Raw genomic sequence first — 72,089 nt, 5'->3', positions numbered from 1 at the left:
TACATGAGCTACTAACCAATGAGCAGTCCTCATTTACAATTGGTTGCAGATTATAGGTGACACAGGCAGATTCCAGGAGAAAAAAGAATGACAGAAAGAAAAATAAGGGCAAATAAAACAAACAATAAGATCAAAAATTACATTTATACGAATTAATTGCATGAAAATAATAATCACATTCTTTTGATCAGATTTATAAATTGAAAAAAAAGTTTCATTTGTCGTTTTTTGATCCTACAACCTTCCACATCATGTTTATATGACAACCATTGCGCTAGGCGCCAACACAAGTACGTAGCTGGTGCATAAGTTCGTATAATTTTTCTATAAGTTTAATAAAAATAACAGAGACTTCAGTGTACAATAATATATCATCCTTCAGTGTTTACGATAGACAGCCAACATTGCGGAAATTTTCGATTCTGTGACAGTAGAAATGGCATGGTTTTTAGGTGAAGAATTCATTGAGTTATGTTCAGAGTGCATTTTTAATCCGGAAAGGAAGTTCCATGAAGGTTATTCGATAGAGTGTGGAAAAGGTTCAAATCTGACGCACAAGATCAGGTGAATAAGGTGTGTGTGACATCACTTCCCAACCCAACTTCTGCTAGACTGACAAAAAAAAAAAAAAAAAAAAAAAAATAAATAAATAAAAAAAAAATACTGTACGGAATGCAGGCAGGCATTTATGTGGATCAGTATTGCTTCACGTGGACTTCCTGGTTGTTGTTCTTAGACTGTGTCTGCAAGACATCTTTTCTGTTGACAGGAAATGTCAGCAATGATGGTTACATCTTGCGGAAGTAATTCATAATACAACCCACCGTCGTCGTCCCATCAGATGCATAACATTATCTTTTGTGGATGCATGCAGTTTATTGTATGGGATGTTGCTCCTTTGTTTTGCCTCAACCAATCCTTTCTTTTCCTTATGTTATCATAAAGACACAATTTTTCATCACCAGGATAGTGGTGCGCTAGTGTCAGTCTAGTCAAGGGAAAGGGAAATTTTATCGAAATTCAATGAAGGCGCGGTTGGGCGATGAAATCTGGCGCCACTGGCAGAGTGTCGTAACGGACGACAGCCAGCAGGCCAGGCAATGTAAACATGGCACTTGCAGGCGCAGAGCTGCGACAGCGGTATTGTACGCACGATTTGTTTTGAGTGGAGCAACAACAAGGAAGGAAACTGCAGCGCTGATCTAAGTTATTGGATGTATGAGGCGGGGCACTAGGCCAGAGCCAGGATTGGCGATTTGTAAATGGCTGACCTGTAGGAATTTATCCCTGCCATAGCTTTTGTCTCTCTCTGACACTATGTCAGAAGCAAGGGAGAAACCAATATAAATAGAAAGGCAAGTTTAGCTTGACAGGGTGTGCCAGGTCAGTCGAGTGTTGGGACAGACCTGTGCTGGTCTACGCTTATAGGGGTCAGTCTGGCAGCAATGTTACAAGCATTCTGCATAAACTTGTACTTTGTTTCTATGTAGTCGCTCGAGCTCTATTCCGCATCCGGGGACACAACACCAGGGGAGGGTGGAACGGCGGCCTGGAACTTGGAGATAGCGCGGTCTGCCTGAAAGAGGGCAGTGACAGCAGTCTGCATCGGGTCCAGAAGGGGCTCAGTTCCACTCTAGTCTACTGGTCACCTTCATTTCCCAATTTCCCACCTGGGGTCTGGGCGAGGCGTACCCTGCGAGTAGCACAGCAGCACTGCGACAGCGCCAGAAATGGCGGCAGGTGTTGCCATCCGGCAAGCGACATTAGTGGCAACATCAGCACAGTATCCAGATGGGCGTGGGTTTGAGTCCGGTCACGTGTTGGGAGCAGCAGCGCCCTGAGGGCTGTGGCTGACCAGTACATCCACCTTCATCCCACGGTTGGACAGAGCAGGCCAAAAGGGGCGGAGGGCGGCGAGGACCAGGGTCTGTAGCAGTCTCCGGAATCGCGGGCAGCAGCGCGGCGCAAGTCGCTATGCATCGGTGGGTGGTGAGCGGTAGAGCGGCGGCCGACTCCCTCGGCGGGCAGCCTTGATAACGACAGCAGCGGCGTCGGCATACCAGGAGTCTGCTGAGCCAGCTAGACTTGCAGGACATCGGGCGGGCAGCATGCTGACACTACGCTTCACCATCAAATACTGTAAATTAGCTAAATAAAGCAATGTTACTGAATACCGCTTTATCACTCTGCACCCTCGAAATTCTTGAACACCATCTGGAGTCCCAGGTTTGACCCCCAACCCTGCAACAGTTGTAATGATCAGTATTTCATGAGCCACTTGATGATGAGCAAATAGAGATAGCTATGGCCACCCACAGATTTTTCCGATTTTCACTTCGGACATGCGGTACTCGTACACCTAATTTTTTAACCTTTCTGTTGCATGCAAAATTTGCACAATGGTGGAATGATCATGATCATCCCATGGCCCAGTTCTCGAATACACTGGCGTGCATCATTGTGGATTAATGTTCCATGATCTTCATAAAAATTCGAAGACCTTCCTGAACTTGGAGGGTCAATAATATCAACGTGGTCCTCCTTTAAACGGGAAAACCATTTTCTTGCTGTGCTCTGTCAAATAGCATTATCCCCATACATGGTGGATATGTTTCTGGCTGCCTCCGCTGCTGTCACCCCTCTACTGAACCCAAATAGAAAATGTTCAGATTATTCCAATTGGCACTCCACTTTCCAGTGTCCACAGCTCCACTCACTATCTCCAAATGGAAAAATGTAAACTGAGATAGCAACAGTGAACTACAAATTAAAATGGTAATCGATAAATAAACCCATAACAACATGCAAAATGGAAATGCTATTAACTTGTGTGTCAATCTTATGTCAAAGAGTATGAAAAAGCTGATACTTATACATATGTTACATGATTGAGTGTAAAGTGTTTGACTCACAATAAATGAAGGTTTGGAGTTTGATAATTTACTGATTTTTTTCAATTGGGATTAACAAAAAGATAGATGCGTCCTCAGTGGAAAGTGAAAAGCTACTGTATCAAATATATACCTAGTACATGACAAAGTAGTTGAGAGGAAAAGTAACAAATTAAAGGAAACTTCTGTATTCCCAGTACTACTTCACGATTTCAAAATGAGTGGTTCATAACTCTATTGATAAGAACAATCACACCAAAATATTATTATGCAGTAACAGCAAATAAGGTCTTAATGAACAGTCTGTAGTTAATCTTAAGTTTGTATGAGAGAAAGCACGCTATTAAATGTTAATATAACATAGATGGGAGGTATGGTTTAGTGAAAAGCACAGTAAGAGTGATAGAATGGAAAGTAGTAGGAAACCCGTGTATTAAGTAAAACTTAAATAGGCTATGTAGACACTTTTGACACAGAAAGGGATATAGTTTCAATTTTTAAGGTCAGTGAACCCCATTTTATGTATGGAAGTGAGGGTGCATAGACGGACCCATAAGAGGGATGGTCTTACCTGGGGTCAGGTAGATACATAGAGGAAATTACCTATACTATTTTTGTATGGAGGTATAAAAGGAGGGACACTATCATCACAAAAATAATATATGTACACAGTGTCTGTCCAAAAATTGAGTTGTAAATGTTGGTGCTACAAGGATATTAAGCTGCACTGTGATGTTGAATCACACTAATGACATATTCTCCAAAATAGTCAAAAGTAAAGAGACTTGCCTGGAAAATGACAAATTTTAAATGGTGTCTCTGTACATGTTGACTTCTCACAAATCAGATTTGAAGTAATGGAGTGCAGTACAGAGCCCAGCATCAGCATGTGATTCCTTATGGTAAAGAACAGTTAAACTCTTTCCACCTAAATATAGTCAAAAACTATGTGCTTATGAAGTAATTACATACTATTACACTTAACTGGGAATGTTATAAGTGTAATCAATCTTAACAAGAACTTGAAATGCATGTATTATCTCTCACGCCAAGGAACAACATTCGTGGTGTTAAAAAGGTATTTTAAGTAATCAATAAGTGTGGGCCAAACAACCGTGTGTGCCCTTTGTCGTGTATGTACAGATTTGTGAAAAGTGGAGTTAACTCTTTAACATCAGCAAGGCACAGTAGTGTTTGTGCTTCTCACCATGCTGTGGAGGTCCACTTATTGGTTGAAGTCGTGATGGCTTGGTAGTGTCTTTGAACTTGAGGAGAAACTGGACACTGGTGACAATGATCCAGAAACTTTTCTGTCACAACAAGATTGAATGAGAGCTCCTGTTATGAGCCTGGTTACATCTCCATACATATTCCACAAGCAACTGCAGTGTGCATGTCCGATGGAACCCTGTACCACTACTAGTCATTCCCTTTCCGGTTCCACTTGCAGAAAGAGCGAGGAAAAAATGAATATCTATATGCTTCTGTGTAAGCCCCAGTATCTTATAGCTTATCTTTATAATTCATATGCAAAATGTATGCTGATGGCAGTAGAATCATTCTGCAATCGGCTTCAAATGCCAGTTCTCTAAATTTCTCTATACAGTGTTCCTCAAAAAGAATATTGCTTTCCCTCCAGGGATTCCCATACGAGTTCCCAAAGCATCATTGTAGAACTTGCGTGTCATTTGAACATACCGTTAACACATCCATTAGCCAGCCTCTGAATTGCTTCAGTACCTTCCTTTCATCGAAACTGATGCACATCACACACACACACTAGCAGTACTCGAGAATGCCGGCCGGGGTGGCCAAGCGGTTAAAGGCGCTACAGTCTGGAACTGCGTGACCGCTACGGTCGCAGGTTCGAATCCTGCCTCGGGCATGGATGTGTGTGATGTCCTTAGGTTAGTTAGGTTTAAGTAGTTCTAAGTTCTAGGGGACTGATGACCTTAGAAGTTAAGTCCCATAGTGCTCAGAGCAATTTGAACCATTTTTGAGTACTCGAGAATAGATCGCATTAGCATCCTGCATGCGGTCTCCATTACAGATGAACCACACATTCCAAAAAGTCTCCCATGAACCCAATATCTACCTTCATTACCACAATCCTGACATGCTCGTTCCATTTCACATCCCTTTACAACATTCTGCCCAGATATTTAAATGATCTTACATTTTCTACATTTAGAGCAAGCTGTCATTCATCAAACTAACTAGAAATGTTGTCTAAATCGTCTTGTATCATCCTACCATCACTCAACTTCCACATCTTTCTGTACACCACAGAATCATCAGCAAACAACCACAGATCACTCCCCACCCCGTCTGCCAAATCATTACATGTACAGAAAACACTTCCCTAGGGGTATTCCTGACAATACCATTGTTTCCGATGAACACTCGTCACTTTATAGGAGTCTGTTAAGAGTGGTTACATTAGTCCATTGTGAGTCGGAGTAGATATGTGCTTTCTTACAGTCCTTGATCCTCTGCAAACAGAAACAAAATTATGTGGCCAGAAGTATTGGAACTGCACAGCAGGTCCACTGCATCAAGAAAGTACAAAGTGCAGCACTAAATATTAAAGATCTATTCACAACACATGACAGACAAGAGTGTTACTATGGAATGCTAGGTTTCCTATGGATCTCCATGAATACTACTACAGGTTGTTGAATGGAGATGTGGATCATGCACTGCCTAAACCGGGCAATTGTGGGAGTTCTCACACAGAATTACATTTTTTATTTGCAGTTTAAGTAACGACAATCTTTGGTTTGTCATCTCTCTGTACTTCTGTTTCTATAAGCATTTTGATGCAATAAATTGTAACGTGCACAGGTATATTTGATTTACCTGTTGCACCAATGGGAAAATTCCAATAAATCTTTCTCACTGCAGAACAATAAATGGTAAATGGTTATCAATCTCATACCCTAACATTCATGTTTTGGAACAGATGAGACAGTATGCCATGCACTTGTGATCATCCACTTTCTGGGAGAGCACTGTGACAGCAGCATTAAGAATGGGAGGTTAAACCCTAGTATACCTTTCTGTTTACATCATTAGGCCTTCAAAGTCATGCTGCGGAAGGCATGGAATAAACTGCAAGTGCCTCTTTTTCTGTTTTCAAAAGCCACAAGATTTTACATACCACTTAAAGTTTTGAAAATGGTGCACTAACGTGATAAAGAGTCACTCCCTACATGAATGTGATAATTAGCGTACCCTAAATATGAGCATCAATTTATTTACCACAACAGCGCTTCTGTATTGTGTATGAGTGTTACTTAGGAATACCAAATGTTTCTACACAATCATAACAAGATTGGGAAATTTTTAGATTTGTTTTTCAGGTTTACTTTCCCCTTCAGATTTTAGGGAGAATCAAGTTTTCAACAGCTTCCCTGTCATCAGCAGGAACTGCCTGTTGAACCCCACACTGTCATTCTCTGCACATAAAAAAACTGCCACAGTGTTAGTTAAGAGAGAGAGCTCTGCCAGTGAGTATGGAACAAGCTCCCGAACGCTCAAGCTATCTGTGCATCCTCACGTGGGAACAGGAGAAACTTATTCCATAATGCTGTCAAAAGAAATTTTGATTACTGGAAAATTCTGTTTTAATGTAGTGTATAACCACACAAATACAATCATTTCAGTGTTGTGTATTTGATAACAGCATTTACCACCATCATCTTTCTTCTGAATTCCGAACTTTATGGACTAAAACACTGCAAGAGTTTGTTTTATGTCTTGAGGTTGCTTCCTGACTACCACATCAAATTAATAAACACTGCCAGAGATGAAACAAATTAAAAGTGAGATATCCTTAGGGACATGAATTAAAACACCTGTACATGCCAAACGTGTTTTATTTCTTTCTGCATCAAGGCATAGCTGCTTACACTATAATTGAACAAATTGTTAACATCCACTTTCCGGAACAGGCAAGAAAGATATAAAAATAGATGAAGTATATAAATCAATAATTTGCTTTTATAAGAGACCAGTAACAAAATAATGGTAAATGGCCATAAAAGTGTAAATCAGTACCAACATATTATATTGACTAACAAAACACTGCAAGCAACAATAGGGGTTAACTTTAAAGAATATTAGTAACTGTCCTAAAATACATTATTAATGTTCAGAAAATACTAACAGTGAAACAACGCATTCAGCTTAAACAACATATTAAACACAAACAACCTGTGATTTTTTTTACAATTATAGCTTTGAAAACTAAATTACAAACAAGTGTTGGGCAATGCTATACATAAATTTGAGATAAAAATTGCTAAAGTGGCAAGGATTCAGATGAGGTATTAAAGAAATGATACACTGGTGTGTATACAGAATTCAATCAAAAGAACAATTCAATCATATCATTTAATTTTACTTTATTGTTGCAGGAACATATGTGCACACCAAAAATTGATTGCTTAATACAAATTTCTGCTTTATTCAGTCTTGCTTCAGATGGTAATGCAGTCATCATCCCACTGATTAACAATTGACTCGTCTAATACAATACATAAATAATTACACATTTACTGTCCAGTGAATAGACTATTATCATTTTTGTTGATGTCGTCGGTGTCATTATCATCATCATTAATACTGTTCACTGTGCTGTGCGTTATTCATGTGATGTTATAACTTAATTGGGTCACAGAGCACTTTGTGACTCATTCCATGCTGTAGAATTACCTATTCTGAAACCCCTGATGGATGTTCTCACACCAAGGTCCACTGCACATATGCACAGCCTGTATCGCCACTACTTTAGAAGCAGTCTTGGATAAGGTAGTGGTAAGCTGTCAAGTCACAGTTCACAGTGCCGCAAACATATGTCGGCTACCCATGTCTTGTGCTCCACAAGAAAGGCTTTCATGCACATCCAGATTCATATTCACTGGTTTTGAAGTCCTTAAATTTTAGCTCTTTGTGGAATGTTGTTTTCCCCTATAAACCTGATGTCAAATCCATAATTTGAGAATTGTTGTTTATGAGTGGAGTCAGGATGGGTCTGCATAGGACCAATTTTCTCTTGGAAAGAAAACTGAAGTGTCTTCACTAGTCTCATGTTACCCACTGCACCTGCAAAGGGAGGTACAGAGAACAGGGTGTGGTAGACAGCGTGATATCAGTACAGATTGATCCAGGAGTCTAAGAAATATGGAATGTCCAGTACAGCTAGGAACAGAGCGTAATCCTGGTGGCTGCACACCTATCAGAAGAAATTCTTGCACCCCAGAGATGCTCATCCACTCAAGACCGTTTTCATCGTTGCGCCAGTCCCATCACAGCACTAGTCCCATTGTCATATCAGCCACATCGCAGCACTAGTTATGCTGTTACATCCAGGAACATCTTAGAAATGACTTTTCTGATGATCAGAGGATGTCATCAGCTCAGGTTCTTAATGGCTCTGGAAGCTGTGAAGTGATGTTGAGGGCTACAACATTTAACCATTTGGTTCCCACGGCTAACCACTGGTTGGTCATCTGAGAGTAGTTCAGTGATCTCCAGCACTGCAGAAAGATCTCATAATAATGACACAGTAAAGTATTTCCCACAAGCACGACCACATCTTTTGGTGATGTCCTTGTCTAAGTGTGTCAGTAGAGCTCCTGTCCAGTGTATTCCAGTCCCTGACTGTCACATTCTATCCTAAAAAGGCGAGGCTCAGTGGTATCTTCCAGTGATTCACTGCAGTTCCTATACTAGTAGTTAGTGCTGAAAATTCTGTAATACGCTCCAGTGATACACTGACTCTCATACTCTTGCCATACGTACTAGTTTTGTTAGCACTAGTAGTACAGCAGATTGCAAGCACTCGAGACAGGTTCTTTGTGGCACAGATCATTGCTCAAATTGGCTGTTGTGACTATTGTTGATAGATAAAAATGCTAGTGCTCTGCTTGCTGGTCAATTCCATTGACTTATTTGTTCATAAATACACCTATAGGTTTGTAAGAACATTATATGTACATCATTATTAACAACAACAACAACAAATTTTAAAGGAGGAAACAATAGGAACCTACTAATATACTATAACAAATTATACACAAGCTAGCAATGATGTTTCAAGTGCTGTAACAAATATGATGGCATTTATGGTTTGAGGTAAATTAACAATACTTGCAATACTAATGTGTGTAAATACTCCACTGAATTTCAATAAATATTACTACTTTTAACACAGAGATATATACATCTGACAGTAAAAAAAGGAACCAAAAAAATCGTCATTTTTATGACTCCAACAAAATAAAATGTAAATAAATGCCTACTGCCAAACTTCAGCTATATCATTAGGAACTGAACAACACAAACTGGAAATAGCTTAACAAGGAGAGCCATATTTACAAAAAAAGGTCACAACAAAGTTTACTATCAAACTGACAGAATATTAGATGATGATGATAATGCCCAAGGGATGTTGGCGGTAAAGTGAACAAGACATTATTAGAGGTTACACAACAAAGGGAAGTTACATTTTTACATTATCAAGTACTGAACAGATACACAGACGTGATTCAGTTACTGTAAATTTCAAAGAATGTTTGAAATAATCACACACTATAAGCAAAATTCTGAACATACAATGACATTATCCTTATGAAAGTGACACTCATTGTGCTAAACTAAGCTGCTGAATACAAAAAAATAATTTTTCGAAACCAGTAAAGCATAATAAAATTTATTTGCAACTGATGACCGAAATTTATCCTAAAAAAAGAGAGAGAGACAAATAATGCCTTTCACTGTAACAATGTGATTAAAATCTGTAAGTTCATTTAGTTATGATAGTATTGTTATCATGCGAATGCAGAGCTCATTTGTTTTACACAAAAATAGTATTGTTTTGACTTGTTCCATATGATGCATACAACCAAGCAAAACTGAAGCTAACAGAGCTAACATTTACAGCATTAAGTACCAGGTACCAGCAAGGCATCTTTACACTTAAAAAAGCCTGCAGAAATCAATGTACAGTAAGAAAGGGAAGAATGTCTTTAAGCATTAATCTGATTGTTACTAAGTTCACATTTAATTTTGAATATTTTAAGATAATTGTGCATAAACTATTTTAATTATTATCACAAATTATAACTGTGTGCTGGGAATTCTGTTGACCCCAACTTAAGTTTCCTAGTGAACAATAAACATTTACATACATAATGTATAAACAGGTTACTATATAACATGAATAAAAGTACTTATGTAGCTAGAAACATTCTAAATTACTATCAAACAGTTATAACTTTTACAAGCAGCACAATGGCAGATTTCTATAGTGATGTTTACTACATACAGAATGTAAATCATCAAAGGTCATTATAAGTTTAAGGTAAAAGATCAATTTTCAACATTTGGTAAGTACATGAAATAAATTTCAGTGAAGCATTTCACTTGGCAGCTACAGGTCATCAGATTTTTATACAGTGCAAATTCATATGATCGCAAGTTCAGTTGTAGCTGAGCAGTCTAACTGAATCTGCACACAGCGCAAACTTCACATCATCCCCTGTAAGTCATTCATTTTACATTGTTGTTCGCACAGCATACTAATCTGTAGCATATCTGTCCCAAATAATCCTGTCACAAACCTCATAGTTTGGGCAATTACATAATATCAGATTGAATAAAAGTATTTTTGGCTTATACAGAAGTATTCACACGATCTGGGTAAATGTCAGTTTTGTCTGACTCATGTTCCAAGATAAACAAAACAACGACCAGTATTTTCTACAAAGGAATAAGACTGCACCATAAATTTTTTGAATCCATTAAAATACTGATATTAAAAAATGAAGCATACCTCTCAAACGGTACATACTAAAAAGTCAAAGATTATTTATGTAACATTGAGCAGGCATTGAAAAACTTATTATTACTATTTAATTAGAAATAATGTGAAATCCTATACCCAATGTCTGTGATGGATAATTTCCATACTTGATCCATTTTTGTCACCTTAACATTGTGGTGAGCTGATGACTCTGCTTTTTCAAATGGGCTAAAGAGACAACATAAAGAATACAAGGGGATGCTAAAAGTATTGTCAAGGTACTTAAGACAGCTGAAAGGCAGTGCCCAAACTACAAACATTCACTCATCCAGTGTGTAGTTCTGTGACACAAACTGCAATTTTTTTACATTAATTGTAAATTTGTTTGGCAATATGTATAAAAAAATGTACACAACACTTCAGAATTAACAGCATATCATCATCTACAACTGTACAAGATGTTATTACTATATGCATGTGTAATGTCTCTTGCAGCGGTCTCTCCGCGATATTTTCAGAAATTTTATAAATTATATAACTCAGTACATATCTCGAAATATCTCGAAATATCTCTTCTTATCTTACCGATTATCAATGCAAAGTAGTTTCAAGGCCAATTATTCCTTGGAGCGTCCATTTACTCCATGGAATAGCTTCTCTGCTATCTATGTTTTCTCTTATGAAAAGAAAGAGGACTTCTTGCCGATTAGTCGTGAAAGGAGGATGTATATGTATGTATTGTTGGGCTAGTCGCAATCTTGATGAGATTGTGTATGAGAGGGAATTTAATACATGAATTAAACTAAAGTAAGTGTGTTCGCGTATTATTTAACTGTTTATTATTGACAGTGTCTGCTTACTACGCTGTGTTGCACGGGATCAGTGGGGAACATCTGATTTACACTGGACGAACCTGCCGTTTTGTATGCTCAAGATATCCAGTTACTTCAAATAAATAGGCTAACGCGGTCTTACCAGCAGATCTCCGGTCTTCCCCACGTGATCACCGAAAGTTAATAATTATTACAAATGTTTCCAGGAGATCGACTGACAATTTTCGTCGCACCGAGACTTCGAAATTACTTCACTGCCTTATGGAATTTAAGTTAAGCTCAATTTAATCAGGATAGAACAGTATTGAACTGTGTGAATGTGATAAGCCTGCTTTGTCAATGAAAATTCCCTTAATATACGCATCTTATTACTATCCTAATCAGTGAAGCTAAAGCAGGCCAGTGTGAGAGGTTTTAAAATTTTAGATCCCACAAAAAAAAATATTAAACATGGATTAGTTAATTAAAAAAACTGTTTCCTCTTTCAATGACCATGACATATCTAATAGTTCATAAATCTATGGTTGAATAAAATAACTTACTAATATTTTCTGCACAATTTCAACTTTAAGCCCATAGATACACACTAAATTCTGCAACATAACATAGTGCATAAAACCAAAACCATTGGGCTGGGTCTCTAAAATCTGAGGAATACACAGTACTGATTGTAACAATTGCATCAGATTTTATCTTGGCCTGACTGGCAGCAACTTCAAGGTACCACAAATACAAGGATGCTTTTAGACTAAAAAAATTTAAGTAAATCTGCAACTGCCACTCACATGGCTCAATATAGATACACCATTTCAAACACTAAACATAATCTACAAACAAAATATACAACTAACTTATGGAGGAAAATGGGTCTCTTAAATTAACTAGAAATATACATTCACACCTTCAATTCATCTCAGCAAATTCTAAATGAGCAACTACAGCTGGCTAACAAACAATCCTGAAGATGTTCATTGCACTTTTCACACAAATTAAACATGATTGGTCTGGGTTAGGGCTCTGAACAAGGCTATCCTTATTCCGCTAGCTGCCCAATTTAACATCCATTAAAGAAAATGGTCAGGGACCAAAATCAAAACACATGCCATTGCCTCTCGAGAGTAGCCTGATAAATCTTCTTGTTAATTTCTCCTATGACATGCTACAATTAGAGTTCCTCATTTTTAAGAAGTGCACTTTTCTGGACAAAGCATTTTTCTGTTATTTAGATTTGCATCACCCACACATTCTTTACTTAATGTACAGTAGATGAGATCTTTCCTTGTTGAGAAATGAGTGATATCTTTGCTCAGTGGATAGACTTTTCACTGTAAACAAAATCTTTACACGTGAAGTACTTGTCAAAGGCTGCAGCTGATGAGAAATACTGTGAAGTGTGTGCACAACACAGTGGTTTGTTTAGAATAAGTGCATTGTCTATGCTTCTTAACTTCGCATGTCACCCTGAAAATGCTTAAGGACCAAAGAAAGCGTAAATGATATCCACAAAAAAATCTAGGGTATGTAAGTATTTAATTTTATATTTTATCAAACGCATGTATATTAGTACATTGTTGCTATTACTTAAAAATAGTAAGTAAATAACATAAAAATCTGTAGATGGACTTAATTGCTTGAGACTGGTAATGGCATTTAAATAAATACTTTTAGAAGTACTCATGGTTGGTTGCATTCTTAACCAACATTTGTTCACAGCTGTTGAGTTCAGCAAGATCCAGAATGGGTAAAAGAATGCTAAAATTATATGCTAAGCTGACAACAGCCAATGGTCCAACATTACATATTTATAAAAACATTTCAACCCTCAGAAAAATTTTTAAGTGAGTTTATCTATAAAACATGATAAACTGAACTGTACATTTAACTACGTGGGCCCGAATAGTATGTGTGGTGTCACCGCCAGACACCACACTTGATAGGTGGTAGCCTTTTAAATCGGCCGAGGTCCGCTAGTATACAACGGACCCGCGTGTCGCCACTGTCAGTAATTGCAGACCGAGCGCCGCCACACGGCAGGTCTAGAGAGACTTCCTAGCACTCGCCCCAGTAGTACAGCCGACGTAGCTAGCAACAGACACTGACAAAGACTCTCTCATTTGCCGAGAAGATAGTTAGCATAGCCTTCAGCTAAGTCAATTGCTACAACCTAGCAAGGCGCCGTATTCAATTGCTATAATACTTCTGTATCACCAAGAGCGATGTTCTACAATTATGAATTAAAGTTAAGTATTCCAGAAGCTACATACTTTTCTTTATAGCATTCGTTACGTGTCCTGTTTCAGACCTCATGCCATCCTGCGTAAGCTTATAGCGTGCATTTCGGTCTCCTCAAATCACACGATGTCGGCACTTCTGCTGACACAACAGTATGGAAACAAATGTGTGCCCAGTAACTCAGATCCTGAAGAGAATGCATCACATATCCTGTGACTATCTACATACTGCAAATAATAATGGTGTACAGTAATTTTTGCATATTATAAAAAGGTTTTACATCTATTTATCATGTTTTATGTTATTTAGTTACAGGAAAATTGAAAATAGCTCTGTGGGCAGTTACTGACAGGTTATGTATACAGAGTTGCATGCTGAACTGATTACAAAAAATGCAATATTAAATAGTTTTTATTGTAAGCAGGCCTGCAAGAGACTGCAAGTGCTTTATGTGGATCAACTCAGTTTCATATAAGCATCATTTCATTATACTGGAAGAAAAAACATCGGGACAGCGGAAGTTTTATAAAACTAAACAAAACAAACCAGGACCAGAAATGAGAAAAATCAGTAAAAAGTAGTAAACAGTAATATTTTGGAAAGTTTCATCATCATAATACTAATGTTAACAGTTTAATTCCATTACCCACAGACATTCTTGAATTCATTCTCAAATTACTGTAAGTTTTGTCACTGATAAGCTTATTAAGCAAACGACATCATCGGCATGAATTTTCATAAATATGCTGAAGCTTATTAGCAAGAAAAACAGATATAAAAAACTGAAGGTGACACTGTCAAAAGGGTGCAACAGTAAAGAACAGACTTATTTGTAACTACAGATTCTTTAATTTTTTGTAATTTCATTAAATACACCACTAGCTTGTTCCCCTATCCAGGCGTTTTGCTATTTCATACTTCAAACATCTGTATCTGTGCTTACAAACATATCAATTCTTTACCATTGCATCCTTTTGACAACTTCACTTTCAGTTTTTTATATCCATTTTTCCCATGGATAATAAGCTTCAGGGCTACTCAAAATTCACGCAGGTTCAAGATAGGTGCCAACATAGTTGAGGGAAAAAGCTAGTGGATATTAAGAGAAGAATTGCAATGACCAAGCCTTCAGAAATAAGAGTAAATTATTTACAGACAGACACCTTAGTATACAAAGAAGAAAGACAGTGACTTGGATCATTTTAAATTATAGTTGCCAAGAATGGACTTTGTAGAAACAGGAAAAAATATACAGAAGCATTAGGAATGTGAAGTTGCAGAAAAGCTGCCACAACAGCCTGGACGGGAAGAAGATATTTTTCCCATTTGGTTGCAGTTGCTGCAGCTTATCTCACTGTTAACCCTTAGTAATACAGATTTTCTGGACACACAACTTGGTGTTTTTTCAGGCTTTTCCCTTTAAATGTGCTTTTAGTGACACTTTTACATTTAATTACGTCTCTAATAGTTTTACTTCTCTGTATCATGCTAGTTTTCTTTCAGTCCAAGATGTTCATAAACACTGCCCGACTAAGAAAGTGAAATTCACCGAAAGAAAAGAAATGCCGTGGGTTCAGAGGGTACGTAATGTTACATTAGTGATTACAAAATCGAGTTAAATTTACAAACTTGGCAGTATGAGCTAACTTATCAATATGACATGCACCCAATTGCACTGCTTACATACTCTCATTCGGTTGGAAGGGTGTCGTAAAGCCACTGCAGTCCTTCCTCGGGCAAGCTGGCCTCAAACTGTTGTAATGGTCCACAATATTCTGGATACTGACACTGGGGCAGAGTTTATGTCCAAGCTGGTGCCACATATGCTCTGCGGGGAACATATCTAGGGACTTTGCTGACCATGGGAGCACCTAACACCGTGCATACGATTGGTACATACACATTCCACTGTGTGGATGAGCACTGTTGTGTTGGAAATAACATCACGATACTGTCGTACGAGACGTAACACGAGGATGATCGATATCTGAAGGATTGTTGTTCCGTCACAGTTCCCTCAATCACTATCAACTGCAACCTACAGTCATAACCATTGGCTGGCCATACTGTGCCTTTCCAAAACACTGGAAGAATGGAACGTCACCCCAAGCTGCCGCCACACGTGCTGACAGTGGTCATCGGGGATGGTGCAGAACCGTGATTCAACACTGAACACAAAGTGACACCTCTTATCAGTAGTCTATCCGATGGTGCTCACACCTCTTATATACCCTCCACCATCAACACTAGTGGCCTTTCTACCTTCGCTGAGAATTGCTGCTCTAATTGTTTGCATGCCCGCTAATAGTTTGTACTTGTACAAAGTTACACTGTTATGGGTGCTTTATTTCCTGGATCAAAGAGTTTGCATTAAATTTTACTTGAAAATGGAGCTAAGTGCAGTATCGCATTCAAAACATCAAGTGTGGCTTTTGGCGACTCTACTACAAGTACAAGAGTTTAAAAGTGGTACAACTGTTTCAAAGATGGTTGAGAAGACGTTGAAAATGACTACCGCAATTACTGACGACAATGTGGTAGGAGTGAAGTAAATTGTTCTGGAAAATTACACAATCACCATCAGAGAGGATGCTGATGAAGTTAGCATAACCTCTGGCTCTTGTCAAACAATTTTTAGGATGTTTGGGACTGAAATCTGTAGCACCAAGTTGGTTCCAAAATTGCTGAATTTACACCAAATATGATGTCTGGTATAGACATCACTCAGCAATTGCGGAACGATGCAGTGAACAATGATCCAGAGCTTCTAAAGGAGGTTATAACAGGTGACAAAACGTGTGTAAGGGTATGATGTTGAAACTGAGGTCCAACTGTCAGAATGGAAACTGCATGAAAAACCAAGACCAAAAAAACAGTCAACAAGTCGATCACATGTGAAAGGAAAGTACATCTTACTGAGTTTTTTGATTACAATTCGATAGTGAATCAGAGTTTCTGCTTAATGGCCGTATGGCCAATAAAGAATACTACTTGTGAGTTAAGCGCTGTTTGTGTGGAGCAATCTGAAGAAAACGACCAGAACTGTGGCAAAACCACTGGTGGAAGCTGCATCATGGTAATACTAACCACCTATCCCTTAATACATCATGATTTTTTGGCAAAAAACAAAACTTATGTTGTCTCAGCCACCGTGTTCCCAAGGCTGAAGAGAACTGTGAAAGGATGTCGTTTTGCCACAGCTGATAACGTAAAAAAATAATCGCTGAAGAAGCTGAATGCCATAATGAAAAGTGAGTTCCAGAAGAGATTCCAACATCGGAAAAAGTGCTGGCACAGGCGTATTATTTCTGAGGGGGGTTGCTTTCAATGGAACAGAGGTAGTGGAGATAAACAAACAAAACTCTTTAAGAATACAAAAAATTCCCATTATTTTTTGGTCACGCCTTGTATGTTTGGGACGGGGGCTTTGTTCGTGTTTTGCATAATTGCTTGCAAGTAACTACATGACATGACCACAGTCAGCTACTGAACATCCTTCACTGAGTGTCTCCTCAACTAGTGGTGAAAATTTATTTACTTACATACTTTAAGGTTTACGTGATAGGTCCAGAGGACCATATGCAACTACAAGGTTCCTCTCCCACCGGATTCTATTTCCTAGCTTTTGTCGCCAATTATCCTCTATGCAGATCTGCAGCAAGACTCTTGGATTCCTCCTTTTCACCTTTTCTCTTGTCTACCTCCTGGGCATCTTTATAGGGAGTAATAGCCACAAATTTCGCACGTTCATTCATTATACCAGCTGTTCAGTTCCAATCAATTTGGGCTGTTGCAGATCTTATCAATCTCACAATTACGCCAGATCATCTGGTCCCTCCAGGGGTCGCACCTTGTACTGTGACACAGATTAAGGCTTTCCACTTGAAAAGGTTTTTCAAAGTCAGCCACTGTGGAAGACATGATCTACAAAAAACACATTGTTAGTGACATGCAGAAAAACCTGCGTATTCATTCCAGTGGCAGGAAAATGTATCTCCTGGAACAGGTACATGTACAATTATAAATGAAAAAGAAGAAAATGTATACCAACTGAAAAAAGATGGTTTACCAGTCACAGCTGATTCTACTGATTCTTTTAGACCTTTTGTGAAGTTATAGAATTTTTAATACTGCACTTTACCGCAATAGCATTGTCTGTGTTTTCACATCGGCTAAAGATCTTATTCTTTCCCAAACCCATAATGTTTCTCAACCCTCAACTGCTTCAATCCTGTATATGAACATGAGGAATTAGAGCACAGCAGAAAGGCCTTGTGAAGTACATTACTTGACACACATTTCCTCAGACAGGTTCTACAATAATTTAAGTTAAATAGTGACAACGGTTGGAGATTGTGGCTGAAATTCATGACATTCTTGTTCAATCCCAATGAAACATGTAGGGCAGGACAGTGCTGTTTCCTCTAAATACATGAGCAACGAAAATGAAATCACATGTTAAGTGAAGGATAGAAAATACTGCGAAGCTACTCGCACCACGAGCATTAACCCACCTCCTACTCCTCCTCTCACGAGATACGCTTCAGGAGACCTAGCATTCATTTACACAACATAGGCTTTCACAGCCATTGTTCACTTTAGTCTAAACTTCTGGGCTGGCTTGTGGGAGGACGGCACGGCCGATAAATAAAATTATTTCTGACGTTTCATCTCCGACTGAGGGAGACATCCTTGGAAGTTTCCATTTTATCTCCATAGATGTTTCCTGCAGATGGACCATCAGAGACAAAACATCAGAGAAGATTTCTATACATTGACCACGGCCTCTCATTTTTAACCTAAGAAGTATTCTTTGCCATCCAATGCTCCACACCTACGTGAATCATAAATTCGTAAATTCAAGTTGAGCTTGAGGCGGTCTGTTTTTAGCATGAATTATTGTTATTAAGGATATGGAGAAGATCTGCCACATTGAAACTTGGGTTCCAGCTGCTCTGTGTAGCAGGTCCTGGAGCAGGGGTTGCATGCCCTTGGTCCAACTTACAACCTTCACCGTAACTCTGAAAAAGAAACTTGTCTGGCAGCGAAGCCACACAAATCAATATTAAAGGAGCCGTCACTCTTAAATCACTTTGCAGCAGGCTGAGAGCAGCTTCTGAAAGGAGTCTTGTTTCAACAATTAAAACATATGGCATATCATTTGAAGATTTGGTCCCTGCAATCGATACAAACATTATAAATGGACAAAATGTTGAACAAATAACTGTGTCATTTTAAACATTACCTAAGAAAATTGTCATATTTTCTTATTTTTAATCTAAATAATTTTTTGCTTTTTGCATAACAATATTTTTCAATGTTTGCTACTGAAATAAAAGCAAATGGATTATGAAGTATTCTAGATACACGACAAAAACTTTGTAGCTTCTGTTCTGAAGTTAAGTAATTTAAAAAAGATGCCAACAGTATGTTGTACATATGACCAAACAACACAGGTTGTCCCATTGATCGGTTCAGTGGTACAACACAGCCTTTATTAATATAAATATGATTTTACTTTTGAGTAGGTTAACACATAATTCTATGTCAAATTATGAGGTATATCAGAAAGTAACATGTTTTGGTCCACATTGTGGTGAACAGAGCAATAGCCAACATATTGATACAATAATGTCCTACACTCAGTACACATCCAGTAGTAGCCTAATGGTAGCATGTGGTCCATGTCAATTTGCTTTCTGAATTGTCTTAAAATGTACGCTGCAATAGAAAATCATGTTACTTCTGACATGCGTTCTGTGATTAGGTTTTTGTTGGCAAAAAACTGCAAACAAAATGAAGTTTGTCAAACACTGACAAAACACACCACCAATCGTACCCAAGAGCTCATGCCGAATTTTGGGTGGAAGGTGTTTGATCATCCACCATACAGCACACATTTGGCACTGAGCGATTGCCATCTCTTCCCAGCAATGAAGATTTGGCTCGCTACACAACGCTTTGGTACTGACACCGAACTGCAGGCTGGTACAAACCAGATTTCTACAGACACAGTATTGAAAAACTTGTACAATGGTGTGATAAGTGCCTCAGTCTGAATGGCAATTACACAGAAAAATAGTTTAAGATGGTATCTTAAAATTTATTTAATAAAATTTGGTTTTTCCATATTTTTAATTTTTAATTCAGAATGTCTGTTACTTTCGTATTTGGGTCTTTTATAACAACAGTTCTTCGTTTGAACAGTACTAGTACTTTGTTGGTATGGTTACTAAAAAGCCACAATCATCGTATTTCATCCATTACCCTATGTAAATTATTTCTGAAAGGAGCTGCAGATAGCTCCTCTCACACTACTGTCACTTTGATGGTATAGTTACTACAATGCCAGAATAATCACACTTCATCCTTTACCATATGTGAATTATTTCTGAAAGGAGCAGCAGAAAGCTCCTCTTACACTACTATCACTTTGCTGGTATAGTTACAACAAAGCCAGAATCATTGCATATCATCCATTACCCTACGTGAATTTTTTCTGAAAGGTCTGCAGAATGCTCCTCTCCCTCTACTATCACGTTGTATATTTACAACAAAGACAGAATCATCACATTTCATTCATTACCCTATGTGAATTATTTCTTAAAGGAGCTGCAGAAAGCTCCTCTTTCCTACTATCACTTTTTTGGTATAGTTACAACAAATCCAGAATCATCAGATTTCATCTATTACCCTATGTGTGTTATTTCTGAAAGGAGCTGTAGAAAGCTCCAATCACACTACAGTGACTTTGACGGTATAGTTAGTACAAAGTTAGAATCTTTAAGGTAGCAGGGGATAATACGTAGCTCTTTCAAGTAGTTCATAATTAAAATTGAAAGCACAGCTGCAGAGGTAACATGCTGGGCAAAATAGACCGGAGAATACTTGTTCTGTGTTTTAATAAGCGTCTTATTTCTGTTGCATAGGGTTTTCGTTTTCTATTAATTGGAACGAATTATAAAAGTGTTGTGATAAATGTGTAAAATTATATAATGTATTCAGATTTAGATATTTAAATATTATAAAATATTGTAAATGAAATGTGGCCATGTTTAGGGATTATTTTGACTAATGTGGTGTCATTTGACCAGACTCAAGACTGTGGATATGAGTGGGAAAATTGGGTCTTTGGTCATTGTCCGTTGTGGTGGCAAGTTGGGAGCAGCAAAGTGCCATGAGTGTAAGCATGGACGCCAGTGTATGTGAAAGAACAAGCAGTGTACGAATTGCATCGATTATTATTTGTACAGATCAGATTTATTTGTGAACTTAAAAATGCATGACCACAGAGTTAAAGCATTTCTTTTAAATAAATAAGTTTCAATCTGAACGTGTATAGTTCAATTCTCTGCTGTTCAAAAGCTAGGCAATATATAACTCAATAATAGGGGCGCAAATGCAACTGTTCACCACCAACCTCCTTTGCAGATGAGCCACATAAAAATAGGTAGTGAACAAGCCTGAGTACAGTTGCAATTGGGGTCTGGTCTGGTATAGGACTTTCTTCTCATTCCATAGTATTTCGGAATCGGGTGTCCATCTGATGTTTAGGCTTTTGAACAGTCAGTGTGGGGGCTCTGAGCTAAATCGGTGCATTAGCAGTAGTGGAGTGTGTGCTGGACAAGATACGTGCTGTCCCTTGGTTATGCCGATATAAGGCCACATGATTGTGAGGCAGTCATTCACACAGCCTGATGAGTTGACCATGTATTGCCGCGGGTAAATCAGTCGTCCGTGCCATGTCCATATGTTGCTACGGGTAAAGCAGTCTAAGCTGTATCCACATGCTCCCGATGATCAACGCCATTGTCTGTGCCACCGACCAACATGACTACATGCTGCCATGGGCCCACGCAACGTGTTCTCACTCCTTATCGAGTTTGCTGCATGTCCACGCCGCCGACTATGGTTCATTGCATACCTGTGCTGCGGAGCTCACTGCAGATGTCGTGTCACATGAGGATATAAAAGATAAATACAACCAGCAGCTACATTGCAAAATTGTGCCCTTTCCTTAGCCATGGCCGACGAGATGTGTGAATCTCAAAGTGAAGGCGAATCAATGGATGTTAGGAGTAACTGTAGTAGCCCCAGCATGCCAAAAGAAATAGGTTGGATACCAGGAAGTGACTTGAGTACATTTTTTGTAAAACTTACTAGTCAATTGGGAGAAATAGATTCAAAAATAGGAAATATAAAAACTGCAATAGTTGGAGAAATGGATTCGAAAATAGGGGATATGGAATTGAGGCTTATGGTTAAAATAAAGACAGTGAGTGAAAAATTTGATTATTGAGGGAGTTACTGAGGTTGAAAGAGGACTAGTAGCCAAGGTGGACACTGTGCAAAGTAATCTTGTGTGGCAGATTCAGGTACAGGAACAGAAATGCACATTATTTCAAAAACAAACAGAGGCAGACATTGAATCCATTAAGATGGGAGTGCTGGATTGCCATAAGGGGATTACTGACAATAAGAAGGAATTAGGAGGGGAAATAAATGTCTTGAGGGAAACAGTTAATACTGTGGCAGCAGGGAATGGAAATTTATTGTTGGGATATCCTATGAGGCATGGATTTCAGTCAAAACCTTTTAGTGGGGAGAATAAATACCATGCAGTTGACTTTCTAGCTATGTGTAAGGATAACTTTGTGACAGGGATGAGTGAGCTCCCCCTTCCAACTGCCTCTTAACATATTTAATTTTTGCCTGCTCGAACCTGGGCGAACCAAAATGATGATAAATTTTGTGATTTTAAAACCTTTGAAAACCTGTTCTTGAACAAATACTGGGGCCAGGCAAAACAATTAAGATTGCAAAACGATTTTTGAATGGATCCAGTTACAAGAATGGAAAGGAAAGTATGAGAGGGTTCTGTGTTAGAGAACTGAATAAATTAAACCATCTGGATAGGCCACTGGGTGTATTAACAGAAATATTTACGCTAAAAAGAAGATTACCAGAGCATTTGCAATGGGATTTGATTCACAGTGCAACAGATTCAGTGGAAGAATTTCTTCATTTTGTGGATAATATGGATAGGGCATTGTGTTACAGACCTAAATACATGGAACAGAGGGAGAGTGGAAGGTATCATGAAAGGGGAAACAGTATTAATTATGAGTACAGTAATAATCATAACAGGTGGAGAGAAGATAGAAGTGATCAGAATAATCAGGATAGAGATTGGAGAAGCAGGTCACAAAGATATAACAGAAATTTTGAGGGGAGAAGAGACAATTTTGATCAGATGAGGAGTGATAGAGAAGGTATGAAAATAGGAATGCCAGATGCAAATGGATAGGGTAGGTAATCAAAAAACTAATTGATGCCTCACTTAAGGTCCGCAGGGGGGCTGGTAATTATGTGAACAGGGCCAGACAAGGACATGATGGGATGAGTAATAAAATCAACAAGGAAAATAAGGAAATTGGGATGTGACATATGGATGCTGTCTTAGGAAATGAAAATCTGTGGGGAGGTTTTAACAATTATAGAAATACAGATAAAAGGTATAAGAGGAAAAAATGGAACAAGGCTAATATCAGCAATGAACAGAGTGAGTTTAGCATTGACGACATGTTTAAAAGGGAAGAGAAATTACAAGCAGAGGAGGACAATATTGGTTTGTGTGCAGTAAAATTCACTGAAAGATCAGAGACAGAGGTAGTTTCATCAAAAGGGGGAACAGAAGTGGATATGGAATTAAGGGGCTATGTTCACAGTAATAATGGATGTGATGAATGGGTAGATATGTATATTGGAAATAGTATGGAGAATTGTGGAAAACGTGAGGAGAGGGTTATTCAGTGTGATGTAAAGGATAATATGAGTGGGGTATTTGACAATGTGGAAAATGCTGGTAAATTACCTACTTATAATGTTACTGTGCTTGTGGGTGCAGGTGTTAACTGTGGTAGTGATAATGACTTCAATGTGGATATGGAAATGTGTAATGGTACGGAGAATGTTGCTGTAGGTTGCCCAGAAGATAAAATTGAAACCTATGTTTTCTTAACTGATGATGCAAGCCTGAAAGATGTTAATTGTGGATGGTTAGGAAAGGAGGAGGCTGATTAAGTGATTTTGCATAGGACACCCGATCACCCAAATCATAAAGCTTTTATGCCTGAAAAATGAGGTAAAGTAAAATTAAAATTGTCAGAAAATTGGAAGAATTAAGTGAAGAAGAGAATGTTGAGTTTGCTATTAAGGATCTGTTTGAAGGGGATACTGATGTATTTTTTGGAGAAGCACCTAAAGATATTTACATTATGCAAGAGGAAAGCAGGAGTGAAGTAGAAAGAGAAATTTCAAGGCCTGAAGCTTGTTTTCAGTATGTGTAGCCCAATCGGCATGCCACAGCGATAAGATGTGCTGACAAATGACCCTGCTTAAATCAGATGAAGGCACACAACAAGAAGCTGTCCGAGGCTGGAGGACTGCAGCCTTGGCTGCGGCATCTGCAGTTTCATTCCCAGGGATACCGACATGGCCAGGAACCCACATAAAGGTAATCGGAGAACCGTAGTCCGCCAGCTGCTGAAGAGAGCATTGGATCCGGTGCACGAAAGGGTGAACCAGATACGGATCACTGAGGTTCTGGATGGCACTCAGGGAATCAGAGCAGATGACATAAGCAGAATGTCAGTGGCGGTGGATGTAAAGAGCAGCCTGGTAGAGGGCAAATAGCTCAGCTGTGAAGACTGAACAACGGCCATGGAGCCGGTATTTGAAACTGTGTGCCCCGACAATAAAAGAACACCCGACACTGTCATTGGTCTTATAACCATCTGTATAAATGAAGATCGTATTAATGAACTTCGAACAAGGTTCGACAAACCGCGAGCGGTATACCGAAGCTGGGGTAACCTCCTTTGGGAGCGAGCTGAGGTCAAGGTGAACGCGAACCTAAGCCTGGAGCCAAGGTGGCGTTTGGCTCTCATCCACTTGAAAGGTTGCAGGGGGTGAAAAATCATGGTGCTGAAGGAAGCAACGAAAGTAAACTCCAGGGGGTAGCAGGGCAGATACATACAACCCGTATTGACGGTCGAGACAGTCGTCAAAAAGAAATGATAAAACGGGTGGTTGGGCATTGACAATAGCTGACAGGCATACCAACAAATCAGTATATTGTGCCAGTAGGTTAGTGGCAATTCACCGGCTTCAACATGAAGACTCTCAACAGGACTAGTAGAGAACGCTCCGATCGCAAGATGTAAACCCTGATGTTGTATAGAATTGAGGTGTCGTAAGATGGATGGCCGGGCAGAGTAGTACACAAAGTTCCCATAATCCAGCTTTGAGTGGACAATCGACCGATATAGGTGAAATAGGATGGTTCAATCTGCTCCCCACAACATACCTCTGAGAACACGAAGGACATTTAGAGAACAGGTAGAACAGGCAGCCAAATATGACACATGTGGAGACCAGCTAAGTTTCCTGTCAAATGTAAGAACTAAAAATTTTGTTGTCTCCACAAATGGGAGAGCAACGGGACCAAGATGTAAGGTCAGTGGGATATACTCTTTGTAGTGCCAGAAGTTAATACAGATCGTCTTCTTGGCAGAAAAACAGAAGCCACTGGCGACACTCCAGGAGTAAAGATGGTCAAGACAACGCTGAAGACAGCGCTCCAGGAAACATGTACGCTGCATGCTGCAATAGATGGTAAAATAGTCCACGAAAAGGGAGCCTGAGACATCACCTGGGAGGCAATACATTATTGGATTGATCGCTATGGTGACGCTCAAAACTGAGCCCTGTGGCACCCCATTCTCCTGGCGAAAGGCGTCGGAGAGGACAGAACCCGCACGTACCCCGAACTGTTGATCCATTAGAAAGGCACGAATAAAATGAGGGTGGCGACCGTAAAGGCCCCATGTATGCATGGGTCAGAGAATGTCCACTCTCCAGCAGGTGTCGTAACCCTTCTCCAAATCAAAGAACACAGCCATGGTCGGGCGCTTCCACAAGAAGTTATTCATAATGAAGGTCGACAAGGTAACCAGATGGTCAGCAGCAGAGCGGCGCCTACAAAATCCACATTGTACATTGCTAAGCAGGCATTGAGATTCGAGCAGCCAAACGAAATGAAGGTTAACCATTTGTTTCATCACTTTACAGACACAGCTGGTAAGGGAAATGGGTCGATAACTGGAAGGCAAGTGCTTGTCCTTCCCTGGCTTAGGAATCGAGACAACAATAGATTTGCACCAGCATGTGGGAACATGACCCTCAATCCAGATGTGATTATAAGTTCGAAGAAGAAAACCTTTACCCACAGGAGAAAGGTTCTTCAGCATCTGAATATGAATAGAATCAGGCCCCGGAGCAGAGGACCGTGACTGGGCAAGTGCATTTTCGAGTTCCTGCATGGTGAACGGGGCATTATAACTTTCATGATTCGAGGAGCGGAAGTTCGGCAACCTTGCCTCCTCTGCCTGTTTTCGGGGGAGGAAGGCAGGGTGGTAATGAACGGAGCTCGAAACCTCTGTGAAAAATCGGCTGAAGGCATTGGAGACATCCTCAGGGGCCACAAGGACATCATTCGCAAACGTCAAGCCAGAAACTGGTGAGTGGATCTTAGTGCCAGACAGCCAGCACAGGCTAACCCAGACAACAGAAGAAGGAGTAAAACTGTTGAAGGTGCTTGTGAAAGCAGCCCAGCTGGCTTTCTAGCTTTCTTTAATAACATGACAACACTGCACATGTAATCGTTTATAATACAATTCACCATCGTAGGGTGGCATTTAAAGGTGCATAAAGCACGTCAACGAGCACATATGGCATCTCTACATGCTGCGATCCACCAGGGGACCGGTACGCAACATGGAGAAGAAGTAGTATGAGGGATGGAATATTCAGCAGCAGTGAGAATGACTTCCATGAGGTGTGCGACCTATTGCAGCTTGCGAATGTTTGATCCTGAAAAGTCACCTGGAACAGAAGAGCCCCCGTCTGCTTTGGAGATGTGCCAACTAGTTGAGCATGGAGATGGGGTATGATGCAGGAGATGGATAACAAAAGGGAAGTGGTCGCTCGAATACATATCAGAAAGTGCGTACCGCTCAAACTGGCTTGCAAGTTGGGTAGTACATATAGAGAGGTATAAATGGGAATAGGTGTGAGTTGTGTCCGAAAGAAAAGTAGGGGAGCCAGTATTGAGGTAGGCAAGATTGAGGTGGTTGAAAAGGTCTGCTAACAGGGAGCCTCTCGGGCAGGATGCTGGAGAGCCCCAAAGGGGATGGTGGGAACTGAAGTCTCCAGTCAACAAAAATGGTGCAGGTAGCTGAGCAATAATTTGCATCATGTCTGCCCTAGTAATGGCAGACAACAATGGAGTGTAAATGGTACAGATGGAAAATGTAAAAGTGGGGAGAGTAATTCGGATGGCAACTGCCTGCAGGTCGGTGTGCAATGTGATGGGATCATAGTAGATATCATCCCGTACCGGCAACATAACCCCTCCATGAGCCAGACTACCTGCCTCAGGGGGTAGGTCAAAACGCACAGAGGCATAGTGTGCCAAGTCAATTTGATTTCATGGGCGTAGCTTCGTTTCCTGGAGAGCTACGACGAGCGGATGGTGCAAGTGTAGCAGCAACTTTAAGTCCTCTCGGTTGGAGTGAATGCCGCGAATATTCCAAAGGAGAAGTGCCATCATGAGAAGAAAAAGAAAAAGGAGAAGCAAGAAGGAGTCACCTCGAAGGCTGCTGAGGGCCTGGCTTCAAGCGAGCACAGCTGCCGCTATCAATAGGTGGAGAGTCATCGTCCATTTGTTCAATAGGTTCATCAGCCATCTTGTTAAGATGGCCAGGAGGGGGGAGCTTCCTCCGCCGGTGAACGGCCAGATGTTCGGCTACCAGCAGTGCGGCCAGGCGAAATGGATGACGGCCTAGGTCAGCAACCACTGGGGAGCGCAGGAGAAGGAATGCGCCATGGCAGAGAAGGAGAACTTTGCTTCCTGTGAGCCTTCTTGGAAGGTTGTTTAGTCAATGTACTGGTCGATGGCTGGGAGTTCGGGGTACATAGGAAGTCTTCATGGGACGGTTCCTTCTTGAAGGCCCATGCATCTGACTTCTGGATCTTAGTCTTGGCAGAAGCTGATGAAGGTGCTTGTGTCTTAGGGGTGACGGGAGGAAGAGGAGACACTGACCGGGTGATCTTAACACTGGCTGAATGGACGGCCGTAGTGCTAAAGGTCAGATCACATGTCTGCATCGACACCTCCCTGGCAGTCCGAGGAGAGGCGAGGACAGTACTGCATTTCCCCACTGGGAGCAGCGTGGGCTTCCTACTAGCAAATAGCTTGTGAGCAGCCGAGGTGGACACTTTCTCCTTGACTCGAATTTCCTGTATACAGCATTTATCCTTGTAGATGGGACTGTCGCGGGAGGACACTGCATGGTCACCCTGACAGTTCACGCAATGAGGAAATGGAGGTGGACAGTCACCCTCATGGGCATCCCTGTCACAAGTGATGCATTTAGCCGCATTAGAACAAGACTGGTGGGTGTGATTAAAACTCTGAGACTGGTAGAAGTGCGTAGGTGTCGGGACATAGGGGCGAACAGAGATAACCTCATAGCCCTTTTTGATGCGCGATGGCAGCTGAGCACTATCAAAGGTCAAAAAACGTGTCCGGGTCGGTACAAGGTCGTTGTTGACTTTTACATGACCCTACAGACAGCTGTCACACCCTGCTCATCGTGGAAAAACTGAATCTCCTCGTCAGTCAATCCGTCGAGTAATCTAGTATATACCAGACCATGTGACGAATTTAAAGTGCAGTAAACCTCCACCCGAATTGGGAACGTGTACAAGAGTGTGGCCTGAAGGAGTTTTTGTGCTTAAAAAGCGCTCTCAGTTTCCAACAACAAGGTACCGTCATGCATCCTGGTACAAGACTTGACAGGTCCGGCTATGGCATCTATGCATTTCTGAATAACAAAAGGGTTGACAGATGAAAAATCCTTTCTGTCCTCAGATCTAGAAAGTACTAGGAACTTCGGGGCAGGCGGTAATACTTTTGTCACTGGTGGCTGGTCATGCTTCCATTTTTGGGCAGAAGTCAAGAGAGAAGAAGAAGAAGAAGAAGGAGAAGGAGAAGAAGGAGAAGAAGAAGAAGGAGAAGAAGGAGAGAAATCCATTGCGGATGAATCCCCCATGATTGCCAGCGTCTCCGATGGCACACTCCCGAGAAATTGACAGAGGGACCAATCGGCATGGTTGGAAGGTGTCAGCTCAGGCAATCACCCCTCCCCAGGCCTGGCCTTTACGAGGGGGTACATGCATGCCTTACTTGTCTACCCAGGGTGGGGAATTATGAGTTACCCCATCACTGGCTATGCGTGTGAATGCATGGGTCTGGCCTTCAGGCACGTACAGGGAGGAAAGAAGAATAGGAAAAAAAGGGAGAGAGGGAGAGAAAGGACAGACTGTCTCAAACACCGAGGCAGAGACCATAGGGTGGGCAAGAAGGCAAGGAGAAGAAGGCAAGATAAAAAGTAAGGAAGACAGTAAGAGAGGGAGAAGAAGAAAAAAAGGAAACAAACAAAGGAAGGAAGAAACCAGAAGAAGTGAAAAACCAAAATGACCACAAATGTAAGTCGTTAAACCATGGGTCTCCGGACGCAGGCGCAAACTATCCGCTTGAGGGGGAGGAACTCCTTTTAGTCACCTCTTACGAGAGGCAGGTATACCTCGGGCCTATTCTTACCCCCGGACCCGCAGGGGGAAAAGATTACTTTGTGAATGTTATAAAACCAGAGAATGTTCTGTCTGATAACGGAGCACAATTTGCATCTAGTGTGTGGGGGAAGTTTATGCAAAGATCTGGGATAAAGCATATAAGGATTTCAGTGTATCACCCTGCGGTTCACCTGGCTGAGAGGTATATAACGGAGCTGGGTAGGTTATGTAGGACATATTGCAGTAAAAAGCATAGTACTTGGGCAGAATATATAACTGTCTTTGAGGATCTTATGAACACAGTGGAGAGTTGTGCAACAGGATTCTCACCCTATTATCTCATGAAAAATATCAAGCCAGACAATCTAATAGCAGAACACATAGATTTTCCTCCATCTCAAGGCTTGACAAGTCAAGGGAAGATGCAGATGGCCAGACAGCAAATGTTAAAGAAAGGACATGAGAGACAGAGGAGGCATGGAGAAAGATATAAGACAACAAAGTTCAAGGAGGGAGATAAGGTGCTAGTGAGGAACAATAAAAAATCCAGTGATGTTGATGGCGAAATCAAAAAGTTATTTGAATTATACCATGGACCCTTTGAGATAACGGGTTGTCCACACCCTAATGCATATAGGTTAGTATATCCAGTGTCCAAAAAGCCGTTAGGACTGAGAAATGTAATGGAGATGAAAAAATATGTAGTGAAAGAATAAAGGGTAAGGAAGTGAGATTCCCATGTATACTTTTGTCTAGTTAAAAAAAATTATTGGGGGCTATGTAAATATGTATTTATAATTAGAGTATTATTTGTGTTACTGTGTATGTTCTGATGCCATTGTTGGTGGTCAACAACCTTCATTATACTGTATGTATTTGCAATAAGGGAATCTGTTGTCCAATGGATTGGATTTGCACAACTGGTGTGGATGTGATGGAAGCCTTTTTGAAAAGGTCATACAGGAACTGAAACCTACTGTATATATAGTCACTATTTCTGTATAAATGTGTGGAGAGTATAGGAGGGAGGAAATCTGCAAATAGTTTGTTTAAAAATAGTTGAGATATTATTAAAATTTCTAATGTATATGTGGCATCTGGATTTGATACTGGTGCATGGGAGTAGGACTGTTGCTGAGACAGTCATATAGGGCACTCACTAAATATGCAAATTGTAGAGGCATATGGGAAATAATTAACTTTCTTATTATAAGATGTTTATGAGGAAAGTGAAGGAAAGAACAATAATGACTAAATGGATGCTTATATAAGTTTTATGATCTTAGTGAGTTTGTTTGCCATTTGTGATTGAATCTAGTTAGCCATGGAAATGGCAGAAAAGAATGGGTTTCAAGATATTGCCAAATATTATGTGAAAATTGATATCAGAATTCATGAAAAAAAATTGAGCTTATTCATGTACAGTGATGTAGCTGTATTGGTACTTAAAAAATATAAGAATTCGCATCTGGGAATAAACTCTCTTGGTGCGGGGGCTGGAAATGTTGGAGCTGCTGATTTGGGAACATTTGAAGGGTGAAATAGAATATATTTAAGAATGCCATGTTTGTGTTTGATTTGTGTGCATGTCTGTCATTTGTATAAACCTCAATAAGAGCTGATCAGTGAACACAGGATATTCCAGGCAGGGTTTGGATAGCCTGCCTCCTGGGAAATGTGGATTTGCATGTCTAGGCAAGATTTATGAGAATTTGATTAAATTTTGATAGGATGGCTTGGCTAACAGAGGAAGCACAGTACTGCTGGCTGACAAGTTTGTAAAGCCTGCATTCCAAAGCATAAACCAGTGAACACAAGGATCTGGATACAACAACCTCATGCAACTTACAGAAACAACTGTGTAAAAAGAGGAAGTGTTAATGAGCAGCAAGTGTGCAACCTACATTTTAGATTAACATGGGCATTTATATAATATAAATTTCTTTGCATTTTGCCTTGGACTCAATAGGAGACTATCTAATTGTATAATTGAATTGGATGCATTGTTGGATAATGTGTGTATGTTTTCTCATGACAGTACTTACACTAATTAACTCACCACTATAACACTGTTCTATATGATTTGGTGGCATTATAGTTATTATTAAAATGTTTAAAATATAAAGTAATATGGGTTTGCTCAGTTTGGTGCAAATTCATGTTGCCATTACTAAGGTAATGTCTCCATGAAGTGGGGGTATGTAAGGTAACAGGGGATAATACGGAGCTCTTTCAAGTAGTTCATAATTTAAATTTAAAGCACAGCTGCAGAGATAATATGCTGGGCAAAATAGACTGGAAAAGCACAGTACTGCTGGCTGACAAGTTTGTAAAGCCTGCATTCCAAAGCATAAACCAGTGAACACAAGGATCTGGATACAACAACCTCATGCAACTTACAGAAACAACTGTGTAAAAAGAGGAAGTGTTAATGAGCAGCAAGTGTGCAACCTACATTTTAGATTAACATGGGCATTTATATAATATAAATTTCTTTGCATTTTGCCTTGGACTCAATAGGAGACTATCTAATTGTGTAATTGAATTGGATGCATTGTTGGATAATGTGTGTATGTTTTCTCATGACAGTACTTACACTAATTAACTCACCACTATAACACTGTTCTATATGATTTGGTGGCATTATAGTTATTATTAAAATGTTTAAAATATAAAGTAATATGGGTTTGCTCAGTTTGGTGCAAATTCATGTTGCCATTACTAAGGTAATGTCTCCATGAAGTGGGGGTATGTAAGGTAACAGGGGATAATATGGAGCTCTTTCAAGTAGTTCATAATTTAAATTTAAAGCACAGCTGCAGAGATAATATGCTGGGCAAAATAGACTGGAAAATACTTGTTTTGTGTTTTGATGGGCATTGTATTTCCGTTGCATAGTGTTTTGGTTTTCTATTAATTGAAACAAATTATAAAAGTGTGGTTTCTTGAATTGTTTGGGGAAGGAGACCAGACAGCAAGGTCATCGGTCTCATCGGATTAGGGAAGGACGGGGAAGGAAGTCGGCCATGCCCTTTGAAAGGAACCATCCCGGCATTTGCCTGGAGCGATTTAGGGAAATCACGGAAAACCTAAATCGGGATGGCCGGACGCGGGATTGAACCGTCGTCCTCCCAAATGCGAGTCCAGTGTCTAACCACTGCGCCACCTCGCTTGGTAAAAGTGTGGTGATAAATATGTAAAATTATATAACGAATTTAGATTTAAGTATTTAAATACTATAAAATGTTGTAATCGAATTGTGGCTATGTTTAGGGATTATTTTGACTAATGTAGTGTCATGTGACCTGACCCAGGACAGTGGATATGAGCGGGAAAATTGGGTCTTTCCGCTCCCAACTTGCCACATCAATGGACAACGAACGAAGTGCCACGAGTGTAAGCGTGGAGGCCATGGTATGTGAAGGAACAATGTGAAACTGTGTAGGTGTGGGACAAACAGTGTATGAATTGCATCGATTATTATTTGTAAAGATCGGATTCATTTGTGAACTTTAACTCTTTGCCATGCATTTTCAAGTTTTTATTTTAAATAACTACATTACAATCTGAACATGTATAGTTCAGTTCATTGCTGTTCAAAAGCTAGCCAATATATGACTCAATAATAGGGACACAAATGCAACTGTTCAATATCAACCCCCTTTGCATATAAGCCAAGTACATTTGAAAACCATCACATTTCATCCATTACCCTATGTGAATTACTTCTGAAAGGAGCTGGAGAAAGCTCCTATCACACTACTATAATTTCGTTGGTATAGTTACTACAAAGCCACAATCATTGCATTCCAACCATTAACCTATGAGAAATATTTCTGGAAAAAGCTCCAGAAAGCTCCTCCCACTCTACTGCCATTTTGTTGGTATAGTTCTAACAAAGCCAGAATCTTAGTATTTCTTCCGTTACCCTAAGTGCATTAATTCTGAAAGAACTGCAGAACACTCCTCTCACACTACTATCACTATGTTGGTAAAATTAAAACAAAGCCCGAGTAATTGCATTCAATCCGTAACCTTATGAGAATTATTTCTGAAAGAAGGCTGCAGAAAGCTCCTTTGACACTACTATCACTTTGTTGGTATAGTTGCTACAAAGTGAGAATCATTGCATTTCATACATTACCCTATGCGAATTATTTTATGAAAGGAGCTGCAGAAAGCTCCTCTCACACTACTATCAGTTTGTTGGTATAGATCTAACAAAGACTGAATTATCGCACTTCATCCATTACCCTATGTAAATTATTTCTGGAAAGAGCTGCAGATAGCTCCTCTCACACCACTATCAATTTGATGGTATAGTTACTACACAGCCACAATCATCACATTGCATTCATAAGCCTATGTGACTTATTTCTGAAAGGAGCTGCTGATGGCACCCTTCACACTGCTATCAGTTTGTTGGTATTGTTACTACAAAGCCAAAATCATTGCATTCCATCCATTATGCTATGAGAAGTAATTCTGAAAGAAGCTGCAGAAAGTTCCTCCCACAGTTCCGTCAATTTGTAGTAACCATACCATCAAGCCCAGAATCATCGAATATCATTAATAAACCTATGTGAATAATTTCTAAAGGAGCTGCTGCTAGCTACTCTCACACTACTTCACTTAATTGGTATGGTTAAAACAGAGCCAGGACTATCGCATTTCATACTTCACCCTATGTGAATTATTTCTGAAAGGAACCACAGAAAGCTCTTTTAAAACACCTCTCACTTTTTTGGTATAGTTACTACAAAGCCAAAATCATCACATTTCATCCATTACACTATGTGAATTATTTCTGAGAGAAGCTGCAGAAAGCTCCTCCCTCATTTGCGCCTCTTTGATGGTATGATTACTATGCAGACAGAATCATCGCATATCATCCATTACACTATGTGAAGTATTTCTGAGGGAAGCTGCAAGAAAGCTCCTCCCGCATTTGCATCTCTTCGTTGGTATGGTTACAACAAAGCCAGAATCATTGCATTTCATCTATTAACCTATGTAAAGTATTTCTGAGAGAAGCTGCAGATAGCTTCGCCCTCACTAGCGTCTCTTTGTTGGTATGATTACCACGAAGCCAGAATCATCACATTTCATCCATTACCCTATGTGAAGTATTTCTGAGAGAAGCTGCAGAAAAGCTCATCCCGAATTTGCATCTCTTTGTTGGTATGGTTACTACAAATGCAGAATCATTGCATTTCAACCATTACCCTATGTGAAGTATTTCTGAGAGAAGCTGCAGAAAGCTCCTCCCTCATTTGCGTCCCTTTGTTGGGATGATTACTACACAGACAGAATCATCGCATATCATCCATTACACTATGTGAAGGATTTCTGAGAAAAGCTGCAGAAAGCTCTACCATCATTTGCGTCTCGTTGTTAGTATGGTTACTACAAAGGCAGAAACGTCGTATTTCTTCCATTACCCTATGTTAAGTATTTCTGAGAGAAGCTGCAGAAAGCTTCTCCCTCATTTGCGTCTCTTTGTTAGTATGGTTACTACAAAGCCATAATCATTGCATTTCATCCACTCCCCTATGTGAAGTATTTCTGAGAGAAGCTGCAGAAAGCTCCACCCTCATTTGCGTCTCTTTGTTGGTATGATTACTTCACAGACAGAATCATCACATTTCATCCATTACCCTATGTGAAGTATTTCTGTGAGTAGCTGCAGTAAGCTCCTCCCTCATTTGCGTCTCTTTGTTGGAATGGTTACTAACTAGGCAGAATCATTGAATTTCATCCATTACCCTATATGAAGTATTTCTGAGAGTAGCTGCAGTAAGCTCCTGCCTCATTTGCATCTCTTTGTTGGTATGGTTACTACAAAGCCAGAATCATCGCATTTCATCCATTACACTATGTGAAGTATTTCTGAGAGAAGCTGCAGAAAGCTCCTCCCTCATTTGCGTCTCTTTGTTGGTATGGTTACTACAAAAAAATAATCATCGCATTTCATCCACTCCCCTATGTGAAGTATTTCTGAGAGAAGCTGCAGAAAGCTCCTCCCTCATTTGCTGCTCTTTGTTGGTATGATTACTTCACAGACAGAATCATCACATTTCATCCATTATCCTATGTGAAGTATTTCTGTGAGTAGCTGCAGTAAGCTCCTCCCTCATTTGCATCTCTTTGTTGGTATGATTACTACACAGACAGAATCATCGCATTTCATCCATTACCCTATATGAAGTGTTTCTGAGAGAAGCTGTAGAAAGCTCCCCCATCATTTGCATATCTTTGTTGGTATGATTACAATACAGACATAATCATTGCATTTTGTACATTACCCAATGTGAAGTATTTCTGAGAGAAGCTGCAGAAAGCTTCTCCCACATTTGCATCTCTTTGTTGGCATGATTACTTCACAGAGAGAATCATCTCATTTCATCCATTACCCTATGTGAAGTATTTCTGTGAGTAGCTGCAGTAAGCTCCTGCCTCATTTGCGTCTCTTTGTTGGTATGGTTACCACAAAGCCAGAATCATCGCATTTCATCCATTACGCTATGTCATGTATTTCTGAGAGAAGCCACAGAAAACTCCTCCCTCATTTGCGTCTCTCTGTTGGTATGGTTACTGCAAATCCAGAATCATCGCATTTCAACCATTACCCTATATGAAGTATTTCTGAAAGAAGCAGCAGAAAGCTCTTCCGTCATTTGAAACTCTTTGTTGTTATGGTTACTACAAAGCCAGATTCATCGCATTTCATCCATTACCTTATGTGAAGTATTTCTGAGAGAAGCTGCAGAAAGCTCCTCCCTCATTTGCGTCACCTTGTTGGTGTGGTAACTACAAAGCCAGAATCATCGGGTTTCATCCATTGACCTAAGTGAAGTACTTCTGAGAGAAACTGCAGAAAGGTCCTCCCCATTTGCATCTCTTTGCTGGTATGATTACTATACACACAGAAACATTGCATTTCCTCCATTACCCGATGTGAAGTATTTCTGAGAAAAGCGGCAGAAAGCTCATCCCTCATTTGCGTATCTTTGTTAGTATGATTACAACACAGACAGAATCATCACATCTCATCCATTACCCTATGAGAAGTATTTCAGAGAGAAGCTGCAGAAAGCTCCTGTATCATTTGCATCTCTTTTTTGAAAAGGTTACTACAAATCCACAATCATCGCATTTCGTCCTTTACCATATGTGAAGTATTTCTGAGAGGAGCTGCAGAAAGCTCCTCCATAATTTGTGTGTCTTTCTTAGTATGGTTACTACAAAGCCAGAAACATCACATTTCATCCATTACCCCATGTGAATTATTTCTGAGAGGAGCTGCAGAAAGCTCCTCTCTCATATGCATCTCTTTGCTTACTACAAAGCCAGAATCTTCGCATTTCATCCATTACCCTATGTGAAGTATTTCTGAGAGAAGCTGAGAGAAGCTCCTCCCTAATTTGCATCGCTTTGTTGGTATGGTTACTACAAAGCCAGAATAATCGCATTTCATTCATTGCCTTATGTGAAGTATATCTGAGAAAACCTGCAGAAAGCTCCTCTCTCATTTGCGTCTCTATGTTGACATGGTTACTATGAAGGCAGAATTGTCGCATTGCATCCATTACTCTATGTGAAGTAGTTCTGAGAGAAGTTGCAGAATGCTCCTCCCTCACTTGTGACTCTTTGTTGGTATGATTACTACACAGACAGAATCATCGCATTTCATCCATTACCCTATATGAAGTATTTCAGATAGAAGCTACAGAAAGCTCCTGCCTTATTTGCATCTCTTTGTTGGTATGGTTACTACAAAGCCAGAATCATCGCATTTCATCCATTTCCTTAAGTGAAGTATTTATGAGAGAAGATGCAGAAAGCTCCTCCCCATTTGATTCTCTTTGTTGGTATGGTTACTATACAGATTGAAATATCGCATTTCATCCATTACCCAAAGTGAAGTATTTCTGAACAATGCTGCTGAAAGCTGCTCCCTCATTTGCATCTCGTTGTTGGTATGATGAGTACAAAGACAGAATCATCAAATTTCATCCATTACCCTATGTCAATTATTTCTGTGAGAAGCTGCGGGAAGGTACCCACCATTTGCATCTCTTTGCCATTATGGTTACTACATAGACAGAATTATCCCATTAATCTATTAAACTATATGAAGTATTTCTCAGAGAAACTGCAGAAAGCTCCGACCTCATTTACGTCTCTGTGTTGCTATGGTTAGCATGAAGCCAGAATCTTCGCATTTCATCCATTATCTTTGTTGGTATGATTACAACACAGACAGAATCATCGCCTTTCATACATTACCCTACGCGAAGTATTACTGAGAGAAGCTGCAGAAAGCTCCTCCCTCATTTGCTGCTCCATCTTGGTATGATTAGAACACAGACAGAATCATCGTATTTCATCCATTACATTAAGCAAAGTATATTGATGGAAGCTGCAGAAAGCTCCTCCCTCATTTGCATCTCTTTCTTTGTATGGTTACTACAAAGCCAGAATCATCGCATTTCAACCATTACACTATGTGAAGTATTTCTGAGAAAACCTGCAGAAAGCTACTCCCTCATTTGCATCTCTTGGTTGGTATGGTTACTTCAAAGCCAGAATCGCCACACTTCATCCATTACCCTCTGTGAAGTATTTCTGAGGGAAGCTGCATAATGCTCCTCCCTCAATTGCGTCTCATTGTTGGTATGGTTACTACAAAGCCAGAATCATCAAATTTTATCCATTACACTATGTGAAGTACTTCTGAGAGTAGGTGTAGTAAGCTCCTCCCTCATTTGCGCCTCTTTGTTGAAATGGCTACTACGAAGTCAGAATCATCGCATTTCATCCATTACCCTATGTGAAGTATTTCTGAGAGATGCTGTGGAATGCTCCTCCCTCATTTGCATCCCTTTGTTGGTATGGTTACTACAAAGCCAGAATCATCGCATTTCACCCATTACACTTTGTGAAGTATTTCGGAGAGTAGCTGCAGAAAGCTCCTCCCTGATTTGCGTCACCTTGTTGGTGTGGTTACTACAAAGCCAGAATCATCACATCTCATCCATTTCCCTATGTGAAGTACTTTTGAGAGAAACTGCAGAAAGCTCCTTTCCATTTGAGTCTCTTTGTTGGTATGATTACTATACAGACAGAATCATCACATTTCATCCACTACCCTATGTGAAGTATATCCGAGAGAAGCTGCAGAAAGCTCCTGCCTCATTTGCGTCTCTTTTTTGATATGGTTACTAAAATTCCAGAATCATCGCATTTCGTCCTTTACCATATGTGAAGTATTTCTGAGAGAAGCTGCAGAAAGCTCCTCCCTCATTTGCATCTCTTTGTTAGTATGGTTACTACAAAGCCAGAATCATCGCATTTCATCCATTACCCTATGTGAATTAATTCTGAGAGAATCTGCAGAAAGCTCTTCTCTCATATGCGTCTCTTTGCTGGTATGGTTACTACAAAGCTAGAATCATCGCATTTAATCTATTAAACTATGTGAAGTATTTTTCAGAGAAGCTGCAGAAAGCTCCGACCTCATTTGAGTCTCTTTGGTGGTATGTTTACCACACTGACAGAATCATTGCATTTCATCCATTATCCTATGTGAAGTATTTCAGAGAGAAGCTGCAGAAAGATCCTCAATCATTTCCATCTCTTTGTTGGTATGATTACTACACAGACAGAATCATCGCATTTCATCTATTTCCCTATGTGAAATATTTCTGATGGATACTGCAGAAAGCTCCTCCCTCATTTGAGTTTCTTTGTTGATATGATTACTACACTGACAGAATCATCGCATTTCATCCATTATCCTATGTGAAGTATTTCAGAGAAAAGCTGCAGAAAGCTCCTCACTCAATTGAGTCTCTTTGGTAGTATGATTACCACACTGACAGGATCATCGCATTTCCTCCATTTTCCTACGTGAAGTATTTCAGAGAGAAGCTGCAGAAAGCTCCTCACTCAATTGAGTCTCTGTGGTGGTATGATTACCACACTGACAGAATCATCGCATTTCATCCATTATCCTATGTGAAGTATTTCAGAGATAAGCTGCAGAATGCTCCTCACTCAATTGAGTATCTTTGGTGGTATGATTACCACACTGACAGAATCATTGCATTTCCTCCATTTTCCTATGTGAAGTATTTCAGAGAGAAGCTGCAGAAAGTTCCTCCCTCATTTGAGTCAATTTGTTGGTAGGATTACTACACTGACAGAATCATCGCATTTCATCAATTATCATATGTGAAGTATTTCAGAGAGAAGCTGCAGGAAGCTCCTGCCTCAATTGAGTCTCTTTGATGGTATGATCACTACACTGACAGAATCATCACATTTCCTCCATATTCCTATGTGAAGTATTTCAGAGAGAAGCTGCAGAAAGCTCCTTACTCAATTGAGTCTCTGTGGTGGTATGATTACCACACAGACAGAATCATCGCATTTCATCGATTTCCATATGTGAAATATTTCTGATGGAAGCTGCAGAAAGCTCCTCACTCAATTGAGTCTGTTTGGTGGTATGATTACCACACTGACAGAATCATTGCATTTCATCTATTACCCTATGTCAAGTATTTCAGTGAGAAGCTGCAGAAAGCTCCTCCCTCATTTCCATCTCTTTGTTGGTATGATTACTATACTGACAGAAAAATTGCATTTCATCTATTTCCCTATGTGAAATATTTCTGATGGATGCTGCAGAAAGCTCCTCACTCAATTGAGTCTCTTTGGTGGCGTGATCACCACACTGACAGAATCATCGCATTTCATCTATTACCCTATGTGAAATATTTCAGAGAGAAGCTGCAGAAAGCTCCTCCCTCATTTCCATCTCTTTGTTGGTATGATTACTACACAGACAGAATCATCACATTTCGTCCATTATTCTATGTGAAGTATTTCAGAGAGAAGCTGCAGAAAGCTCCTCCTTCACTTCCATCTCTTTGTTGGGATGATTACTACACAGACAGATTCATCGCATTTCATCGATTTCCATATGTGAAATATTTCTGATGGAAGCTGCAGAAAGCTCCTCACTCAATTGAGTCTCTTTGGTGGTATGATTGCCACACTGACAGAATCATCCCATTTCATCTATTACCCTATGTGAAGTATTTCAGAGAGAAGCTGCAGAAAGCTCCTCACTCAATTGAGTCTCTTTGGTGGTATGATTGCCACACTGACAGAATCATCGCATTTCCTCCATTTTCCTATGTGAAGTATTTCAGAGAGAAGCTGCAGAAAGCTCTTCACTCAATTTAGTCTCTTTGTTGGTATGATCACAACACTGACAGAATCATCGCATTTCATCCATTATCCTGTGTGAAGTATTTCAGAGAGAAGCTGAAGTAAGCTCCTCACTCAATTGAGTCTCTTTGGTGGTATGATTGCCACACTGACAGAATCATCGCATTTCCTCCATTTTCCTATGTGAAGTATTTCAGAGAGAAGCTGCAGAAAGCTCTTCACTCAATTTAGTCTCTTTGTTGGTATGATCACAACACTGACAGAATCATCGCATTTCATCCATTATCCTGTGTGAAGTATTTCAGAGAGAAGCTGAAGTAAGCTCCTCACTCAATTGAGTCTCTTTGGTGGTATGATTACTACACTGACAGAATCATCGCATTTCCTCCATTTTCCTATGTGAAGTATTTCAGAGAGAAGCTGCAGAAAGCTCCTCCCTCATTTCCATCTCTTTCTTGGTATGATTACTACACAGACAGAAACATCGCATTTCATCTGTTTCCCTATGTGAAATATTTCTGAGAGAAGCTGCAGAAAGCTTTTCCAGCAGCAGCATATCTTTGTTACTACGATTAATACATAACCAGAATCGTCGCAATTCATAAATTACCCTATGTGAATTACTACTGAAAGAAGCTACAGAGAGCTCCTCGAACATTTGAGTCACTTTTTTATTATGATTACTACAAAAGCTGGAATCATCGCATTTCATCCATTATCATATTTGAATTATTTCTGACAGGAGCTGCAGAAATCTCCTCCCACAGCAGCGTCTCTTTGTCCGTATGATTAATAGAAAGCCAGAATCATCGCACTTCATGCAAAACCAAATGTGAATTGTTTCTGAAAGAAGCTGCAGAAAGCTGCTAACACAGCAGCGTCTATTGTTGGTATGATTATTACGAAGCCAGAATCATCGCATGTCATCCATTACCCTATGAAAATTATTTCTGAAAGGAGCTGCCGAAAGCTCCTCCCGCAGCAGCATCTTTTTTGTTGGTATGATTACTACAAACCACAATCATCGCATTTCATCCATTACCCTATGTGAATACTTCTGAAAGAAGCTGCAGGAAGCTCCTCCCGCAGCAGTGTTGCTTTCTTGGTATGATTACTAAAAAGCCAGAATCATCGAATTTCATACATTACCATATGCAAATTATTTTAGAAAGGAGCTGCAGAAAGCTCCTCCCGCAGCAGCCTCCCTTTGATCATCAGATTACTACAAAGCCAGAATGATCGCATTTCATCCAATACCCTATGCGAATTATTTCAGAAAGGAGCTGCAAAAAAGTCCTCCTGCAGCAGTGTCTTTTTGTTGGTACGATAACTGCAAAGCCAGAATCATGACATTTCATCCATTACCATATGGGAATTATTTCTGAAAGAAGCTGCAAAAAGCTCCTCACACAGCAGGGTCTTTTTTCTTGGTGTGATTACTACAAAGCCAGAATCATCACATCTCAACCATTACCATGTGTGAATTGTTTCTGAAAGAAGCTGCAGAAAACTCCTCCCACAGCAGCATCTCTTTGTTGGTATGATTACTAAAATGCCAGAATCATTGCATTGCATCCATTACCATATGTGAATTACTTCTGACAGAAGCTGCAGAAAGCTCCTCCTGCAGCAGCGTTTCTTTCTTGGTATGATTACTAAAAAGCCAGAATCATCGAATTTCATACATTACCCTATGCAAAGTATTTTAGAAAGAAGCTGCAGAAAGCTCCTCCCGCAGCAGCGTCTCTTTTTTCGTCTGATTACTACAAAGCCAGAATGATCGCATTTCATCCAATACCCTATGTGAATTATTTCAGAAAGGAGCAGGAAAAACGTCATCCTGCAGCAGCGTCTCTTTGTTGGTACGATTACTGCAAAGTCAGAATCATGACATTTCATCCGTTACCATATGGGAATTATTTCTGAAAGAAGCTGCAAAAAGCTCCTCACACAGCAGGGTCTTTTTTCTCGGTGTGATTACTACAAAGCCAGAATCATCACATCTCAACCATTACCATGTGTGAATTGTTTCTGAAAGAAGCTGCAGAAAACTCCTCCCACAGCAGCATCTCTTTGTTGGTATGATTACTAAAATGCCAGAATCATTGCATTGCATCCATTACCATATGTGAATTACTTCTGACAGAAGCTGCAGAAAGCTCCTCCTGCAGCAGCGTTTCTTTCTTGGTATGATTACTAAAAAGCCAGAATCATCGAATTTCATACATTACCCTATACAAAGTATTTTAGAAAGGAGCTGCAGAAAGCTCCTCCCGCAGCAGCGTCTCTTTTTTCGTCTGATTACTACAAAGCCAGAATGATCGCATTTCATCCAATACCCTATGTGAATTATTTCAGAAAGGAGCAGGAAAAAAGTCATCCTGCAGCAGCGTCTCTTTGTTGGTACGATTACTGCAAAGTCAGAATCATGACATTTCATCCATTACCATATGGGAATTATTTCTGAAAGAAGCTGCAAAAAGCTCCTCACACAGCAGGGTCTTTTTTCTTGGTGTGATTACTACAAAGCCAGAATCATCACATCTCAACCATTACCATGTGTGAATTGTTTCTGAAAGAAGCTGCAGAAAACTCCTCCCACAGCAGCATCTCTTTGTTGGTATGATTACTAAAATGCCAGAATCATTGCATTGCATCCATTACCATATGTGAATTACTTCTGACAGAAGCTGCAGAAAGCTCCTCCTGCAGCAGCGTTTCTTTCTTGGTATGATTACTAAAAAGCCAGAATCATCGAATTTCATACATTACCCTATGCAAAGTATTTTAGAAAGGAGCTGCAGAAAGCTCCTCCCGCAGCAGCGTCTCTTTTTTCGTCTGATTACTACAAAGCCAGAATGATCGCATTTCATCCAATACCCTATGTGAATTATTTCAGAAAGGAGCAGGAAAAAAGTCATCCTGCAGCAGCGTCTCTTTGTTGGTACGATTACTGCAAAGTCAGAATCATGACATTTCATCCATTACACTATGGGAATTATTTCTGAAAGAAGCTGCAGAAAGCTCATCCCACAGCAGCGTCTCTTTGTTCGTATGATTAATACAAAGCCAGAATCATCGCATTTCAACCATTACCATGTGTGAATTGTTTCTGAAAGAAGCTGCAGAAAACCGCTCCCACAGCAGCGTCTATTGTTGGTATGATTACTACAATGCCAGAATCGTTGCATTGCATCCATTACCATATGTGAATTATTTCTGAAAGAAGCTGCAGAAATCTCTTCCCACAGCAGCATCTCTTGGTGCGTATGATTGATACAAAGCCAGAATCATCGCATTTCATCTTTTTCACTATGTCAATTATTTCTGAAAGAAGGTGCAGAAAGCTCCTCTCGCAGCAGTGTGCTTTTGTTGATAAGATTACTACAAAGACAGAATCATCACATTTGATTCATAATTATATGAGAATTATTTCTGAAAGTATCTGCAGAAAGTTCCTCCTACATCTGCATCGCTTTGTTGGTATGCTTACTACAAAGCGAGAATCATCACATTTCATCCATTATCACATTTGAATTATTTCTGAAAGAAGCTACAGATAGCTCCTCCCACAGCAGCTTCTCTTTGAGCATATGATTAATGCAATCCCAGAATCATCGCATTTCATCCTTTTCACTATGTGAATTATTTCTGAAAGAAGCTGCAGAAAGCTCCTCCAGCAGCAGCATCTCTTTGTTTATATGATCACTACAAAGCCAGAATCATCGCATATCATTCATTACCCTATGTGAATTGTTTCCACAAGAAGCTTCAGAGAGCACCTCCCACAGCAGTGTCTCTTTGTTTGTAACATTACTACAAAGCCAGAATTATCCATTTTCAACCATTACCCTATGTGAATTATTTGTGATAGAAGCTGCAGAGCACAATGCCCTTACTTGAGTAACTTTGTTGGTTTGACTTCTAGAAAGCCAGAATCATCATATTTCATCTATTACCCTATGTGAATTATTTCTGAAAGAAGCTGCAGAAAGCTACTCCCACATTTGCGTCACTTTACTGGTATGATTACTACAAAGCCTGATTCATTGCACGTCATCATTTGACCTATGTGATTCATTTCTGAAAGAACCTGCAGAAACCTCCTTCAACATTTACGGCACTTCTTGATTGATACAAAGACAGAATCATCACATTTAATCTATTACCCTATGTGAATTATTTCTGAAAGAAGCTGCAGAAAGCTCCTCCCACATTTCAGTCACATTGTTGGTACATTTACTAGAAAGCCAGAATCATCGCATTTCATCCATCACCATATGTGAATTATTTCTGAAGGAAGCTGCAGAAAGCTCCACCAACATTTGCGTCACTTAATTGGTATGATTACTACAAAGCCAGATTCATTGCACTTTATCCTTTAACCTACGTGAATCATTTCAGAAAGAACCTGCGGGAAGCTCCTTCAACTTCTTGATATGATTACTACAAAGCCGGAATCATCACATTTCATCCATTACCCTAAGTGAATTATTAAAGAAAGGAGCTGCAGAATGCCTAGGCAACATTTGTGTAACTTCATTGTTACGATTACTATAAAGCCAGAATCATCGCATTTCATCCGTTACTTTATGTGAATTAATTTTGGAAGAAGCTGCAGATACCTCCTCCCAAATTTGCGGCACTTTATTGATATGATTGCTACAAAGCCAGGATCATCGCATTTCATCCGTTACTTTACGTGAATTAATTTTGGAAGAAGCTGCAGATACCTCCTCCCAAATTTGCGGCACTTTATTGATATGATTACTACAAAGCCAGGATCATCGCATTTCATCCATTACACTATGTGAATTATTTCTGAAAAAAGCGGCAGAAAGATCCTCCCTTATTTGCGTCACTCTCTTGGTATGATTACTACAATGCCAGCATCATCGAATTTCATCCGTTACACTATGGGAATAATTTGCGAAAGAAGCTGCAGAAAGCTCCACCTATATTTGCAGAACTTTGATGATATGATTACTACAAAGCCAGAATCATTGCATTTCATCCATTGCTCAATGTGAATTATTTCTCAAAGAAGCTGCAGAAAGCTCCTCCAAGATTTGCGTAACTTTGTTAATATGATTACTACAATGCCAGAATCATCGCATTTTGTCCATTACCCTATGTGAATTGTTTCCGGAAGAAGCTACAGAAAGTTCCTCCCGCAGCTGTGTCACTTTGTTTCTATGAACACTACAATGCCAAGTTCATCACAATTTTATCCATTACCCTATGTGAATTATTTCTGAAAGAAGGTGCAGAAAGCTTCTTCCACAACAGCGTCACAGTGTTGGTATGACTACTACGAAGCAAGAATCATCACATTTCTTCCATTACCATATGTGAATTATTTATGAAAGAAGCTGCAGAAAGCTCCTCCCACATTTGCGTCACTTTGTTTGTATTATTACTACAACGCCAGAATCATCACGTTTTATCAATTATCCTATGTGAATTATTTATGAAAGAAGCTACAGAAAGCTCCTCCCACATTTGCATCACTTTTGAAATGGATCAAATGAATCTGAGCACTGTAGGACTTAACATCTATGGTCATCAGTCCCCTAGAACGTAGTACTTCTTAGACCTAACTAACCTAAGGAAAGCACACAACACCTAGTCATCACGAGGCAGAGAAAATCCCTGACTCCACTGGGATTTGAAGCCGGGAAACCGGGCGCAGTCAGCGAGAACGCTACTGCACGACCACGAGCTGCGGACATTTGCATCACTTTGTTGGTATGATTACTACGATGTTGGAAACATCGCATTTCATACATTGCCCTATGTGAATTAATTCTGAAAGAAACTGCAGAAAGCTCCTCCCATTGTACTATCACATTGTATGTATAGTTACAATAAAAGCAGAATCATCGGATTTCGTCCATTACCCTATGTGAATTATTTCTGAAAGGAGCTACCGAAAGCTACTCTCACACTACCATCACATTGATGGTACAGTTACTACAAAGCCAGAATCATCGCATTTCATACATACCCTATGATAATTATTTCTGAAAGAAGCTGAAGAAAGTTGCTCCCACAGCACTGTCACATTGTGGTATGAATACTACAGAGCCAGAATCATCACATTTCATCCATTACCCTATGAGAATTATTTCTGAAAGGAACTGCTAGTAGCTCTTCTCACAGTACTGTCACGTTGTTGGTATAGTTACTACAAAGCAACAATCATCGCATTTCATCAATACCCCCATGTAAATTACTTCTGAAGAAAGCTGCAAAGGGGTCCCCTCACACTACTATCACTTTGTTGGTACAGTTTCTACAATGCCACAATCTTCACATTTCATCCATAACCCTGTAGAAATTATTTCTGAAAGGAGCTGCAGATAGATTCTCTCACATTACTATCACTTTGTTGGTACAGTTGTGATCTATTTCTGAAAGAAGCTGCAAAATGCACCTCTTTCAGTACTGTCAATTTGTTTGATATTTTACACAAAGCAACACGACTACTACTACTACTACTACTACTACACTACGTGATCAGGCCCAGTAGACCTCACACATCTTCAAGTTTCCTCCTCCACTGTATTCTGTCCAATGCTGCTATCTGCCATTTGTCCACATCTATTGACAATTGGTTTAAATCTTCATGGGATCCATCCCTCCAATGCTCCTTGGGTCTCCATGGCAGTCTCTTTTCTGTAGGTGTGAAATCCAGAAGCTTCTGAGGCCATCTGTGATCCTCCATCCGGGCCACATGGCCGGCCCACTGCATTCGTTTGGCTTTGACAGTTCCTGCTATGTTGGGCTGTTGGTATGGTTCCTCAATCTCTTGGTTGTATCTGATCCTCCATTCCCCTGTATCTTCATCCAGACCTGTACCAAAAAACTTCCGAAGCACTTTTCTCTCAAAAACAAGGAGCTTATGGAGGTCCTGTTTCCGGATACTCCATGTCTCACAGACATATAGAACAACACGCTGGATCAGGGTTTTGTACAGTCAAATCTTGAACTGTCTGGGGAGAGATTTGGACTGAAGCAGTTGTGCTAGACTGTAGTAAGATTGGTTTCCTGCTTGTATTCTGGAATTGATCTCTGCTTCACATGACGAGTTCACAGTGAAAAGTGCCCCTAGGTAAGTGAATTCTTGCACACTCTTGTAGGAAAGGTCCCCAACAAGCAACAAGCATCACATTTTATCGATAACCCTATGAAGATTATTTCTGAAAGAAGCTGACAAAAGCTCCTCTCACATTACTATCCCTTTGTTGGTATAGTTACTACAAAGCCAGAATCATCGCATTTCATCTATAACTCTATGAGAACTATTTCTGAAAGAAGCTGCAGAAAGTTGCTCTCTCAGTATAGTCACATTGTTAGTATAGTTTACATAAAGCAACAAGCAATGCATTTTACTATGAAATCTATGTGAATTTATAAACGAAAGATTCTGCAGAAAGCTCCCATCTCACTTCGAACACTTCATTGATATATATACTATAAAGCCACAATCACTGCATTACATCCGCATCCCTAAGTGAATTATTTCAGAAAAAAGCAGCAGTAAGCTCCTCTCACACTACTCTCCCTTTGTTGGTATAGTTACTAGAAAGACACAATCATCGCATTTCAGTCATAAACCGATGTGAATTATTTCTGAAAGGAGCTGCAGAAAGCTCATCTCACTCTACTATCACTTTGTTAGTATATTTACTACAAAGCTACAATCATCACATTTCATTCATAATGGTATATCAATTATATCTGAAAGAAGCTGCAGAAAGCTCCACTCACAAAACTATATACCTGTTGGCATAGTTACTACAAAGCCACAATCATCGCATTTAATCTGTATCAGTATGTCAATTATTTATGAAAGAAGCTGCAGAAAGCTCCTACTACAGTTGCATCACTATGTTGTTATTTATACTACAAACCCAGAATCATCATTTTTCATCCATTACCATATGTGAATTATTTCCGAAAGAAGCTGCAGAAAGCTCTTACCACATTTGGCTCACTTTATAGGTATGATTGCTACAAAGCCACCATCATCAATTCCATCCATTGTTCTATGTGAATTATTTCAGAAAAAATCTGCAAAAAGGTCCGCCCACAGTAGGGTCACTTTGTTGGTATGATGAATACAAAGCCACAATCATCACATTTCATCAATTACACTATGCGAATTATTGCTCAAAGTAGCTGCAGAAAGCTCCTCCTACACTTGCGTCACTTTGTTGGTATGATTACTACAAAGCCAGAATCATCACATTTCATCCGTTATCCTTTGAGAATTAGTTCTGAAAGAAGCTGCAGAAAGCTCCACCCACATTTGCGTCACTTTGGTGGTATGATTACTACAAAGCCAGAATCATCACATTGCATTCATTAATCTATGTCAGTCATTTCTGAAAGAAGGTGCAGGAAGCTCCACCCATATTTTTGTCACTTTGGTGGTATGATTACTGCAAAACTTGTATCATCGCATTTCATCCATTACCCTTTGAGAGGTATTTCTTAAAAAAAGCTGCAAGAAGCTCCTCCCCCATTTTTGTCACCTTGTTAGCATGATTACCTCAGTGTCAGAATCGTCGCATTCCATCCGTTACGCTATGAGAATTATTTCTGAAAGAAGCTGTGGAAAGCTCTTTACACAGCAGAATCACTTTATTGGTATGATTACTACAAATCCGGAATCATCCCATTCCATCCTTTACACTATGAGAATTATTTCCGAAAGAAGCTGCAGAAAGCTCCGCTCATGGCACTGTCGCTTTGTTGGTATGATTACTAGAAATCCAGAATTATCGTATTTCATCCATTGCCCTATGAGAATTATTTGTGAAATAAGCTGCTGAAAGCTCCTCTCTAAGTACTATCACATTGTTGGCATAGTTACAAAAAAGCCAGAATCATTGCGTATTATCCATTACACCACCTGAAATGTTTCTGAGAGGAGCTGCAGAAAGCTCCACTCACACTACTACACTTTGTTTGTGCAGTTACTACAAAGACAGAATCATTGCATTTCATCCATTACCCTATGAGTATTATTTCTGAAAGGAACTTGAGGTAGCTCCTATCACACTGCTATCACTTACTTTGTATAGTTACAACAAGGCCAGAATCTTCTGATTTCATACACTATCATATGTTAATTATTGCTGAAAGGAACTGCTTGTAGCTCCTCTCACAGTACTGTCACTTTGTTGGTACAGTTTCTACAAAGCCACAATCCTCGCATTTCAGCCATAACACTACGAGAATTATTGCTAGATGAAGCTGCAGAAAGCTCCACTCACACTACAATCACTTTCTTGGTGTAGTTACCACAAAGCGAGAATCATCACATTTCATTCATAACCATATGTGAATTATTTCAGAAAGAATATGCAGTAAGATCCTCTCCCTTAATAATCAATCTGTTTGTGTAGCTACTACAAAGCAACAATCTTTGCATTTACTTCCTAAGATCATGTGAATTATTTCTGAAAGAAGATACAGAATGCTCGCTTCAAAATACTATAAACCTTGATGGTGTAGTTACTACAAAGCCACAATTATTGCATTTGATTCATAACATGCTGTGAAATATTTCTGAAAGAATCTGCAAAAAGCTCCTCTCACTCTAGAACCAAGATTGGTATGGTTATTAAAAAGTGACAATCATCGCACTTCACTCATAATGGTATGTGAATTATTTCTGAAAGAAGCTGCAGAAAGCCTCCTTCACAATACTATCACTTTGCCGGTATAATTACTAATGAGCCAGAATCATCACATCTCATTCGTAGTCCTATGTGAATTATTTCTGAAAGAAACTGCAAAAAGCTTTCCGACCAATACTATGAGTTTTGGTACAGTTACTAAAAAACCCAATCATCGCATTTCATTCGTAATCCTATGTGAATTATTTCTGAAAGGAGCTTCAGAAAACTCCCCTCACAATACCATCATCCTGTTGGTATAGTTACTACAAAGCCGCAATCATCACACTTCATACAAAACCCTATGTGAATTATTTCTGAAAGAAGCTGCATAAAGCTCCTCTCACTCTTTAATCGGATTATTGGTATAGTTACTGCAAAGCCAAAACCATCACGTTTCATCAATAACTCTATGAGAATTATTTCAGGAAGAAGCTGCTGAAAGCTCCTCTGACACTGCTATCACTTTCTTGGTATAGTTACTACAGAGTCACAATCATTGCATTTCATTCATACCCCCATGTGAATTATTTCTGAAAGAAGCTGCAGGAAGCTCCCCTCACAATATTACCGCTCTGTTGGTATAATTACTACAAAGCCACAATCATCCCATTTCATCCATAACACTACGATAATTATTTCTGGAAGAAGCTCCAGAAAGCTCCTCTCACACTACAATCACTTTCACGGTATAGTTACTACAAAGCCACAATCATCGCATTTCATCCATAACTCTTTGTGATTTATTCCTGAAAGAAGCTGCAGAAAGTTTCCCTCACAACACTATCACTTTGTTGGTATAGTTACTATAATGCCACAATCATTGCATTTCATCCATAATGCTATGTGAATTATTTCTGAAATGAACTGCAGAAAGCTTCTCTCACTCTACTATCACTTTGTTGGTATCGTCAATAAAAAGCCACAATCATCGTGTTTCATCCATAACCCAATGTGAAATATTTCCGATAGAAGCTGCAGAAAGCTCCCTTCACAATACTATCACTTTGTTGGGATAGTTACTACAAATGCACATCATCACATTTCATCCATAACCTTATGTGAGTTATATCTAAAAGAACCTGCAGAAAGCTCACCTCACAATTCTATTAACTTGATGGTATAGTTACTATACAGCCACAATCATCACATTTAATCCATAACCTTGTGTGAATTATTTCTGAAAGAAGCTGCAGAAACCTCCTCCTGCAGAAGCGTCTCTTTGTTTGTATGATTACTACAAAGCCAGAACCATCACATTTCATCCATTACCCTATGTGAATTACTTCTTAAAGATGCTCAGAAAGCTCCTCCCACAGCAGCATATCCTTGTTCGTATGATTACTACTAAGCCAGAATAATCACATTTCATCCATTATCCTATGTGAATGATTTCTGAAAGAAGCTGCAGAAAGCTCCTCCCACATTTGGGTCACATTGTTGGTACATTTACTAGAAAGCCAGAATCATCGCATTTCATCCATCACCATATGTGAATTATTTCTGAAAGAAGCTGCAGAAAGTTCCACCAACATTTTCGTCACTTATTTGGTATGATTACTACAAAGCCAGATTCATTGCACCTTATCCTTTAACCTACGTGAATCATTTCTGAAAGAACCTGCGGGAAGCTCCTTCAACATTTGTGGAACTTCTTGATATGATTACTACAAAGCCAGAATCATCACATTTCATCCATTACCCAAAGTGAATTATTAAAGAAAAGAGCTGCAGAATGCGAAGGCAACATTTGTGTAACTTTGTTGTAATGATTACTATAAAGCCAGAATCATCGCATTTCATCCATCACCTATTGTGAATTATTGCTGAAAGAAGCGGCAGAAAGCTCATCCCACAGCTGTGTCTCTTTGTTTGTATGACTACTACAAAGTCAGAATCATCGCATTTCATCTGTTACTTTATGTGAATTAATTTTGGAAGATGCTGCAGTTACCTTCTCCCAAATTTGCGGGACTTTGTTGATATGATTACTACAAAGGCAGAATCATTGCATTGCGTCCATTATCCCATGAGAATTATATCAGAATGTAGCTGCAGAAATTTCCTCTGACATTACAACACTTAATTGATATGATTACTACAAAGCCAGGATCATCGCATTTCATCCATTACACTATGTGAATTATTTCTGAATGAAGCTGCATAAGCTCCTTCAACATTTGCGTCACTTTGTTGGTATGATTACTACAAAGCCAGGATCATCGCATATCATCTGTTACGCTATGGGAATTATATCGGAAAGAAGGTGCAGAAAGTTCCTTTCACATTAGTGGCACTTCTTGATACAATTACTACAATGCCACAATCATTGCATTTCAGCCATTACCCTATGTGAATTACTTCTGAAAGAAGCTGCTGAAAGCACATCCTGCAGCAGCGTCTCTTTGTTCGTATGATTACTACAAAGCCAGAATTATAGCATTTCAGCTATTACACTATGTGAATTATTTCTGAATCAAGCTACAGGTACCTCCTCCCAAAATTGCAGCACTACATAGAGAGAATCATGCCATTCCATGGATTAACCTATATGAATTATTTCAGAATGAAACTGCAGAAATATCCTCCAACATTTACGTCACTCTCTTGGTATGATTACTACAAAGCCAGAAACATCATATTTCATCCATTACCCTATATGAATTATTTCTGAAAGGAGCTGCAGAAACTTGATCATGCAGCAGCGTGTCTTTGCATGTATGACTTTTACAAAGCCAGAATAATTGCATTTTATCTATTACCTTATATGAATTATTTCTGAAAGAACCTGCACAAAGCTACTCCTGCAGCAGTATCTCTTTGTTCGTATGATTAATACTAAGAGAGATTCATCACATTTCAATCATTTCTTAATGTGAATCATTGCTGAAAGCACCTGCAGGAATCTCCTCCTGCAGCAGAGTCTCTTTGTTGGTATGATAGTTACAAAGTGAGAATCATCACATTTCATCCAGTACACAATGTGAAATATTTCTGAAAGGAGCTGCAGAAAGCTCCTCCAGCAGCAGCATCTCTTTGTTCCTACGATTAATACAAAGCCAGAATCATCGCACTTCATCCATTACCCTAAGTGACTTACTTCTGATGGAAGCTGCAGAAATCTCCTCCTGCAGCAGCGTCTCTTTGATCTTATGATCTCTACAAAGCCAGAATCATCGCGTTTCATTCATTACTCTATGTGAGTTGCTTCTGCAAGGAGCTTCAGAGAGTACCTCCAGCAGCAGCGACTCATTGTTCTTAACATTACTACAAAGCCAGAATCAACCTATTTCAACCAATACCCTATGTGAATTATTTCTGATAGAAGCTGCAGAACACAATGCCCTTACTTGCACAACTTTGATGGTTGGTTTCTAGAAAGCCAAAATCATCACATTTCATCTATTACCCTATATGAATTAATTCTGAAAGAAGCTGCAGAAAGCTCCTCCCACATTTGGGTCACTTTATTAGTATAATTACTACGAAGTCAGAATCATTGCATTTCATCCATTATCCTATGTGAATAATTTCTGAAAAAAGCTGCAGAAAGCGCATCAAGCAGCAGCATCTCTTTGTTCCTATGATTATTACTAAGATAGAATAATTGCATATCATCCATTACCCAATGTGAATTATTTCTGAAAGAGGCTTCAGAATGGTCCTCCAACATTTGTGGCTCTTTTTGGATACGATTACTCCAAAGCCAGAATCATCACATTTTAGCCATTACCCCGTGTGAATTATTTCTGAAACAAACTGCAGAAAGCTAATAGATCATTTGCGTGACTTTGAAGGCATGATTACTACAAAGCCAGAAACATCACATTTCACCCATTACCATATGTGAATTATTTCAGAAAGAAGCTGCAGAGAGCTCCTCCCACATTTGCATCACTTTTGAAATGGATCAAAGGAATCTGAGCACTGTGGGACTTAACATCTATGGTCATCAGTCCCCTAGAACTTAGTACTTCTTAGACCTAACTAACCTAAGGAAAGCACACAACACCTAGTCATCACGAGGCAGAGAAAATCCCTGACTCCGCCGGTATTTGAAGCCGGGAAACCGGGCACGGGTAGCGAAAACGCTACTGCACGACCACGAGCTGCTGACATTTGCATCACTTTGTTGGTATGATTACTGCGATGTTGGAAACATCGCATTTCATACATTGCCCTATGTGAATTAATTCTGAAAGAAACTGCAGAAAGCTCCTCCCACTGTACTATCACATTGTTTGTATAGTTACAACAAAAGCAGAATCATCGGATTTCGTCCATTACTCTACATGATATATTTCTGAATGGAGCTACCGAAAGCTACTCTCACACTACCATCACATTGGTCGTACAGTTACTACAAAGCCAGAACCATCGCATTTCATGCATTACCCTATGATAATTATTTCTGAAAGAAGCTGAAGAAAGTTGCTCCCACAGCACTGTCACATTGTGGTATGAATACTACAAAGCCAGAATCATCACATTTCATCCATTACCCTATGAGAATTATTTCTGAAAGGAACTGCTAGTAGCTTTTCTCACAGTACTGTCACATTGTTGGTATAGTTACTACAAAGCAACAATCATCGCATTTCATCAATATCCCCACGTAAATTACTTCTGAAGGAAGCTGCAAAGAGCTCCCCTCACACTACTATCACTTTGTTGGTACAGTTTCTACAATGCCACAATCTTCACATTTCATCCATAACCCTGTGGAAATTATTTCTGAAAGAAGCTGCAGAAAGCTCCTGACACAGCAGGGTCATTTTGTTGGTATGATTACTCCAAAGCCAGAATCATCGCATTTCAGTCATTACCCCGTGTGAATTATTTCTGAAACAAACTGCAGAAAGCTAATAGAACATTTGCGGGACTTTGAAGGTATGATTACTACAAAGCCTGAAACATCGCATTTCACCCATTACCATATGTGAGTTATTTCGGAAAGGAGCTGCAGAGAGTTCCTCCCACTTTTGCGTCACTTTGTTTGGTCTGATTACTGCAAAGCCAGAATCATCGTATGTCATCCATTACACTAAGTGAATTATTTCTGAGAGATGCTGCAGAATGATGCTCCTGCAGCATTGTCTCATTGTTCATATGATCACTACAAAGCCAGAATCATCGCATTTCAGCCATTACCCTGTGTGAATTATTTCTGAAAGAGGCTGCAGATAGCTCCTTCCACATTCATGTCACTTTGATGGTATGATTACTACTAACCAAGAATCATCACCTCTCATCCACTACCCTATGTGAATTGTTTCCGGAAGAAGCTACAGAAAGTTCCTCCCGCAACTGCATCATTTTGTTTGTATGATCACTACAATGCCAAGTTCATCACAATTTTATCCATTATCCTATGTGAATTATTTCCTAAAGAAGGTGCAGAAAGCTCCTTCCATAACAGCGTCACAGTGTTGGTATGACTACTACAAAGCAAGAATCATCACATTTCTTCCATTACCATATGTGAATTATTTTTTAAAGAAGCTGCAGAAAGCTCCTCTCACATTTGCGTCACTTTGTTTGTATGATTACTACAATTCCAGAATCATCATGTATTATCGATTATCCTATGTGAATTATTTATGAAAGAAGCTACAGAAAACTCCTCCCACATTTGCATCACTTATGAAATGGATCAAAGGAATCTGAGCACTGTGGGACTTAATATCTATGGTCATCAGTCCCCTAGAACTTAGTACTTCTTAGACCTAACTAACCTAAGGAAAGCACACAACACCTAGTCATCACGAGGCAGAGATAATCCCTGACTCCACCGGGATTTGAAGCCGGGAAACCGGGCGCGGGTAGCGAGAACGCTACTGTCCGACCACGAGCTGCGGACATTTGCATCACTTTGTTGGTATGATTACTACGATGTTGGAAACATCACATTTCATACATTGCTCTATGTGAATTATTTATGTAGGAAGCTGCAGAAAGCTCCTCCCACTGTACTATCACATTGTATGTATAGTTACAACGAAACCAGAATCATTGGATTTCGTCCGTTACTCTACGTGAATTATTTCTGAAAGGAGCTACGGAAAGCTACTCTCACACTACCATCACATTGATGGTACAGTTACTACAAAGCCAGAATCATCGCATTTCATACATACCTTATGATAATTATTTCTGAAAGAAGCTGAAGAAAGTTGCTCCCACAGCACTGTCACATTGTGGTATGAATACTACAGAGCCAGAATCATCACATTTCATCCATTACCCTATGAGAATTATTTCTGAAAGGAACTGCTAGTAGCTCTTCTCACAGTACTGTCACGTTGTTGGTATAGTTACTACAAAGCAACAATCATCGCATTTCATCAATACCCCCATGTAAATTACTTCTGAAGGAAGCTTCAAAGTGCTCCCCTCACACTACTATCACTTTGTTGGTACAGTTTCTACAATGCCACAATCTTCACATTTCATCCATAACCCTGTGGAAAATATTTCTGAAAGAAGCTGCAGATAGATTCTCTCACATTACTATCACTTTGTTGGTACAGTTGTGATCTATTTCTGAAAGAAGCTGCATAATGCACCTCTTTCAGTACTGTCACTTTGTTTGATATTTTACACAAAGCAACACTACTACTACTACTACTACTACTACTACTACTACCACCACTACGTGATCAGGCCCAGTAGACCTCACACATCTTCAAGTTTCCTCCTCCACTGTATTCTGTCCAATGCTGCTATCTGGCATTTGTCCACATCTATTGACACTTGGTTTAAATCTTCATGGGATCCATCCCTCCAATGCTCCTTGGGTCTCCCTGGCAGTCTCTTTCCTGTAGGTGTGAAATCCAGGAGCTTCCGAGGCCATCTGTGATCCTCCATCCGGGCCACATGGCCGGCCCACTGCATACGTTTGGCTTTGACAGTTCCTGCTATGTTGGGCTGTTGGTATGGTTCCTCAATCTCTTGGTTGTATCTGATCCTCCATTCCCCTGTATCTGCATCCAGACCTGTACCAAAAAACTTCCGAAGCACTTTTCTCTCAAAAACAAGGAGCTTATGGAAGTCCTGTTTCCGGATACTCCATGTCTCACAGACATATAGAACAACATGCTGGATGAGGGTTTTGTACAGTCAAATCTTGATCTGTCTGGAGAGAGATTTGGACCGAAGCAGTTGTGCTAGGCTGTAGTAAGATTGGTTTCCTGCTTGTATTCTGGAATTGATCTCTGCTTCACATGACGAGTTCACAGTGAAAAGTGCCCCTAGGTATGTGAATTCTTGCACTCTCTTGTAGGAAAGGTCCCCAACAAGCAACAGGCATTACATTTTATCGATAACCCTATGAAGATTATTTCTGAAAGAAGCTGACAAAAGCTCCTCTCACATTACTATCCCTTTGTTGGTATAGTTACTACAAAGCCAGAATCATTGCATTTCTTCCGTATCAGTATGTGAATTATTTATGGAAGAAGCTGCAGAAAGCTCCTCGCACATTTGCATCAATTTGATGGTATGATTACTATGAAGCCAGAATCATTGCATTTCATCCATTACCCTATGGGAAAAATCTTTGAAATAAGCTGCAGAGAGCACCCCCCACAGCTGTGTAGCTTTGTCAGTATGATTACTACACTGCCAGTATCATCGCATTTCATCCAATACTGTATGTGACTAATTTAATGCTAGAAGCTGCAGAAAGCTCCACCCTAAGAGGTGTCACTTTGATGGTATGATTACTACAAAGCCACAATCATCGCATTTCTTCCATTACCTTATGGGAAATATTCCTGAAGTAAGCTGCAGAATGCTCCTACCACAGCAGCATCACTTTGTTGGTATCATTACTACAAAGCCAGAATCATCACATTAGATGCATTACCCTATGTGAATAATTTCTGTAGAAGCTGCAGAAAGCTCCTCCCACATTTGTGTCACTTTGATGGAATGATTCTAAACGAGAACTATCACATCTCATCCATTACTCTCTGTGAAATATTTCTGAATAAAGTTGCAAGTAGCACCTCCCACATTTGCATCACATTATTGGTATGATTACTACAAAGCCAGGATCATCACATTTCATCAATTACCGTATGTGAATTATTTCCAAAAGAAGGTGCAGAAAGCTCTCTCCTCAGCAGCGTCACTTTTTTGGTATGATTACTACAAAGCGAGAGTCATCTCATTTCTTCCATTATCCTACGTGAATTATTTATGAAAGAAGATGCAGGAGGCTCCTCCCACATTTTCATCACTTTGTTGTTGTGATAACTAGAAAAGCCAGAATAATCGTATTCCATACTTTAGCCTATGTGAATTATTTCTGAGATTGTTTGCAGAAAGCTCCTCTTTTATTTTTGCCACATTGTTGGTATGGTTAATACAAAGCCAGAATCATTGGCTTTCATCTGTTACACTCCGTGAACTATTTCTAAAAGAAGCTGAAGCAAAATCCTCCCAAACTTGCATCACTTTGTTGGTATGATTACTACAATGCCAGAATCATCACATTTCTTCCATTACTCTATGTGAATTACTTCTGAAAGAAGATGCAGGATGCTCCTCCCACAGCATTGTCACTTTGTTGGTATGATTACTACAATGCCAGAATCATCACATTTCTTCCATTACTCTATGTGAATTACTTCTGAAAGAAGATGCAGGATGCTCCTCCCACAGATTTGTCACTTTGTTGGTATGATTACTACAATGCCAGAATCATCACATTTCTTCCATTACCCTATGTGAATTATTTCTGAAAGGAGCTGCAGAAAGCTCTTTCCACAATTCTGTCACTTTGATGCTATGATTACAACAATGCCAGAATCATTTCATATCACCCATTACACTATGTGAATTATTTCTGAATTGAAGCTGCAGTAATCACCACACACATCTGCATCACTTTGTTGGTATGACTACTACAAAGCCAGAATCATCGCATTTCATCCATTACCCTATGAGAATTACTTCTGAATGAAGCTGCAGAAAGCTCCTCCCACATTTGCGTCACTTTGCTGGTATGATTACAACAATACCAGAATCATCTATTATCATCTATTATCATCTATTACCTATGTGGACTATTTATGAACGAAGCTGCAGAAAGCTCCTTCCACATTTGCATCACTTTGTTGGTATGATTACTAAAATGTTGGAAACATCAGATTTCATACATTGCCCTATGTGAATTATTTATGAAAGAAGCTGCAGAAAGCTCCTCCCACATTTACGTCAGTTTGTTGGTATGACTACTACAAAGCCGGAATCATCGCATTTCATCCATTACCCTATGAGAATTATTTCTGAATGAAGCTGCAGAAAGCTTCTCACACATTTCTGTCCATTTGTTGCTATGATTACTACAAAGCCAGAATCTTTGCATTTCATCCATTAGCCTAGGTAAATTATTTCTGAGAGCAGCTGCAGAAAGCTTCTCCCACATTTGCGTCACTTTGTTGGTATGATTACTGCAAAGCAAGAATCAGCACTTCCCTTCCATTACTTTATGTGAAATATTTCTGAAAGGACGTGCGGAAAGCTCCTCCCACATTTTTGCCACTTTGTTGGTATGATTACTACAAGGCTAGATCATCACATTTCATCCATTAGACTATGAGAATTATTTCTGAAAGAAGCTGCAGAAAGATAATGCCCGAGTAGCCTCACTTTTTTGATATGATTACTACAAAGCCAGAATCATCACATTCCATTCGTTACACAATGAGAATTATTTCTGAAAGAAGCTGCAGAAGGCTCCTACTACAGCTGCATCACTATGTTGTTATTTTTACTACAAACCCAGAATCATCATTTTTCATCCATTACGCTATGTGAATTATTTCCGAAAGAAGCTGCAGAAAGCTCTTACCACATTTGGCTCACTTTATAGGTATGATTGCTACAAAGCCACCATCATCAATTCCATCCATTGTACTATGTGAATTATTTCAGAAAAAATCTGCAAAAAGGTCCACCCACAGTAGGGTCACTTTGTTGGTATGATGAATACAAAGCCGCAATCAACACATTTCATCAATTACACTATGCGAATTATTGCTCAAAGTAGCTGCAGAAAGCTCCTCCTACACTTGCGTCACTTTGTTGGTATGATTACTACAAAGCCAGAATCATCGCATTTCATCCATTACCCTTTGAGAATTAGTTCTGAAAGAAGTTGCAGAAAGCTCCACCCACATTTGCATCACTTTGGTGGTATGATTACTACAAAGTCAGAATCATTGCATTGCATTCATTAATCTATGTCAGTCATTTCTGAAAGAAGGTGCAGAATGCTCCACCCATATTTGTGTCACTTTGTTGGTATGATTACTACAAAGCTAGAATTATCGCATTCCATCCATTACACTGAGAGAATTATTTCTGAAAGAAGCTGCAGAAAGCTCCACCCATATTTTTGTCACTTTGGTGGTATGATTACTACAAAACTAGTATCATCGCATTTCATCCATTACCCTTTGAGAGGTATATCTTAAAAAAAGCTGCAGGAAGCCCCTCCCCCATTTTTGTCACCTTGTTCATGTGATTACCTCAGTGCCAGAATCGTCGCATTCCATCTGTTACGCTATGAGAATTATTTCTGAAAGAAGCTGTGGAAAGCTCTTTACACAGCAGAATCACTTTATTGGTATGATTACTACAAATCCAGAATCATCCCATTCCATCCTTTGCACTATGAGAATTATTTCTGAGAGAAGCTGCAGAAAGCTCCACCAATATTTGTGTCACTTTGTTGGTATGATTGCTACAAAGCCAGAATCACCACATTCCATGCATTTCCCTATGTGATTTTTTTTCAAAAGAAGCTGCAGAACGCTCATACCACAGCAGATTCACTTTGTTGGTATGATTACTAAAAAGCCAGAATCAATGCATTTCAATCTTTAACCTACGAGTATTATTTTTGAAAGAAGCTGCAGAAAGCTGCTCCCACAGCAGCAGCACTTTGTTGGTATTATTACTACAAAGCCAGAATCATGACATTTCAGGCATTACCCTGTGGGAAATATTTTTGAAGCAAGCTGCAGAAAGCTCCACCCATGGCACTGTCGCTTTGTTGGTATGATTACTAGAAATCCAGAATTATCGTATTTCATCCATTGCCCTATGAGAATTATTTGTGAAATAAGCTGCTGAAAGCTCCCCTCTAAGTACTATCACATTGTTGGTATAATTACAAAAAAGCCAGAATCATTGCGTATTGTCCATTACACCACCTGAAATATTTCTGAGAGGAGCTGCAGAAAGCTCCACTCACACTACTCCACTTTGTTCGTACAGTTACTACAAAGACAGAATCATCACATTTCATCCATTACCCTATGAGTATTATTTCTGAAAGGAACTTGAGGTAGCTCCTATCACACTGCTATCAATTTCTTTGTATAGTTACAACAAGGCCAGAATCTTCTGGTTTCATACACTATCATATGTTAATTATTGCTGAAAGGAACTGCTTGTAGCTCCTCTCACAGTACTGTCACTTTGTTGGTACAGTTTCTACAAAGCCACAATCCTCGCATTTCAGCCATAACACTATGAGAATTATTGCTAGATGAAGCTGCAGAAAGCTCCACTCACACTACAATCACTTTCTTGGTGTAGTTACCACAAAGTGACAATCATCACATTTCATTCATAACCATATGTGAATTATTTCTGAAAGAGTGTGCAGTAAGATCCTCTCCCTTAATAATCAATCTGTTTGTATAGCTACTACAAAGCAACAATCTTTGCATTTACTTCTTAAGATCATGTGGATTATTTCTGAAAGAAGATACAGAATGCTCGCTTCAAAATACTATAAACCTTGATGGTGTAGTTACTACAAAGCCACAATTATTGCATTTGATTCATAACATGCTGTGAAATATTTCTGAAAGAATCTGCAAAAAGCTCCTTTCACTCTAGAACCAAGATTGGTATGGTTATTAAAAAGTGACAATCATCGCACTTCACTCATAATGGTATGTGAATTATTTCTGAAAAAAGCTGCAGAAAGCCTCTTTCACAATACTATCACTTTGCTAGTATAATTACTAATGAGCCACAATCATCACATCTCATTCGTAGTCCTATGTGAATTATTTCCGAAAGGAGCTTCAGAAAACTCCCCTCACAATACCATCATCCTGTTGGTATAGTTACTACAAAGCCGCAATCATCACACTTCATCCAAAACCTCTCACTCTTTAATCAGATTGTTGGTATAGTTACTACAAAGCCAAAACCATCACATTTCATCGATAACCCTACGAGAATTATTTCAGGAAGAAGCTGCTGAAAGCTCCTCTGACACTGCTATCACTTTCTTGGTATAGTTACTACAGAGTCACAATCATTGCATTTCATTCATACCCCCATGTGAATTATTTCTGAAAGAAGCAGCAGGAAGCTCCCCTCACAATATTACCGCTCTGTTGGTATAGTTACTACAAAGCCACAAGCATCACATTTCATCCATAACACTACGATAATTATTTCTGGAAGAAGCTCCAGAAAGCTCCCCTCCCACTACAATCACTTACACAGTATAGTTACTACAAAGCCACAATCATCGTATTTCATCCATAACTCTTTGTGATTTATTCTTGAAAGACGCTGCAGAAAGCTTCCCTCACAACACTATCACTTTGTTGGTATAGTTACTATAATGCCACAATCATTGCATTTCATCCATAATGCTATGTGAATTATTTCTGAAATGAACTGCAGAAAGCTTCTCTCACTCTACTATCACTTTGTTGGTATCGTCAATAAAAAGCCACAATCATCGCATTTCTTCCATAACCCAATGTGAAATATTTCTGATAGAAGCTGCAGAAAGCTCCCTTCACAATACTATCACTTTGTTGGGATAGTTACTACAAATGCACATCATCACATTTCATCCATAACCTTATGTGAGTTATTTCTAAAAGAACCTGCAGAAAGCTCACCTCACAATTCTATTAACTTGTTGGTATAGTTACTATACAGCCACAATCATCGCATTTAATCCATAACCTTGTGTGAATTATTTCTGAAAGAAGCTGCAGAAACCTCCTCCTGCAGCAGCGTCTCTTTGTTCGTATGATTACTACAAAGCCAGAAACATCGTATTTCATCCATTAACCTATGTGGGTTATTTCTGAAAGAAGCTGCAGAAAGCTCCTCCCACAGCAGCGTCTCTTTGTTCGTATGATTAATACAAAGGCAGAATCATCGCATTTCATCCATTACCATATGTGAATTGTTTCTGAAAGAAGCTGCTGAAAACTCCTCCCACAGCAGCGTCTATTGTTGGTATGATTACTACAATACCAGAATCATCGCATTGCATCCATTACGAAATGTGAATTATTTCTCAAAGAAGCTGCAGAAAACTCCTCCCACAGCAGCGTCTATTGTTGGTATGATTACTACAATGCCAGAATCATCGCATTGCATCCATGACGGTATGTGAATTATTTCTGAAAGAAGCTGCAAAAGCTCTTCCCACATCTGTGTCACATTGCTGGCATGATTACTTCAAAGCCTGAATCATTACATTTCATTCATTATTATATGAGAATTATTTCTGAAAGAATCTGCAGAAATCTCCTCCCACATTTGCATCACTTTGTTGGTATGATTACTACAAAGCCAGAATCGTCACGTTTCATCCATTATAATATTTGAATCATTTCTGAAAGAAGCTGCAGAAAGCTCCTCCCACAGCAGCATCTCTTGGTGCGTATGATTGATACAAAGCCTGAATCATCGCATTTTGTCTTTTTCACTATGTCAGTTATTTCTGAATGAAGGTGCAGAAAGCTCCTCTCACTGCAGTGTCCTTTTGTTGATAATATTAATACAAAGACAGAATCATTGCATTTCATTCATAATTATATGAGAATTATTTCTGAAAGAATCTGCAGAAAGTTCCTCCTACATCTGCATCACTTTGTTGGTATGCTTACTACAAAGCGAGAATCATCACATTTCATCCATTATCACATTTGATTTATTTCTGAAAGAAGCTGCAGAAAGCTCCTCCAGCAGCAGCATCTCTTTGTTTATATGATCACTACAAAGCCAGAATCATCGCATATCATTCATTACCCTATGTGAATTGTTTCCACAAGAAGCTTCAGAGAGCACCTTCCACAGCAGTGTCTCTTTGTTTGTAACTTCACTACAAAGCCAGAATTATCCAATTTCAACCATTTCCCTATGTGAATTATTTGTGATAGAAGCTGCAGAACACAATGCCCTTAATTGCGTAACTTTGTTGGTTTGACTTCAAGAAAGCCAGAATCATCACATTTCATCTATTAGCCTATGTGAATTATTTCTGAAAGAAGCTGCACAAAGCTACTCCCACATTTGCGTCACATTGTTGGTACATTTACTAGAAAGCCAGAATCATCGCATTTCATCCATCACCATATGTGAATTATTTCTGAAAGAAGCTGCAGAAAGCTCCACCAACATTTGCATCACTTATTTGGTATGATTACTACAAAGCCAGATTCATTGCACCTTATCCTTTAACCTACGTGAATCATTTCTGAAAGAACCTGCGGGAAGCTCCTTCAACATTTGCGGAACTTCTTGATATGATTACTACAAAGCCAGAATCATCACATTTCATCCATTACCCTAAGTGAATTATTAAAGAAAAGAGCTGCAGAATGTGAAGGCAACATTTGCATAACTTCGTTGTTATGATTACTATAAAGCCAGAATCATCGCATTTCATCCATCACCTATTGTGAATTATTTCTGAAGGAAGCGGTAGAAAGCTCATCCCGCAGCTGTGTCTCTTTGTTTGTATGACTACTACAAAGCCAGAATCATCGCATTTCATCCGTTACTTTATGTGAATTAATTTTGGAAGATGCTGCAGTTACCTCCTCCCAAATTTGCGGGACTTTGTTGATATGATTACTACAAAGGCAGAATCATTGCATTGCATCCATTATCCCATGAGAATTATTTCAGAATAAAGCTGCAGAAATTTCCTCCATCATTACAGCACTTAATTGATATGATTACTACAAAGCCAGAATCGTCACATTTCAACCATTACCCTATGTGAATTATTTCTGAAAAAGGCGGCAGATAGATCCTCCCTTATTTGTGTCACTTTCTTGGTATGGTTTCTACAAAGCCAGGATCATCGCATTTCATCCGTTACACTATGGGAATTATATCGGAAAGAAGGTACAGAAAGTTCCTTTCACATTAGCGGCACTTCTTGATATGATTACTACAATGCCACAATCATTGCATTTCAGCCATTACCCTTTGTGAATTACTTCTGAAAGAAGCTGCTGAAAGCACCTCCTGCAGCAGCGTCTCTTTGTTCGTATGATTACTACAAAGTAAGAATTATAGCATTTCAGCTATTACACTATGTGAATTATTTCTGAATCAAGCTGCAGATACCTCCTCCCAAAATTGTGGCACTTTGTTGATATGATTACTACAAAGAGAGACTCATTCCATTCCATCGATTAACCTATGTGAATTATTTCAGAATGAAGCTGCAGAAATTTCCTCCAACATTTGCGTCGCTCTCTTGGTATGACTACTACAAAGCCAGAAACATCATATTTCATTCATTACCCTATATGAATTATTTCTGAAAGGAGCTGCACAAACTTGATCATGCAGCAGCGTGTCTTTGTATGTATGACCTTTACGAAGCCAGAATAATTGCATTTTATCTATTACCTTATATGAATTATTTCTGAAAGAATCTGCTGAAAGCTCCTCCAGCAGTATCGTCTCTTTCTTGGTATGATTACTACACAGCCAGAATCATCGAATTTCATCCATTACCCTATGTGAATTATATCTGAAAGGAGCCGCAGAAAGCTCCTCCCGCAGCAGCATCTCTTTGTTGGTATGATTACTACAAAGCCAGAATAATCGCATTTCTTCCATTACGCTAAGTGACTTACTTCTCATAGAAGCTGCAGAAATCTCCTCCTGCAGCAGGGTCTATTTGATTGTATAATCTCTACAAAGCCAGAATAATCACATTTCTTCCATTACGCTAAGTGACTTACTTCTCATAGAAGCTGCAGAAATCTCCTCCTGCAGCAGGGTCTATTTGATTGTATAATCTCTACAAAGCCAGAATCATCACGTTTCATTCATTACCCTTGCTTCCACAAGGAGCTTCAGAGAGCACCTCCCGCAGCAGCGACTCATTGTTCGTAACATTACTACCTACAAAGCCAGAATCAACCCATTTCAACCATTACCCTATGTGAATGATTTCTGAAAGAAGTTGCAGAAAGCTCCTCTCACATTTGGGTCACTTTGTTGGTATGATTACTACAAAGCCAGATTCATTGCACTTCATCCTTTAACCTATGTGAATCTTTTCTGAAATAACCTGTGGAAAGCTCCTACAACAGTTGCGGCACTTCTTGATATGATTACTACAAAGCCAGAATCATCATATTTCATCCATTACCCGAAGTGAATTACTTCTGAAAGAAGCTGCAGAATGCGATTGCAACATTTGCGTAACTTTGTTGTTATGATTACTAAAAAGCCAGAATCGTTGCATTGCATCCATCACGTATTGTGAATTATATCTGAAAGAGGCTGCAGAAAGCTCATACCGCAGCAGTGTCTCTTTGTTCGTATGACTACTACAAAGCCAGGTTCATCGCATTTCATCCTTTACTTTATGTGAATTAATTTTGGAAGAAGCTGCAGACACCTCCTCCCAAACTTGCGGCACTATATTGATATGATTACTAAAATGACAGAATCATCGCATTTCATCCATTACACTATGTGAATTATTTCTCAAAAAAGCGGCAGAAAGGTCCTCCCTTATTTGCGTCACTTTTTTGGTACGGTTACTACAAAGGCAGGATAATCGCATTCCATCCGTCACCCTATGGGAATTATTTCCGAAATAAGGTGCAGAAAGCTCCATCCACATTAGCGGCACTTCTTGATATGATACAACAAATTACCCGAAGTTGATTATTTCTCAAACAAACTGCAGAATGCAACTGCAACATTGGCGTAACTTTGTTGTTATGACTACTAAAAAGCCAGAATCGCCGCATTTCATCCATCACCTACTGTGAGCTATTTCTGAAAGAAGCTGCAGAATGGTCATCCCGCAGCTGTGTCTCTCTGTTCATATGACTACTACAAAGCCAGAATCATCCCATTTCATCCTTTACTTTATGTGAATTAATATTGGAAGAAGCTGCAGATACCTCCTTCCAAGTTTGCGGCACTTTGTTGATATGATTGATACAAAGACAGAAACATGCCATTCCATCCGTAAACCTACGTGAATTGATTCAGAAAGAAACTGCAGAAATTTCCTCCAATATTTGTGTCACCCTCTTGGTATGATTACTACAATGCCAGAATCATCGAAATTCATCCATTACACTATGGGAATAATTTGCGAAAGAAGCTGCAGGAAGCTCCTCCAACGTTTGCGTAACTTTGTTAGTATGATTACTACAATGCCAGAATCATCGCATTTCATCCATTACCCTATGTGAATTGTTTCCAAAAGAAGCTGCAGAAAGGTCCTTCTGCAGCAGAGTCCCTTTTTTCATTTGAATACTACAAAGCTAGGTTCATCGCATTTCATCCATTACCCTATGTGAATTATTTCTGAAAGCAGCTGCAGAAAGCTCCCCACACATTTGTGTCACTTTTTTGGTATGAATAAGACAAAGCCAGAAACAACGCATTTCATTCATTAACCTATGTGAATTATTTCTGCAGGAAGTTGCAGGAAACTACTTCCACATTTGCAGCACTTGTTGATATGAATTCTACAAAGCCAGAATCATTGCTCTTCAACCATTACGCTATGTGAATTATTTTTGAAAGGAGCAGCAGAAACCTCCTCCCGCAGCAGCATCTCTTTGTTTGTAATATTACTACAGAGCCCGAATAATTGCATTTCATCCATTACCCTATGTGAATTATTTATGAATTAAACTGCAGAAAGCTAGACCAACATTTGCGTCACTTTGTTGGTATAATTACTACGAAGTCAGAATCATTGCATTTCATCCATTATCCTATGTGAATAATTTCAGAAAAAAGCTGCAGAAAGCGCATCAAGGAGCAGCCTCTCTTTGTTCCTATGATTATTACTAAGATAGAATAATCGCATATCATCCATTACCCAATGTGATTTATTTCTGAAAGAGGCTTCAGAATGGTCCTCCAACATTTGTGGCTCTTTTTGTAGATGATTACTCCAAAGCCAGAATCATCGCATTTCAGCCATTACCACGTGTGATTTATTTCTGAAACAAACTGCGGAATGCTAATAGAAAATTTGCAGGACTTTGAAGGTATGATTACTACAAAGCCTGGAACATCGCATTTCACCCATTACCATATGTGAGTTATTTCGGAAAGAAGCTGCAGAGAGCTCCTCCCACTTTTGCGTCACTTTGTTTGGTCTGATTACTGCAAAGCCAGAATCATCGTATGTCATCCATTACACCAAGTGAATTATTTCTGAGAGATGCTGCAGAATGTTCCTCCTGCAGCATTCTCTCATTGTTCATATGATTACTACAAAGCCAGAATCATCGCATTTTATCCATTACGCTATGCGAATTATTTCTGAAAGAAGCTGCAAAAAGCTCCTCACACAGTTGAGGAACTTTGTTGATGTGATTATTACAAAGCGAGATTCCTTGCATTCCATCCATTACCCTATATGAATTGTCTCTGAAAGAAGCTGCAGAAAGCTCCTCCCACAGCACTATCACATTGTTGGTAAGAGTACTAGAAAGCCAGAATCGTCGCATTTCATTAATACACTATGTGAATTATTTCCGAAAGAAGCAGCAGATAGCTCATCCCACATTTGCGTCATATTGTTGGAACGATTATTACAAAGCCAGAATCATCGAATTTCATCTATTACACTTTGTGAAATATTTCAGAAAGAAGACCCAGAAAGATCCTCCTACAGCAGTATCACATTCTTTGTATGATTAATAAAAAGCAAGAATCATCGCATTTCATCCATTACCCTATGTGAAACATTTATGAAAGGAGCAGTAGAAAGATGTTATCACATTTGTGTGTTTTGTTGGTATGATTACTACAAGCCAGTATCATCACATTTCATCCAATACCCTATGTGAATTACTTCTGAAAGAAGCTACGGATAGATCCTATCACATTTGGATCACATTGTTGGTATGATTACTTCAATGCCAGAATTATCACATTTTATACGTTACATTTCTGAAAGACGCTGCAGAAAGCTGCTTCCACATTTGCGTCACTTTGTTGGTATGATTACTACTATGCAGAGTCATCGCATTTCATCCATTACAGTATGTGTGTTATTTCTGAATGAAGCAGAAGGAAGCTCCAACCACAGCACCGTCACTTTGTTGGTAAGATTACGACAAAGCCAGAAACATCGCATTTCATTCATTACACTATCTAAGTTATTTCTGCAAGAAGCTAAAGAGAGCTCCTCCCACATTTGCGTCTCTTTGTTCGTGTGATTAATACAAAGCCAGAATCATCGCAATTCATCCACTACACTATGTGAATTATTTCTGAAAGGAGCTGCAGAGAGCTCATCGCACAGCAACACCACATTTTTGGTATGATTACTACAAAGTTTGAATCATTGCATTTCATCCTTTAACCTATTTCAATTATTTCTGAAAGAAGCTGCAGAGAGCTCATCACACAGAAACACCACATTTTTGGTATGATTACTACAAAGTTTGAATCATTGCATTTCATCCTTTAACCTATTTCAATTATTTCTGAAAGAAGCTGCAGAGAGCTCATCACACAGCAACATCACGTTTTTGGTATGATTACTACAAAGTGTGAATCATTGCATTTCATCCTTAAACCTATGTGAATTATTTCTGAAAGAAGCTTCAGAAATCTCCTAACACTTTTGCATCAATTTGTTGGTATGATTACTACCAAGCCCGACTCATTCCATTTCATCCATTACCCTATGGGAATTATTTCTCAAAGAGGCTGCAGAAAGCTCCTACCACAGCAGTGAACTTTGATGGTATGATTACTACAAAACCAGAATCATTGCTTTTTCATCCATTACACTACGGGAAATATTTCCGAAATAATTTGCAGAATGATCCTCACACATCAGTGTCACTTTGTTGGTATGATTACTAGAAAGCTAGAATCATCACATTTCATCCATTACCCCATGTGAATTATTTCTGAAAGAAGCTGCAGAATGCTCCAGACACAGCAGGGTCATTTTGTTGGTATGATTACTACAAATCCACAATCATCATTTTTCATCCACTTCCCTATGAGAATTATTTCTGAAAGAGGCTGCAGAGCGCTCCTACCACAGCAGTGTCACTTTGATGGTATGATTACCACAAAACCAACATCATCGCGTTTCATCCACTACACTATGGGGAATATTTCTGGAATAAGTTGCAGAATGATCCTCACACAGCTGCGTCACTTTGTTGGTATGATTAGTAAAAAGCTGGAATCATTACACTTAATCCATTACCCTATGTGAATTATTTCTGAAAGAAGCTGCAGAATGCTCCTGACACAGCAGCGTCATTTTGTTGGTATGATTACTACAAAGCCAGAATCATCGCATTTCAGCCATTACCCTATGTGAATTATTTCTGAAAGAGGCTGCAGATAGCTTCTTCCACATTCACGTCACTTTGTCGGTATGATTACTACTAACCAAGAGTCATCACCCCTCATCCACTACCCTATGTGAATTGTTTCTGGAAGAAGCTACAGAAAGTTCCTCCTGCAACTGCGTCACAGTGTTGGTATGACTACTACAAAGCAAGAATCATCACATTTCTTCCATTACCATATGTGAATTATTTATGAAAGAAGTTGCAGAAAGCTCCTCCCCCATTTGCGTCACTTTGTTTGTATGATTACTACAATGCCAGAATCATCATGTATTAACGATTATCCTATGTGAATTATTTATGAAAGAAGCTACAGAAAGCTCCTTCCACATTTGCATCAGTTTTGAAATGGATCAAATGAATCTGAGCACTGTGGGACTTAACATCTATGGTCATCAGTCCCCTAGAACTTAGTACTTCTTAGACCTAACTAACCTAAGGAAAGCACATACACCTAGTCATCATGAGGCAGAGAAAATCCCTGACTCCACCGGAATTTGAAGCCGGGAAACCGGGCGCGGGTAGTGAGAACGCTACTGCACGACCACGAGCTGCGGACATTTGCATCACTTTGTTGGTATGATTACTACGATGTTGGAAACATCACATTTCATACATTGCCCTATGTGAATTATTTCAGAAAGAAGCTGCAGAAAGCTCCTCCCACTGTACTATCACATTGTATGTGTAGTTACAATAAAAGCAGAATCATCGGATTTCGTCCATTACTCTATGTGAATTATTTCTGAAAGGAGCTACCGAAAGCTACTCTCACACTACTATCACATTGATGGTACAGTTACTACAAAGCCAGAATCATCGCATTTCATACATACCCTATGATAATTATTTCTGAAAGAAGCTGAAGAAAGTTGCTCCCACAGCACTGTCACATTGTGGTATGAATACTACAAAGCCAGAATCATCACATTTCATCCATTACCCTATGAGAATTATTTCTGAAAGGAACTGCTAGTAGCTCCTCTCACAGTACTGTCACGTTGTTGGTATAGTTACTACAAAGCAAC

This window comes from Schistocerca piceifrons, chromosome 3 (assembly GCF_021461385.2).
Source record: "Schistocerca piceifrons isolate TAMUIC-IGC-003096 chromosome 3, iqSchPice1.1, whole genome shotgun sequence".
NCBI classification, from domain to species: domain Eukaryota; kingdom Metazoa; phylum Arthropoda; class Insecta; order Orthoptera; family Acrididae; genus Schistocerca; species Schistocerca piceifrons.
Note: the sequence above shows the minus strand (reverse complement) of the source record.